This window comes from Triticum urartu, chromosome 5A (genome assembly GCF_056163025.1).
Source record: "Triticum urartu cultivar PI428250 chromosome 5A, HENAU_Tu73, whole genome shotgun sequence".
Taxonomy (NCBI): Eukaryota; Viridiplantae; Streptophyta; class Magnoliopsida; order Poales; family Poaceae; genus Triticum; species Triticum urartu.
In genome coordinates, this window is record NC_141877.1 from 670,130,625 (window position 1) to 670,202,713 (window position 72,089).

General features: G+C 48.2%; 2 protein-coding genes and 1 long non-coding RNA gene across 4 annotated transcripts; 1 reads left to right on the top strand and 2 right to left on the bottom strand.

Moving 5' to 3' along the window:
• The first annotated feature begins 20,267 nt into the window (after nt 1–20,267).
• LOC125511565 (putative lipid-binding protein AIR1B) lies at nt 20,268–21,114 on the top strand. Its single transcript, XM_048676973.2, has one exon. It carries the CDS (start codon nt 20,348–20,350, stop codon nt 20,786–20,788), a length of 441 nt encoding a protein of 146 aa, XP_048532930.1. The 5' UTR covers nt 20,268–20,347; the 3' UTR covers nt 20,789–21,114.
• Nucleotides 21,115–38,112: 16,998 nt separating this feature from the next.
• Nucleotides 38,113–42,243, bottom strand: LOC147973951 (uncharacterized). Its single transcript, XR_015603711.1, has 2 exons — nt 41,791–42,243; nt 38,113–38,474 (listed from the first exon to the last, which is right to left on the bottom strand). It is a non-coding gene; the product is annotated as an uncharacterized LOC147973951 (long non-coding RNA).
• A 10,601-nt stretch (nt 42,244–52,844) lies between these two features.
• On the bottom strand, nt 52,845–58,233 carry LOC125506477 (uncharacterized). 2 transcript variants are annotated; one of them, XM_087522306.1, is made up of 2 exons: nt 57,661–58,233; nt 52,845–53,458 (listed from the first exon to the last, which is right to left on the bottom strand). In XM_087522306.1, the coding sequence occupies exons 1-2, from the start codon at nt 57,969–57,971 to the stop codon at nt 53,122–53,124; spliced, it is 648 nt and encodes a 215-aa protein (XP_087378432.1). In that variant the 5' UTR covers nt 57,972–58,233; the 3' UTR covers nt 52,845–53,121. The 2 variants fall into 2 exon arrangements, with proteins under 2 accessions (XP_087378432.1, XP_048527240.1); XM_048671283.2 differs by lacking the exon at nt 52,845–53,458 and having other exon boundaries at nt 57,024–58,078.
• Between the last annotated feature and the right edge of the window lie 13,856 nt (nt 58,234–72,089).

Sequence of the window (72,089 nt, forward strand, 5' to 3'; positions counted from 1 at the left end):
ATGGCAACGGAGGCCATGGCAACCGACTCATCACTTTCATCATCGTCATCATCCTCATTGTACTCTTCTTGTACCACCAATGCCTTGGGAGGAGTCTTCTTGATGAAGTTGCTCTTGTTGGGGAACGACTTTGCCTTGTCCTTTCGGATGAGCTTTCCACCATTGTCTTCCCTCTTCTCATATGGACACTCCGCAACAAAATGACTCACGTTGCCACAATTGTAGCAAGTCCTTACACGTTGCCCGCTCTTCGTGCCACTTGAGTTGTTTTTGCTAAAGTTTGGCCTCGAGTTTTTCTTGCTCCAAAATTGCCTTGAAGCAAGTGCCATGTGTTCATGATATGCATACTTCGTATCTTCGGGGTTGCTCTCCTCTTCTTCCTCTTCTTCCTCTTCAACGGTGAGCTTGGTCTTCAATGCAAGGTTAGGCTTGTTTGCCCTTTGAGAACGAAGCACCGCATTGTCGGCGGTCTTGTCCAAAATGTTCATGGCCACAAACTCATCCAATACTTCGCTTGAGGTCAAAGTGTGGAAGTCCGGTCTTTGACGAATGACGGAGGACATGGCCTTGTGATAGGGCATCATTGCCTTGAGGAATTTGTGCTTGATCCAATTGTCATCCGTGTCCTTGCTCCCGTGATCTCGTAGTGAGACCGCGAGTTTGGTTACTCTCCGATAAAGCTCACGAGGTTATTCATCTTCTTTCATTGCAAACTCATCGGCCTCATCTTGCACCACTTCATAGTTGGAGCATTGGATGCTTGCGCTTCCCCGGTAGAGAGAGACAACACAATGCCATGCATCTTTGGCCAAGGCGAAGGGACGAAGATGAGGTAGATCTTCACACTACTAGAAAAAGGGCTATAGATGGGATTGATACTAATGGCGCACCAGACAAGCGGTGCGCCATTAGTATATACTAATGGCGCACCACCTACTGATACGCCATTATAGTTGAAACTACTAATGGCGCACCTGGCCCCGGGTGCGCCATTAGTATCAATTTTTTAACTAGTGCGCCTGTCCAAACAAACTAATGGCGCATCCAGACACAGTGCGCCATTACTAGTTGTAACTAGTAATGGCGCACCTGCCGGAAAGTGCGCCACTAATGTTGTTTTTTTTATTATATTTTTTATTCCCTTTTTTGCAAAACTACTAATGGCGCACTGTTCCGCCGTGCGCCATTACTAGTTTAAACTAGTAATGGCGCACTATGGGACAGTGCGCCATTAGTAATTTTTTTTTGCAAAACTACTAATGGCGCACCACCAGGAGGTGCGCCATTAGTAACCTGGATTACTAATGGCGCATTTAGAGTTGGTGCGCCATTAGTAAGTGGGCAGCAACAAGATATTTTGGACAGCCTCTCCTACCCACACTCACTTTCTCCCCACTTCATTCTCTCCACCTCCTCCTTGTCTCGGGTGCCTCCTCTTTTTCACCTCATTTCCACCATAGATTCATTCAATTTAAGTGGTTAAATTACCTTGTTTTGATAGGTAAGTAAGGGGGGAAGCTATATTTATGTTGTTCTCCCTACAACAATGTGCACATGCACTTTTTATGGCCTAGCTAGATCTATGTACGTTCGTGGTGTTGCATATGTTTGTGGTGTTGCATATGTGTTTGTGTTTGGAGGTGTACCGGTATTTGAAATTCGATAGTTGCCAATATTTTGCCGGAATGTTGATTCATTTCCGTTTCGGCGAGAATTTTGGCATTAAGCATTCTTTTTGGTCCTATTTTTAGGGAAAGTCATGCCAAATTTTTTCTTGGTTCTAAAATATCGTTTTGCTCTACCCCGCAGGCGACCATGGTCCGCATGATGACCGAAGGCATCGTGAATAGGTTTTTGAGGTCCGCGAAGGCCGAGATGCTTCAAAAGAACGAGACGGAGATAAGATGTCTGTGTCGAAGATGCAAGCTGAAGAGCCTTATTGCGGACCCGGAATCCGGGCAGGTGTGGGACCACCTGCTCTTGCGTGGTTTCATGGATGGCTATCGGTGGCAAGGTGATGAAGATGACTACGAAGTCGTCCATGGGGGCCGGGCAAGAAATGAGGAAGGGCAGCAAGACAACCACCGCGACTCGGGCGGGCGAGAAGACGAAGAATCCCTAGGAGATGATCACGACGGTGATGCTGTACACAGTCATCATGTAGAAGATGCAGGACATGATGATGAGGAAGATGCCGGAGCAGTCGACGGGCATGATCATGAAGATGATGATGCCGGCGGAGCAGACGACGCTGGACCATCGATGGGCTGGGTGCAGGACCCTCATATTCAAGAGCTGCTTCTCAAGCAGACGGATAACGTAAGAGCTGCCGCCCGAGAGAAAGGCAAGATGGATCAACTTGAGTTAGATGTGGTTACTCCATTGTATGAAGGATGCAGGACTGAGGATACCCGCCTGAAAGTAACGCTCATGGCTCTGGAGATGAAGGTAAAACACAAAATGACCGACGCATGCTTCGACGAGAACATGTCATTCTGGCACGAACGTCTTCCCGAGGGGAACAAGTGCCCGACCAGTTTGGAGGAGGCGAAGAAAATCGTGTGTCCTCTGGATTTACCGCAGTGAAATACCATGTGTGCATGAACAATTGCATCATTTATCGGGACGAGCACGCGGAGTCTACCATATGTCCGGTGTGCGGCATCACTCGATACAAGAAGAGGAAGAAAGCTCCTCGAAAAGTGGTGTGGTACTTTCCGATCACTCCTCGTCTGCAGCGGTATTTCGCGGACACTAAGGTAGCAAAGCTCCTGCGTTGGCACGCGGATAGGGAGGAGAAGAAGCGAGAAGATGACGCAAATGATCCGGAGATAGATAAAAAACACAAGATGCTGAGTCACCCTAAGGATGCGAGCCAGTGGCAAGCGTTGAACTTCGAAGACCCAGAATTTGGGAATGATCCAAGGAACATCGTGCTGGGCGCGAGCACCGATGGAGTCAATCCGTTTGGCAGCCAGAGAAGCACACATAGCACCTGGCCTGTGTTTGTGTGGATGTACAACCTTCCCCCCTGGTTGTGCATGAAGAGGAAGTACATTCACATGAGTATGCTAATTGAAGGACCGAAACAACCAGGGAACGACATCAATCTGTATCTGGGGCTGCTGAAAGAGGACCTTGACACGCTGTGGAAAATGCCAGCCAATACGTGGGACGCCGCAGATAAAGAATATTTCCCTATGAGAGCCGCGCTGCTCACGACGGTGCACGACTATCTCGGTTACGGATATGTCGCGGGGCAGGTGGTCCACAGATTTTCTGGATGCGTCAGGTGCATGGATGACACACCGTATCGCCAGCTAGATAGAGATCCCGGGTCTTCGAAAACCGTGTTCATGGGACATCGAAGGTGGCTTCGCGACGATGACCCGTGGAGAAAACGCAAGGATCTGTTCGATGGTGAAACCGAACCTCGAGGACGCCCGCGTACGAGGAGCAGCGAGGAAATAGACAAGCTATTGAAAAATTGGAAAGACTGCCCACTGCTGGGAAAGAAGCAAAAGGCGCCAGAGCCGAGAAAGAAGCGAAAGGCGCCAGAGCCGCTACTGAAGGTATGGAAAACGAGGTCTGTTTTCTGGGACTTGCCGTACTGGAAGATCCACCGTGTGCCTCACAGCCTTGATGTCATGCATATCACGAAGAACGTGTGCGAGAGTCTGCTTGGTACCCTGCTCAACATGCCAGAGAGGACCAAAGATGGGCCGAAAGCAAGGGCAGACTTGAAATCAATGGGCATCAGGCAGGAGCTTCACGCTATATATGATGATCATGATGATGATGATGATGATGATGATGATGATGCAAAGCAGGACACGGAAAGTCGTCACAAAGGCAAAAAGGCCAAGAAAATGACTACCCTCCCGCGTGCTTCACTCTAAGTCAGGAGGAGATCGAGCAGTTTTTCACCTGCCTCGTAGGAGTAAAACTTCCTTACGGTTACGCGGGGAAGATAAGCAGATACCTAGACCCAGCGAAGCTGAAGTTCAGCGGGATGAAGTCTCACGACTGTCACGTGCTGATGATGCAGATATTTCCAGTTGCAATCCGTGGGATCATGGACGCGCACGTCCGTGAAACCCTATTTGGCCTATGCAACTTTTTCGACGTCATCTCTCGGAAGTCTGTTGGCGTGAGGCAACTCAGAAGGCTACAGGAAGAGATCGTGGTGATACTATGTGAGCTTGAGATGTACTTCCCGCCCGCATTCTTCGACGTTATGGTGCATCTGCTGGTCCATATCGTGGACGATATCATCCAACTCGGGCCGACGTTCCTGCACAGCATGATGCCGTTCGAAAGGATGAATGGTGTCATCAAAGGATACGTTCGCAACATGTCACGTCCAGAGGGAAGCATAGCCAGGGGCTTTCTGACCGAAGAGTGCATCTCCTACTGCACGAATTATCTAGGCATCGAGAACCCCGTTGGTCTTCCTGTCAACAGGCACCTCGGCAGGCTCGCTGGATGGGGTCACCGTGAGGGTCGTCGCGAAATGCATGTCGACTTCGAGGGTCGACTCGCCGACTTTGAAAGAGCAAACCTAGTCGCGCTACAACACATAGACGTGGTCGATCCTTGGGTGGTACAACACAAAACCTTTATTAAGAAGACGTACAATGACCGAGGCCAACAGAGGACGGACGGAGATATACTCAAAGAGCACAACTCATGTTTCACGCGTTGGTTCAAGCAGAAGCTTCTGTCGTACCCTTTACATGAGGATTCTTCCGCGGAAGAACAACTCATATTCGCCTTGTCACAGGGCGCCAAGCACAACCTGATGACCTATGAGGCGTATGATATCAACGGCTACACATTCTACACCGAGGCCAAGGACATGAAGAGCGATGGTTATCAGAACTCCGGGGTAACGATGGAATCCTACACCGGCAACGACAAGGACAGATACTACGGAAGGATCGAGGAGATCTGGGAGCTGAGCTACGCTGGAGAGAAGGTCCCGATGTTCCGTGTCAGATGGGCCAAGAGCGTCCTAAAAGAAGACCGGTATTTCACCACCATGGTTATACCCGAAGCCAAATCCAAGACCGCGGGCGCAAACGTCACCGCGAAAAATGAGCCATGGGTACTGGCTTCCCAAGTGGACCAATGCTTCTTCATTACCGACCCGTCAAAGCCCAGTCGTATTGTCGTGAGGAGAGGCAAAAGGAAGATCATCGGAATGGATGGAGTAGCCAATGAGCAAGACTTCGACAAGTATGGCGACCCGAGGATCGAACATGACGACGATGATGAAGTAGCAGCATACACCACAAGAAGAAGCAGGACCACCCTACCTAAAGGACGTCCGTTCCACAGAAGAACTCCATTTGCGAAAAAGAAGGGCAAGAAGATTGTGAACAGATAGCTAGCTAAGATCGATTGTATTTAAATCGTAGCCTTCATTTCTCGATTGTATTTCATGGGCACTTTTTGAACTATCATGAATATTTTTAAATTTCATGGACACTCGATCTCGATCCCCCTCCATCTCGATCGCTATCCCACCTCGCCAGATCCGGCCCCCTCGCCGCCGAGCACCCCCCGGTCCACCGGCCGCCGCCGCCGACCCCCCACACCCTCGATTCCCCTACTCAACCGCCGCCGCCGACCCCCCGCACCCCTCCCCTACTCAACCGCCTCCGCCGACCCCCCCGCACCCCGCGCACCCTCCCCCGCTCCACCGGCATTACTGTTTGATGTAATTTTTTTGAAAAATTATTACTGTCTTATAAAAAAATATTACTATTATGATTTAAACAAGTTTGAACATATTTAAACACAAATAAGTATCAAACAACATTTTAAATGCATAAAAAAAATTTGTGGAGCCTGGGAATCGAACTCAGGACCTCCTGGTGTGAGAACTGGCTGCTGACTAGTCGAGCTAGTAGAGGGAACTTGGTGTGGATCAGGTCAGGTGGAAGATAACCTGTTGGATCGAGCAGAAATCAAAAAAAAAATACTAATGGCACACCACGGTGGGGTGCGCCATTAGTATGGATGTACTTATGGCGCACCGAGGGGTGGTGCGCCATTAGTATTGTGCCATTAGTATGAGATTTCACCTAACAAAAAAAGGTCAGCGCCCACGCCATCCTCTTTCTCTCCCCTCTGTCTCTCTCCCCTCACTGCGCCGTCCCCGTCCCCGTGCCCGAGCCGCCCCCGTCGCCGTGCCTGAGCCGTCCCCGTCCCCGTGCCCGAGCCGCCCCCGTCGCCGCCGACCCCCACCGCCCTCGCCGCCCCTGACCCCCTGCCGCCCCGCCGCGCCGGTCCACCACCCCCCACCCCGCCCGAGCCGCCGCCGCCCCGATACCCTCGGCGCCCCGCCGCCTCGACAACCAGGCGCCCCGCCATCCCGACGCCCTAGCCGCCCCGACACCCCGCCGCCCCGGTGCCCCGGTGAGCTTCCCCCTGTTTTTTCTTTTAGTTTGTGATTGGGCTGCCTAGAATGTTTAGGATGTTAGTTTACTCGTAGATTTAGAATCTATAGCCTGTTTTGATTTGAACCCATCTGCTGTGCTAATTTTGTTTGCAAATCTGCACGACGTGTACTGTGTTACGTCTGTGGTAATCTGTCAAGTCAATTAAGCCCAATCCATTTGGGTTGAATCGAACTAGTGCTATTACTAGCCATCCCACCTTCATTGTGACACTAGAACATATATACAAGAGAAGGCCTCCCAGCTGATACGTTCAGCGCATATATACCACTGTTAAATCCCTTAGCATTATCGCAAACTTGTCAGGTCCATAAACTTGTAACAAGTGGCAAAAGTAGTGTTGTAAATTGGCAAAGCAGTTTCTGATTTTGTTTGTTTCCATCTTGTTGGTACTTGGAACTTGGAAGGGGGACAAGCAGGCGGAGCGGGTGAAGCCAGACCGGAAGAAGTAGGCTGGAGGTGGAGTGAGAAGGGGAAGCAGAGAAAGAAAGGTTTGTTCCATGTCCTCGGATGAAGTTCCATGTTTCGATGGTCTCTGTGTAGTTTCTGATGCAGACCGTACATCCATCAAAAGCCACAATGCAAGCCAACTTTTATTTCTCTTGCCTGGTTCCACTAAGATGTGTTATTGCAAGCTATTAATTATTTTTCAGTTGTGAGCCTCGAGAACAGGTGCCTCTCATCTCCCTGTTCCCCACCCCTCTGTTTGTTAGCCGGATGGGTGGATGTTGCTGTTGCATATTGAATAGATGGACGAATGGATTTGTTTTGCTACTGTGATTCATAGCTCGTGTTAGTACGTCTCAGATTTTTGCTGCTGTGAACTGTCAATGGTACTAAATCAGTGCCCTTTTGCTGCTTGCTGCTTGCTGCTTGCTGCTTAGTGCTAGTTGATAATTTGGTAATGCAAGGTTGCTGATACTGTAACCCAGATCACACAGATCAATTTTTTTTCAATTTATGCAACTGTAAGAGTACCAACCAGATTACACAAATCATTTTTGATCTGCAAGGTTGTTGTTGCTGTGATGGAGTAACTCTGTAAGATGGAGTACATGAGTACTGTAGTAGTAACTCTTGATTAATTATGGCATTGTGTGTCATAATTTAAAATTGCCATGTTTATTAGAAGTGTTAACCATCACTTCTGGGTTGTAACCTTAGCTGTGTTTCAATGCTTAAAGACTATTAGCTGCATAGTAATTTCTCTGTCCTAATTGTTGTTTTTCCATGCATAGATGAACATTCTATAATTTCCAAGGATCAATTAGACCAGATTGGGCTCTCCTTTTTATTGTTGTTTTTACCTTTCTGTTGTGAAAAATAAAGCATGATTTTAGACTAATGTGGGCCTATGGCTGCACCAGCATGGTGTTTTGATTCAGAATTGATGATTTGCTACAACCAGTGCATGCATGCCTTTTTTCTTCTTCATTTTTAGTAAAGTGCTCTGTTCTGGGTCATGGACTTTGTGCCATGGACCAGTGCATGCATGCTGCTGCTGTACTACTTGTCAAGTGATGCTGCTGCTGCTATCTGTGAGTTGCTGCTGCTAGTTGTGATTTTGTCAAGTGATGCTGCTGCTACTTGTGATCTTCTAAAATGACCCCTTTCTCCTGAAACGTTGATTAATTTCCGTTTCGGTTGAGAAATGGGGCACTCCAAGGTCAAGAAAATTAGCAAAGGTCATGCCCAATTTTCTTGACCTAGAAGGTGCCCGATTCTCAACCGAAATAAAAATTAATTTGCTTTAGTGGTTGGATTAGTTTAGTATTTTTTTCACACACTCAGACACCCTTGCTTGCCATGTGTGTGAGAGAGATAGTGAGAGGAGACAAGAAGAAGGGGGTTAGGAAGATGTTGCCTGCTCATCAAAGCTAACCATCTCCCCCTTTTCACCCCTTTTCCTTTGTCTTTTGTGGGTTGCAAGGAAGCTACTGTCTTAGCTAGCTTAGCTTGTGCACAAATCCCAGTGTTACAATCTAGAAAATTAGCCTGCAAAGATGAGGTCCCATGCTGGCTGTACCACTGCATCATGCAACAGTGCCTTCAAGATCCAAGGCAATATCACAAACATCATAGGCAATTTGACCAAACTCACAACCTTGTATCTTTGCAGCAACCAACTTTCTAGACACACCCCTCAAGAACTAGGTTACCCTGAGAACGTGGACTTGGACCTTAGCAACAACACACTAACAGGTTCTATCCCAAAACACCTAGGCAATATCACAAACATCTCTCAATTGTTCCTTGACAACAACCAACTTTTTGGCGACATTCCTCGAGAATTAGGTTATTTGGTCAACTTAGAGATCTTGTTCCTTGACAATAACCAACTTTTTGACCAAACTTTGTTCCTATTTATAGAGAAACATGGCCAACAACGATGAGGCCGGGGGTTCGGGCGGCAAGAAATTCTGGGAGCTGTCCCAGGAGATGGAGGAACAACCTCACTTGTATGAGGACGCCGCCTTCCCCACCGATCCTGAGACCACTGATGGTACCGCTGAGGATGACCCCACTGATGCCACCACTAATGGTGCCGCCGAGGATGCCACCACTGATGATGGCGGCGCAGGCATAGATGGCAACCAACCGAAGAGGCAACGGAAGGACCGGCGCCCGACCGTGCTCCGCACCCTCAAGGAGGAAGTTACTGAAGTGGACTCCAACGGGAATCCAACGGCGCCCGAACGAATAGTCAAGGGGTACTCGCTTCAGCTCGGGTGCATTCTCTAGAGCACCGTCTCGATCAACACCGAGAACCTCAGGCATCCTGACCGAGGGAATTTGCGCAACCTCCTCTTCACGAAGCTGCACGAACGATACAAGTTCCCCGCTGAATTTGAAAACACAAGCCTCAAAGGGAATAAAGTGAACAATGCTGCCCTCACGAAGATGAGCACGACCCTGTCTACTTGGAAAAGCAATGTGAAGAGAATGATCGAGAAAGGTGAGAGTTATGAGAAGATCAAGGAGAAAAATCCTTCGATCACCGAAGATGACTACAACGACTTCAAGATCAATTGCTCGAGCACCGCAAGCTCCGAATCAAGTAAGTGGGGGAAGGAAATGCAGGAGCTGAACTTAGGGGAACACACACTCGGTCCCGGCGGTTACAGAGTGGCGGAGCCTATATGGGACAAGGAGGAGGCGGACCGTGCCGAGCAAGGCATACCGCCCCTCTTTGATAAATATGGTGACAAGCAGACCAGGAACTTTGTCAGGGCCCGGTACAAGAAGGACCCGAAAACAAAGGAGCTTACCACGGATCCGAAGACCAGGGCGCTTGAGCTTGTTCTGGTAAGGAATACACCCCCGCGTAATTAGCTCCATATGGTTGCATTCTAATTAATGAAGCCAAATTTCTAAATGGTTCACATTCCTTCCGCAGGCGACTGAAAGCAGTAGCGCGGGGTCGACTAAGAGCAACCCTTGGGACACCACTCTAAATAGGGCGTTGAATGTAATGAAGAACAAGGATAAGCTCAGTAAGCCGACGTCAGCTGGTCGTGTGGCCGGCAAAGGCTTGTCGACAAAATGGTCGTCATACTATAACACTGGTGGGCGAAAGGAGAAAAAGACCAGCTCGGAAAGCCAGGCGCGCGAGGTTCAAGAACTCAGGGCACAGGTGGCGCGGATTCCGGAGATTGTCCAAGAGCAAGTGCAACAACAACTCGGAGCGACGATCACCGCCATTGTGCCTACCTTGATCCAGGGGATTAGTGCGTGGATTGCGGGCGGCCAACAGGGGCCGCCCCCGATTCCTAGCTTCACGGCCAGCAACTCGCAGAACACGATGGCGTGGCCATTGGTGTCTCCGGCGGAGGCGGCATTGGTGTCTCCGACGCCGGCACGGGAGCTTAATGCACCCGGGTGTACGTCGGCCGGCACCTCTGCAGCAAGCGGCCCCTCCGTCAACTGCACGCCCGCCGTTGGCGGTGCCTCGACATTAGCCGAGCTCGACGCCATCATCATGGTAACTAATTAAGCCTCTCTCGGCTAAGGACTTCATCTCCTTGCCTTTGACTGGGCATCCCTGACGCCCTACATGTTTTCGCAGGGCGCCGCCGACGTTCCGTGCACTCTCCTGCACTTCGTGAACAACGAGTTGGTCGATGTCGCCAAGGGCAAAATCGTTCAATCGGGCAACCCCTTGTTCCACGGTACCCAGATGCCACCCAACTTGTTTAGGGTTCAACTGGTTCGGGTGCTGCCAGGCTGCGACGAGTTGTTACCTCCGATTCGACCCGTCGGGGCCGACGATGATGACGTGATGACCCTCAGCGCCTGCCTGAGCTGGCCCCTGCTTTGGCCGAAGAGCCAGATTCGTTTGGGGGCGGGGGACACCACCCCAAAGACAACACCGCCAGTCGTGCCGGCGCCAAGTCGGCCCCATGGCAAGACCGCCGCAACGGTGCCGGACATCCCTATGCCACTGGATCCAAACATGCATATGGCATAGGATCAGAACGACGACGACGACGATACATTTGCCAACGTCGATCAGTACTTTGCCGATCATGGGTACGGTGGCGACTTCATGGGGCCTCCTTCTCAAGAACCCAACCCAACAAAAGACGTGCGCGATCTAGCTGGTACCGCGGAGAAGCCAAGTTGCAACAGGCGTCGTCTGCAGTTCAGCTCTTAGGAGACGCCTCCAGCTGCCGACTTCACCGAGCCTCAGATAGGCGAGGTGCGAAATATGATCAGCCCCAACACACTCAAGAAGGCGGTCTGTGAGCAGAACTCGGTCCCATTACAGGAGAAGAAGAAGGCACGCAAAAGAAAGACTAACAAGGGTGCCGGCCAGCCGGCACCGAGTACGATCCGTGCTCAGGACGGGCCACCTTCACCTGAGGATATCTCGAGGAGGGTGCATGTGGCGGGTAGGCCGATGCTACCGAGAAATATGCTCGATGCTGCAACCGGTGCTATGCGGAGTCTGCATGACAGTGTTCTTTCTTTGGAGAAGCATCGTCTCGGAGAGAAGGATGTGGCATACCCGATTTTCGCGGCCAAGGTGCCAGAGGGCAAGGGCTTTGTGGATAACTCCATCGGGGGTACGATCGTCCTGCGGTTTGATGACATCCACGCTATGTTGAACCTTCATCCGCTGCACTACACCTTCGTTCGGCTATTTTCGCTGAGTATGGAGATGCGGATCATTCGCGACAAGACCCCGGACATCGTGATAGTCGACCCCTTCTACATGCGTGCCAAGATCTTGGGCAGCGCTGGGGACCGGCAAGTCGCGAGTTCTTACCTCGAAGGCGTCATTCTGGAAAACCAAGATAAGGATAACTTCCTCGTGCCTTACTTTCCCGAGTAAGTCCTCCCCTCAACCGCCCCGTAACATATGAATTCTTAGATTTCGATCGTTTTTCTTTTAACATTCCGTGTTTTCTGCAGTGACACACGTTGCACGCTCATCCTCCTAAGCCCCAAATATTCCATGGCCACGTATTTCGACCCGGACCGTCAGTCGAACGTAGACTACACAAATGTCAAGAAGGTTCTTGATGATGTTCTCCCCGGCTACGTCAAATCTGGAGGCACCTTCACCAGGCCTATTCGTAAGTACGGCAAGCACGTGTTCTCCCACAATACGACGTTCTGCTGCGTCAAGCAGCCGCCTGGCGGTCAGAAGGGTGCCTACTACGCCATCCATCACATGCGGGCGATCGTACGGGACCATCATCAACTTCTGCTACCGAATAGACTCAAAGATTGGGCCGCGAGCGTGTCGGCAATCCAGGACGCGGACATCAGACAAGAATTCTTTCGCATCCAGTCGAAGTTTGCGGAAATCATCCATCAAGATGTCCTTCGTACCGCGGGGCAGTTCTACCTCAGAAATCAACCGTCCAACAGTGACATCGACACAATCCTACAAATGCAGGCTGACAACGCCCGTTCTTTCATGACTCCCACGATAGAGGGCGGCTTCATCCACGCTCCGGTCCCTTGAGTCTCATGTTGTAATTAAACTTTAATGAACTTGTAGTATGTCTCTTTGGTTTCGAGAGTCGTTCAACTTAAGATGTAATCGATGCTATTAATGTCTTGCTTTTCTCTTCCGATCGTTCTGTTGAATACTTATATATTGCTTATGTATTGTCTGTGAATTGGTACTAAAGTTTCGTTTGGCTACTGCATAGCGATGCCGTGGTATGTCGTGTACAAGGGTAAGGTTCCCGGAGTCTACGACGACTGGGAGGAGTGTCGGAGACAGGTTCACCGATTCAGCGGTAATAGTTACAAAGGGTACGCCACTAGGGCCGAGACCAAATCTAGATACGCCCGCTATCTAGCGGGAGAGGGGAGGGAGTGTTGGAGGAACCAGATGAAGACGAGTTTCATCGTGATGATGCTCATCATGATGACCGCAGCTCTCTTCTATGTGATGGTAGTTTAGATGATCGATATCGACTTGTAATGTGAAGACAAACTCGCGGTCTCGAGACTTGTAATATAATGTTCTATCTTTGTTCGGTCTTTTCAATTCGGAGACTAATATGATGACTTGTATTCGGAGACTAAAATGATGAATTGTATTTAGAGACTAATCTTCTATTGTATTCGATGAATCTGTTGTTGATGTGTGCTGTCTATATTTTGTCCAATTATACATTTTGTAACCTGTGCAAAAAACAGAAAATAAAAAAATAAAAAAAACCTAATATTCATACTAATGGCGCATCACATCATAGTGCGCCATTAGTATGACAAAGGATACTAATGGCGCATCATTAAAGAGTGCGCCATTAGTATGCCGAAGTTACTAATGGCGCATCTTGCTGTCGTGCGCCATTAGTATGCCAAAGCACCTGGGTATACATGGCCCCCTGGGAGGCATACTAATGGCGCACTATTGTATATACTAATGGCGCATCTGGGGTGCGCCATTAGTATACCAGATACTAATGGCACACCTGTGGTGCGCCATTAGTAAAATATACTAATGGCGTGCTACTAATGGCGCACCACTAATGCGCCATTAATGGTCAAATTAGGTGCGCCATTAGTAGGCCTTTTCCTAGTAGTGTCAGGTGGAATTGCATCTTGAATGATGAAGAGAGCATTCTCATTGAATTGATTATCCGTGACCTCTCGAGGAGTGAAGTTGCTTGGATCATGCGGATATAAACCTTCTTCAATGATTCTCCAAAGGTTAGTGTTCACATGATTTAAATGACGTTTAAAGCGGTAAACCCAAGAATCAAAGTCCTCATTTTTCACAATCTTAGGGGGAGGAACGGCATGATTCAAATGAGTAGAAGGAACCGGTCCACCATAAACAAGTGGTGGTTCCACATGAGCAAAGATGCCGGTGCCATTTTTACCACTAGAAGAAGGAGCCTTTTCACTACTAGCTTCCCCCTTGTCGGGGATAGTATCCGTCACCTTGTCGGTGGGATCACCCACTTTCAACAGTGCGGTGGAAAGTTTAAACCCCTCAAGAAATTTAGTAAACATGCTTTCAACCTCGGTCGTCATGGAGGTCTTCAATGTCTCTAAGGCCACATTGAACTCCCACGAGAGACCGAGGTTCCCCCATCGCCCGTAGACGAGATCGGATTCACACCGGAGTGTTCCTCCACACCGTCTATGGTATCAACCTTACTCTTTGGATGGTAAAGTCCTTAATAAAGAGACGAGGCTCTGATACCAATTGAAAGGATCGATATGATTGACTAGAGGGGGGGTGAATAGGCAACTAACAATTTTTAGCTTTTCTTTAACAATTTAAACTTTGCATCAAAGTAGGTTGTCTAGATATGCAACTAGGTGAGCAACCTATATGATGCAACAAGGATAGGAACACAAGCAAGCAAGTGATATGAAACAAATAAGCTTGCTCAAGTAAAGGCACGAGATAACCAAGAGTGGAGACGGTGGAGACGAGGATGTGTTGCCGAAGTTCCTTCCCTTTGAGAGGAAGTATGTCTCCGTTGGAGCGGTGTGGAGGCACAATGCTCCCCAAGAAGCCACTAGGGCCACCGTATTCTCCTCACGCCCTCACACAATGCGAGATGACGTGATTCCACTATTGGTGCCCATGAAGGCGGTGACCGAACCTTTACAAACAAGGTTGGGGCTCTCTCCACAACTTAATTGGAGGCTCCCAACGAAACCACGAAGCTTCACCACAATGGAATATGGCTCCGAGGTGACCTCAACCGTCTAGGGTGCTCAAACACCCAAGAGTAACAAAATCCACACAAGAAAGTATGGGGAAAGCAAATATCCTTTGGTGGAAGTGTAGATCTAGGTCTCCTCCTTCAATTCTTAGCAAATCAACAAGTTTGAGTGGCTAGAGAGAGAGATCGGGCAAGAGAGCTTGAAGTGCATTAATGGTGGAGTGAGAGAGGTCAAAGGTGATAGTGGTAGGTGGGAGAAGCTCACTTATATAGTAACCCTCAATTCCAACCGTTACTGCGTTTTTTGCACTGCAGCGGTACAACCGGTCCTCGTGCCGGTACAACCAGGACTCACGGTGTATCTGCAGAACCCTACCAAGCGGTACAACCGGACAGGCGGGCGGTAGTACCGGCTAGGAAAAATAACCGGACTAACCGCCTGGCCATCGCACAACCACCGCATCAAAACAGGAGCTTGACCGGTACTTGGGCGGTGCCTGGCCGGAACAACCGCATGGCCTTGATCTCTTGGGCGGCTAAATTCTGAGCAGAAGAACCGCTCGGACCACCGGTGGTACCGGTCATCGTGGAACGACCGGACCAACCGGGCCACTACCGCCCAAGAACCGCATCAAAACAGAAGCGCGAGCGGTACTTGAGCGGTGCATGGACGGAACCACCGCCCCAGCATTTGCAGAGCATGGTGGCGGTACCACCGCCCGGAGGCAGCGATACAACCGCTCGAGCAAAGCTGGTGAGCGACAAGACCCAGCGGTACAACCGCTCCAGAGAGCGGTACAACCGCTGGGCAGAAACAGTGAGCAGGAAGGATAGGGGAAGAGACAAGGAAAAACTCTCTCTCTCTCTCACACCTGAGGAAGACAAAGGAGGGGTGATGAACGTGTACATGAAAAGATTCCCCCAGTGCTTTCTAATGAGGATTCCCTCTTGATAGTACGGGTTCCCTACGACCAAAGAGAATAAAAGCGTAGAGGACACGTCTTCGATCTTTTCCTACGAGAGGCAATAGCAATCCGATGTAAGCCTAAGCATCGAGAACCTGAAACGTATAGCACACAATTAGACCAACAAAGGGTTGTCATCATCATCCAAAACATAAAGTAGGGAAATGCCCTTTCACTTGCCTCGTTCGATATCGCGATCTCTCCACGGTCGCTAAAGATCGGTCCATTGCAACCACAACCATCTGGTTTGCAGGGCATGGTTCAGCCAGCACAGATTCAGGATCCCAAGTCCACCGGTCCACTTGGGTGCACATACCTGGCTCCATGCCACTGAACATTTACCACCATTGGTCTCTCTCTTAGCGCACCACACGAATTCTCTACATATCTTTTCCAGGGCCATCAGTATCTTGGACGGCAACTCCAGGGCCATAAGCGCATGGATAGGGATTGCGCATAGCACGTATTGGATCAATAGAAGCCTCCCGCTTTTAGGAAGTGATGCGCCACGCCACGTAGGTAACTTATTCGCTAGCTGGTCCACCGGATATTGGAATTGGGCTGCAGAGAGCCTGCGAATGTTTAACGGTAGCCCTAGGTACTTACATGGGAATGCCTCGATCTTGCAGCCCACCAAGTCATGCGTCAGCTCCACCTCCTCTGCTGAGCATACTGTTTTGAAAGTTAATTCTTAGGCTCGATGCAACCCTGAAAGCCTCGAGGGTTTCAACACAAGTCGTCAGTTCCACCTGTCGCGGCTTGAGGAACAACATGACATCATTCGCGTATATCGATAAGCGTTGATGCAGGCCTCTGTTAGCCAAAGCCTCAAAAAATCATGCCGATGCCGCCCTTGAGAACATGTGATGGAGGACTTCTATCACTAAGATGAAAATCATAGGCGACAAAGGGTCGCCCTGCCTTAATCCACTTCTTGGTGAGATTGGCCTCCCCAGGACTCCATTGATGAGAACCCTTGTGGAAGAAGTATGAAGCAATCCGCAGATCCAGTCCACCCATCTTGAGCTAAAACCCATCTTGGAGAGGACCTCGATGATGGAAGACCATTGCACCATGTCAGAAAGCTTTAGAGATGTCTAGCTTCATCATGATTGTAGGGACCCTAAGAGCATGTAGACGCCGTGTTGTGCCTTGCACCATCATGAAGTTGTTATGTATGGATCTCCCTCGCACTAACGCGCTCTGATGTAGACCTATCAATGCTGGCAGCTCCTCAGCAAGACGTGTTCCTCTCCATTCAGTGGATCTTAATTAAGAGTAAACATAGCTGCGTTTTACTTATGCTGTTGAAATGTTCTACCAGGATTATGGGCTACAAATGAAACTGCTCAAGGTGTTGTGCTAAGTGCCACGGTGCAGCTAATATCTTTTGTTGATTTCTGTTACAAGCATGCATGCATGCATGGAACATGAAACATTGGTTTTCACTTGAACTCTTTTAGTAGTCTCAAAAGTGGCTTTCGCCCTACTTTATATATAAAGCAATGAAAACAAGATACTGTTAGTAGTCTAGGCTTCGTGCCTTCCAAATGCATAGCTAAACCTCCACTAGGGATCTACACATTTCTCTTGCGTAAAACTCTGATGAGAGCACTGATTTTGTTAAAATTTAAATACACCTTCCCTGTAACTTACAAGGAAGGTATATCATACAAATTAAAGCTGTACTGCAAAGCAATCTTGAGTACAACTTGTCTCTTTCATCCATCTGCAGGGTCACATGGTACTGTGGTCATATCATTTGGATGTTACTAGGACACTTCCCCTCCATGTATGCTAGTAGTAACATGGTATGCCGCATTGATGGGACGTAAAAAGTCGCAGCATGATCCGATACTTTTGAGCCATTGGCATTCTTTCGCTGGCACGTCAACTCGGAACTTTCTGTAATTTGTTTTACCTACTTGTCACAATGAAAAATCTTCCAGAAGCTTTTGAATTCCGGTAGCTGTTTTTTTTTTCGGATGCCGGTAGCTGTTTGTTCACTAGCTGACTAAAGGCTATCATGCATATGGGTCCTTGGAGCTTGGCTCGTAGGAGGATTACCGGCCAGTCCATTTCAATTCACCTGTGGTAGTCGTCCAGCAAGCTGGCGCCTCGATCTTCACCGACGACAATAAGTCGACGACTCACGAGCTGGCGCCTCCCTGCGAGCAGTGCTGCAAACAAATGTTGAGGGACATTCTGAGCCAAATGATGTGCAATGGCTGTAGATGGAGCGGCGCTGCTTGCGTTTCTGAATGAAAACGATGTGACGGGCGCAATAATACGGGCGACGGTGTCAGCTGGGGCGGGTGTGCGGTTTGGCTCGGCGTCTGCGGGTCGCTGTGTAACGTGCCCTGGCAATGGGTTGGTTTCGGAGCTTAGCTGAGGCTGCGACGCAAGTGGTCGCTGTGGGCATGATGAGACCAAAAGCGTCATTGATTTGCCCTTGGTATCATCCATCCCTGCTCGCTCGTTGCGTGTGCTTACAAAAACACGTACAGCTGGTCCATGGAACCCGATGCGTTGGTCGATTTGGCCCTTTGTAGCTAGGGCTAGGGCTTTGGTCTCTTGCAATCGGCAGCTAGCTGACTAGCCCTGCTTGGCTTGGCTTGTGTAACAAACTACCAACTGGCCGGGTCAGCCAGCCAGCCAGTCTTAGGCACATCATGCAGAGGAAGCTAGCGAGCTCTGCTTAGCTGGGCACATGCATGCATGGTGCACCATCCGGGTATGCATTATCACTCTGACTAGCTTAATCAGGGTGTTGCTGCACTCTGGTAAGCTCACATCTCTGTACGTCAACTGTTAATACATAATATGCATAGCATATGTGCCTAATTCCATCTGAGCGACAACTTATTCCGGACGGAGGAAGTATGCTGTTACAGGAGTTATTTACTCAAAACCATCACACTTGGGGCTAGGGTAACAACTTGATACCACATTTGAGCCAGGACACAAAAAACCACCAACTTTGTGCCTAACAAGTAACGCGGAGCACTAATGATCGGCTGAGCTCACATAAACAGCGAACCTGACAGGTTGGGTCCACCAGTCAGGCTGAGTTGGCATGCATACGTGGACAAATATGCCAAGCTGGACATGGGTCCAACCTGTCAGCCTCCCATCTTTTTTCTTCTTCCTCCTAGTCTCTCTCTTTCACCGTATGCCGCCGCTGGGTAGTGGAGGCCGGAGGGCTAACTTCCCCTTCCTCTCCGCCCCGTCGCCTGATCCAGCGAGGGAGCCGCGCGGCGCGTCCCCACTACTGCCTCTGGTCACCAGATCCCGTCGGCCGCCTCCTTCCCCTCTTAATCGACCACTAGATCCCCGCCTCCCTTCGCCGGACCCGTTCCCGAGCAGTCGTCGGCCGCGCCGTTCTTCCTCGGCTTTGGCGTCCACGTGCAGCGGCTGGGGCCATCATGGGGAGCAGCACGCTCGTCCCCGGCGACTAGGTGCGGCGCAGGAAGGACGGCCCCGACGTCCGCGGAGGAGCACGCGCTGGCGGCGCTGGAATTGCTGTGCACGGCGGCTGGCGACGCCTCGGCGTTGCCCAGGGAGGCTCCGGCTGTGCCCGTGCGGGCGTGTGCCATGGAGGGCTTGTCCGGCCGTGGCCACGAGTGCGCCATTGGCATCCTGGCGGCCATCTACAACGGGGAGGCCATGGACGCGTGGTGGGCGCGGTGCAGGGCGAGTACCGCGCGGGTGGTCGGCTCAAGGTCACCTAGCTCCTCCGCGCGTCCTCCCCTGAGCACCGCTCGCTGCCTTGTGCTCCGGCTGCCGCCGCCTCACTGGCGCGTGCGTTCGTGGTCGGGAGGTGGACATGTTGGCTGTGCTTAGTCCATGAACAGACAGGCTGGCACATAGCTCGGGAGCGAGTGCTGCCAGCTCGTGTGTGGGCTCGCCGCATCGAGTGGTCCATCTGCTCCAAGCTCATGGGCATGCCTGCAAGAATGAGCTCCCCGCTGGCCGCCGGAAAGCTGTTTGATGAAATGCCCCATAGAAATAGATGTGAAGAAGATGACCATTTTACTCATTGACAGGCGGGGCCCGCATAGCATTTGCCACATCAGTCGGTCAAAGTTTTGGTCTTCGCCACGTCAGCCCGAAATGTGGGCCCAAGATGTCAGAACAACTGTTTTCGCGAGCTTATGAGACCATCAGTGCTCCGTGTTACTGGTTAGGCACAAAATTGATGATTTTTTGTGCCCTGGCTCAAATGTGGTATCAAGTTGTTACCCTAACTCCAAATGTGGTGGTTTTCAGTAAATAACTCCTGTTACGGCTTGTGCTTAGACTTCCTGACAACCGAAATGACTTCTGTTAAGGCTTTAGCTAGGTTTGAGAATCAATCTCTGGACGGACACCATCATGCATCGGCGTATTACTGCTGAAGTACTTGGTACATTGACAGATACGTCCTGAGCTAGCTAAAGGTTTGAGACAAACCAAAGAGGTTACACATATGGACGATGCGATGTGAGCCACGTATTCCTGTCCTTCACTAGGCTCCAACGGGGCTCTTAATGTGCCAGCTAGGAGAGGTGCGACCCCCTCCTTCACATGCATGTATGCATGCATGGCCCATGCAGTGCAGGGTACCCTACACCGGCCGTCACCAACCAAATCACATGCGTGATACACACATACACGCCGTCTCCGGCCGGTCTATATAAACCACCCACACCTTGCTAGCTTCCTTCATTAGACACACTTAAACCCTCCTAGCTCACTCTCACCAGCAGTACCTACTAGCTAGCCGGCAGCAATGGCGTCCAGGACCTTCTCGGCGGCGTGCCTGCTGGCGCTGCTGGTGGCCAACACGTTCCTCGCCGGCGATGCCTGCGGCAGCTGCAAGCACCAAACCCCGCCGCCGGCCTCCCCGTCCCCGCCCCCACCATCGCCGTCTACGACGCCGTGCCCACCTCCTTCGTCAGGCGGCACGTCGTGCCCCACGGACACACTGAAGCTGGGCGCCTGCGCCAACGTGCTGGGCCTGGTGAACGTGGGCGTCGGCAAGCCCCCCAGCGGCGGCGGCGACAAGTGCTGCAGCCTCCTCGGCGGCCTGGCCGACCTCGAGGCCGCCGTGTGCCTCTGCACCGCGCTCAAGGCCAACGTCCTCGGCATCGTCCTCAACATCCCCGTCAAGCTCAGCCTCCTCCTCAACTACTGCGGCAAGACCGCCCCCAAGGGCTTCCAGTGCGCTTAGTTCATCAGTTACACTCCAGCAAATCGTCCATCACTCAGCGCATGCATGCATCGTCAGTGCATGTATGCATGTATGTTATTTTAGTTGTTCATTCCAAATTTGATTTCATCATGCAATAATCGGTCGGTTGTTAAGTAGTTCTTTTTGCGTGTGTTAATTTATATGCACTGCTTTGGTGAGATTAATTTGTCCTAGTTTGGCTGTGTACTACAAGAGATAAATACGATTGGGCGCGCGCGCGCGTGTGCTTGAACAGTAATTTCATTAAGCATGTGTAACACTTGTGTATTTGTTTGATGAAATGTAATTTGCAGAATATTCATTCATTCGTACCTTGCTCGCTTTTTCATAATCCATGCGTGTACTTTACTTAGTACTACTATAACACAAGCTAATTTCATTTCTTGTCTAAATTTGAAGCTGATTTCATCGTTTTTTGGAATAATACAATAAGCTTGGTTGATGTAAGTGTATGCACATTGCGATGTTGAATGGTCCTGGCTTATGTCCAACAAAATATAGTGTATGTGGAGTAGGGTATCAGCTAGTATGTAGCCATGCAAGTGCCAAGGTGTGATTCCGCGGTTTTTTTTTTTGAGAAATAGTTTTCTAGGAACATTTTTTAGAAATAGTCGCGATTCATTGTTTTCCAGGGAAAGCAGATGGGGTAGCAGTATACCTGGGCATCTGTCGGGCCGGGCGGGGCTTCGGGCCGGGCCTACCAAAGCCCGATGCAAAAAACCAGACCGAGCCCGGCCTTGCCGTCAGGCCTAAAAATCGGGCCCGAGCCCAGCCCATCACGCTAAAAGACCGTCGGGCCTTGGGCCATGGGCCGGGCCTCTTCCTTAAATGGTGAAAACGACGGGCCTGGGCCTGGCCCGACCCAGCCGCCGGGCTCAAAATCTAGGCCCGGGCCTAGCCCGGCCCATGCCCGGCCTGTGGGCAAGGTCGGGTCAGGCTTTTTCGGGCCGGGTCGGGTTGGGCTGTCCGGGCCGGGCTGCCCATGGCCAGGACTAGGTAGCAGGGATGGATTTTGTGGCCCATGTTTACATGTGGCCCACTTGATGGTGTGGCCTACTTGTTTACATGTGGCCCACTTGTTGGATGCACAACCAACTTTAAAATGTCAAATTGTTCTAAATGAACAAAAGTTTAAAATGTCAAATCGAGAAATATGTGAGCCCTGTTAACTAGGAGTAGGAAAATTTCTCCATTTTCTTCAAACACCATTCAACTCCCAAAATTTATGTTTTTTCAAGATTTACCAACCAAGATGAAAACATGCTTCATGATAGTTAGTACTAGTAACAAAAGTTCTCCATCTTTATACTACTAACATATAGTACCCCAATCAATATCCAAAATGTAACTAGTTCTATTATGATAACATGATGTCTGTTTGCATGCCAAACTTAGTTGCTTAATTTCCTGTGTCATGGTGTAAATCTCATATAGACGATCGTTTATACCATCTTCCGGAGATGCTCTCACTCTGGAGTATGACCTAAGGTGGAGTCTTGATCAGATAAGCACTTGAGCTAGATCCCGACTATGCCATACTAGGCCCGCTAGACTGAATGTATGCAAATTACAATTTCAATCAAATAAAAATATGAAAAATACAATTATTCACTGAATTTAATTCCTACGGAGGCATGCAAACAAGCAATTGCGGGACTAGAAAGCCAAATTAGAAATTTGTCTTAATTACTTCACCAAATTCCTTTCCTAACTTAGGACATGTTTGGGACTGCCCTGCTCTCCCTAAAATTCAGCCCCGCTCTAAGAAGGCAAGCCAAACGGGACAACTCCACGATGTCTCGCTGTACAAAAAAAAACCTAGAATATATAGTACAACTCCCATGATTCTCTTCGGGGGTGCTAAGAAAACTTCAGTTTGAAAAGTCCTCTTTGAGTTGGGGGAAAGGTACCCACAACTGCCATTGGTAAGTGAATATCCCTTCATTTCATCTCTCCACGTCATGCAGCCCCCAATAGACTTTTACCACTAAAGATTTCCATTCTTTTACCTGGAGCAAGCTGGAAGCCAAACATGATAAAGTGCTCTATGGTGGAGATGCAACTCCTAGGTGGAACCGCTCCAAAGTGGATTTGATGAAGTGAAGCTGATTTTGATGGAGTGAAGCCATGCCAAACATGCCCTTAATTAACACTACCCACTTTACATGTATTGTTGATTAATTTCCGTTGATTGTTTATCCGAGGAAATGCACATCTAGAAAATGGGGTGTAGAGACCACATGTAGGATCACATCAGTCACCTTCGGTGAGATAAAACACACAATGTGTCTAGGTTCAGACCCTGGTATGTCCTGCCATTTAATCTTTGTTGCAACGTCAAGAACAACGTACGTCAAACCGAGCAAAATGATCCATCGGTGTTTATTGCAACGTGATTACGAGGGATGCTATAGGTACGATATATCCAATACGATTTCAGTACGACGTTGCATAGCAACCTTTGATGTATCGCGCAAAAGCAAGGGGTGTCCGCTATCATATGGGAATCGTAAGTTCAAGTGTCGTACTCAGACTACCTTACTTTCGTACCGATAAAGAGCTGAATCGGCTATCCGCCACTTTGGGCAGGTTCTGATCACTTACTATAACAAGGTCCTATGAGTAGGGTTTTCAAGATGATCATTTCTTTGTAAAGGGGCCCGTCATTCAGATTGAGAAACGTGGGTTATGTACGTATACTATACCAGTATACATGGTATATATATTTCTGATGTAATTCCCTGTACCTATACCGTTTTGAGCATGCATGCGTACAAATTAGTTCGATCCGGCCGGAAGAAGATGACCACAGTCACCCCATATCTTGAAGGTGACCTTTCCTCTTTCCAGGCCGGCGCGGCGAGATGGGGCTGCTCCGGCACGTCCGCCTTTCACCCCTCTGGCGTCGATCGTGGTGACCCTGCCTGCCGGGGAAGCCAACAAAACCCGAGTGTTCACGGGCGGCGCATCCTTACAAATCACCCGTACCAGCCAGCCAGCTGCTGCCTTTTCCATCGCTCTGACCCTGACCGGGATCGGCACCGACCTGCACCATCCACTTGCATTCTACAATTGCAACGTAATTGCTGGGTGGATCCACCGGGCCGGCGCCAACCGTATCATGCATGCATGTTGCTTGATTCACTGCCATTTTCGTGTCCCATCACTATACATACACATAAATGCATGCATGCATGTGACGCGCTTTCACTCTACTGTTGCACGATAAGACGTCTCTTGATGGAATTTCATTAGGAAAGAAGAAAGACGTACTACGTATTGTTTTCCGTACGTTGTAGTACTTGATAATGATATGCACAGGGAAGGCTCGACATGCATGCATTCATGCATGTCCTTTCTTCCTCCTTGGACCGTGACATATATGCATGTCTTGGACGAACCCGATCGATCAGCCTCCTCCTCCATTATTTGTTCAATTCAGCCGTACGTACCCCCCTGCTGTGCACGGCAAGTGACGCGACCCGCACGCGGCAAATACTGTAGGTTTCATCGGGCGTACAGCGCCTGCACCGTCTGTTAGCACATGGATGCATGCATATGAACGGATGCAGCGCTAGGGATTAGCTGGTTATTCACTGTCAGCCAGGTGCTGAGGTCTAGCTGGACATGCTGCACCTTTTCTCTGTTTTACTACAGCAATGTACCAAATGTAAAGGTGGAATAACCACAGTATATTTCGCTTAAACATCTCCTCCAAAACTGGCTGCACTAGTAGAAAACAGGGCTATGGTCCAGGCCGGCTCAGCCCATTAGTCCCGGTTCAGTGTAGAACCGGCACCAATATGGGCATTGGTCCCGGTTCGTGAGCCCAAGGGGCCGGCCGGGCCACGTGGGCCATTGGTCCCGGTTCGTCTGGACCTTTTGGTCCCGGTTGGTGGGATGAACCGGGACCAATGGGCCTCACTCCTGGCGCACCACCATTGGTCCCGGTTGGTGGCTTGAACCGGGACCAAAGGCTCCCCTTTAGTCCCGGTTCATGCCACCAACCGGGACCAATGAGGTGCCTATATATACCCCCTCGCGCAAGAGCAGAGCACAGTGCTCTGTTTTTTCTGGCCGAGGGGGAGAGGGCTTTGTGGTGCTCTAGCTCACCTCCTATGCACATGAGGTGTTCGATGGAATGCCCGAGCCACACTACTTAAGCTTTCTCCTCTCGAAGCTCGACCTCCAAGCTCCATTTTCCTCGAGATTTGTCTAGATTTAGCGGTCCGTCACGCCCCGTCCCCGTCTTCACCGCCGTCAATCACCCGCGCCGATCTCATCACTGACACCACCGTGGTGAGCCTCTTGTTCTTATCTTTTTTCTGAAAGGAAAAATATTCTTACTTGTATGTTTAGATAGATACTTGTATCATTTTCTTACATTTATTATTGCATCTTATATAGTGCGATGGTTTTGGTATCCGCCCCCGTCGTCCCTCGTCCTGTCTATGATTCGGATTTGGTATGTATATTATCTTTATAACTATTGGTTCATTTATTGTTTATGAAAATTATGCCGACCAACGTGACATAGATTTTATTTATCTAGGATGTATGTGAATCGGAAATGCCAACCGACTCTTTGTTGAAGGAAAAAATTTGTTGAAGGAAAAAATAAAAAAAATTGAGGAGGAGAAGATGATATTGGAGTTGCATGTTGCGGATGTCGTCGATGATCACAAGATCAAGATGGATGCAATGCGCTTGAAGATTAGAAAGATTAGAAAATATGCCATTCATACCGAGGCTTGGTAACATTATGCCGTTGGATCAATTGTTACCTTGGTTGCGATTATGATCGCATTTGTTTTCGCATTGAAATGTTTTACATAGTTTCAATGTATGGTTTAATTAATTAGATGCTCTGGAGAGCTATATGTTGTTAGATGAGAACTATGTATGCACTTTGGTTTTAATGTGATGATGAACTTCTATTAATTTGGACACTTAATTATATATAATGCACGCAGATGAACCGGCAATGGATGTACGGTGACAGACACACCCGCGAGTACATTAAGGGCGTGCATGAGTTTCTCGATGCGGCTGAGGCAAACAAGCAGAATGGTTTTATGTGTTGTGCATGCACTCAATGTGGGAATACGAGGTCTTACTCTAACCGGAAAATCCTTCACTCCCACCTGCTTTACAAGGGTTTCATGCCACACTATAATGTTTGGACGAGGCACGGAGAAATAGGGGTTATGATGGAAGACGGCGAAGAAGAAGAGTACGATGACAACTATGTGCCCCCTGAATACGGTGATGCTGCAACGGGGGGAGCTGGTGAAGATCAAGAGGAACCAGACGATGTGCCCAATGATGCTGCCACGGGTGAAGCTGCTGAAGATCAAGAGGAACCAGACGATGTGCCCGATGATGATGATCTCCGCCGGGTCATTGTCGATGCAAGGACGCAATGCATTAGTCAAAAGGAGAAGCTGAAGTTCGATCGCATGTTAGAGGATCACAAAAAAGGGTTATACCCCAATTGCGAAGATGGCAACACAAAGCTCGGTACCGTACTGGAATTGCTGTAGTGGAAGGCAGAAAATGCTGTGGCTGACAAAGGATTTGAGAAGCTACTGAAAATATTGAAGAAGAAGCTTCCAAACGATAACGAATTGCCCGACAGTACATACGCAGCAAAGAAGGTCGTATGCCCTCTAGGATTGGAGGTGGAGAAGATACATGCATGCCCTAATGACTGCATCCTCTACCGCGGTGCATACAAGGATCTGAACGCATGCCCGGTATGCGGTGCGCTGCGGTATAAGATCAGACGAGATGACCCTGGTGATGTTGATGGCGAGCCCCTCAGGAAGAGGGTTCCTGCGAAGGTGATGTGGTATGCTCCTATAATACCACGGTTGAAACGTCTGTTCAGAAACGAAGAGCATGCCAAGTTGATGCGATGGCACAGTGAGAACTGAAAGAAAGATGGGAAGTTGAGAGCACCCGCTGACGGGTCGCAGTGGAGAAAAATCGAGAGAAAGTACTGGGATGAGTTTGCAAAGGACCCAAGGAATGTATGGTTTGCTTTAAGCGCGGATGGCATTAATCCTTTCGGGGAGCAGAGCAGCAATCACAGCACCTGGCCCGTGACTCTATGTATGTATAACCTTCCTCCTTGGATGTGCATGAAGCGGAAGTTCATTATGATGCCAGTTCTCATCCAAGGCCCTAAGCAACCCGGCAACGAAATTGATGTGTACCTAAGGCCATTAGTTGAAGAACTTTTACAGCTGTGGAATGGAAACAGTGTACGTACGTGGGATGAGCATAGACGGGAGGAATTTAACCTTAAGGCGTTGCTGTTCGTGACCATCAACGATTGGCCCGCTCTCAGTAACCTTTCAGGACAGACAAACAAAGAATACCACGCATGCACGCACTGTTTAGATGACACTGAAAGTATATACCTGGACAAATGCAGGAAGAATGTGTACCTGGGCCATCGTCGGTTTCTTCCGACCAACCATCAATGTCGAAAGAAAGGCAAGCATTTCAAAGGCGAGGCAGATCACCGGAAGAAGCCCGCCATGCGCACCGGTGATCACGTGCTTGCTATGGTCAATGATTTACACTACGTAATCTTTGGAAAGGGTCCCGGTGGACTAGCTGTTCCGAATGACGCCGAGGGACACGCACCCATGTGGAAGAAGAAATCTATATTTTGGGACCTACCCTACTGGAAAGACCTAGAGGTCCGCTCCTCAATCGACGTGATGCACGTGACGAAGAACCTTTGCGTGAACCTGCTAGGCTTCTTGGGCGTGTATGGGAAGACAAAAGATACACCCGAGGCACGAGAGGACCTGCAACGTTTGCACGAAAAAGACGGCATGCCTCCGAAGCAGTATAAAGGTCCTGCCAGCTACGCTCTTACGTATGTATAGTACGTAGCGTCGACCAAGCACGGACATAACAGAGGACACTTCTCTCTATTAATTATAACTAGCTAACACAATATATGAAACACCTAAATTAACCCCCCCAAACCCCCAAACCCCCCCCCCCTTTCAAAAAAAAACAAAAACCCCAGCCACAGAAGTGCTGACGCGTGGATGCCTATTGGTCCCGGTTGGTGCCACCTGTTGGAAATATGCCCTAGAGGCAATAATAAATTGATTATTATTATATTTCCTTGTTCATGATAATCGTTTATTATCCATGCTAGAATTGTATTGATAGGAAACTCAGATACATGTGTGGATACATAGACAACACCATGTCCCTAGTAAGCCTCTAGTTGACTAGCTCGTTGATCAATAGATGGTTACGGTTTCCTGACCATGGACATTGGATGTCGTTGATAACGGGATCACATCATTAGGAGAATGATGTGATGGACAAGACCCAATCCTAAGCATAGCACAAGATCGTGTAGTTCGTATGCTAAAGCTTTTCTAATGTCAAGTATCATTTCCTTAGACCATGAGATTGTGCAACTCCCGGATACCGTAGGAGTGCTTTGGGTGTGCCAAACGTCACAACGTAACTGGGTGGCTATAAAGGTACACTACGGGTATCTCCGAAAGTGTCTGTTGGGTTGGCACGAATCAAGACTGGGATTTGTCACTCCGTGTGACGGAGAGGTATCTCTGGGCCCACTCAGTAGGACATCATCATAATGTGCACAATGTGATCAAGGAGTTGATCACGGGATGATGTGTTACGGAACGAGTAAAGAGACTTGCCGGTAACGAGATTGAACAAGGTATCGGGATACCGACGATCGAATCTCGGGTAAGTATCGTACCGCTAGACAAAGGGAATTGTATACGGGATTGATTAAGTCCTTGACATCGTGGTTCATCCGATGAGATCATCGTGGAACATGTGGGAGCCAACATGGGTATCCAGATCCCGCTGTTGGTTATTGACCGGAGAACGTCTCGGTCATGTCTGCATGTCTCCCGAACCCGTAGGGTCTACGCACTTAAGGTTCGATGACGCTAGGGTTGTAAAGGAAGTTTATATGTGGTTACCGAATGTTGTTCGGAGTCCCGGATGAGATCTCGGACGTCACGAGGAGTTCCGGAATGGTCCGGAGGTAAAGATTTATATATGGAAAGTCCTGTTTTGGTCACCGGAAGAGTTTCGGGGTTTATCGGTAATGTACCGGGACCACCGGGAGGGTCCCGGGGGTCCACCAAGTGGGGCCACCAACCCCGGAGGCTTGCGTGGGCTAAGAGTGGTGAGGGACCAGCCCCTTAGTGGGCTGGTGCGCCTCCCACAAGGGCCCATGGCGCCTAAGAGGTGGAAAGGGGGCAAACCCTAAGGGATATGTGCCTTAAGGCCCATATTGGTGCGCCTCCCTCTCCTCTCCCCCTCTTGGCCGCCATCCTTGATCCCCATCTAGGGATGCCGCCCCCCTAGGGGGTGGGAACCCTAGAGGGGGCGCAGCCCCTCCCCTTCCCTATATATATGAGGCCTAGGGCTGCCCATAAGACACGCGATTCGATCTCTCGTTGGTGCAGCCCTGCATCTCTCTCTCCCTCCTCTTCTGTCGTGCTTGGCGAAGCCCTGCAGGATTGCCACACTCCTCCATCACCACCACGCCGTTGTGCTGCTGCTGGATGGAGTCTTCCTCAACCTCTCCCTCTCTCCTTGTTGGATCAAGGCTTGGGAGACGTCACCGGGCTGTACGTGTGTTGAACGCGGAGGTGCCGTGCGTTCGGCACTTGATCATCGGTGATTTGAATCACGACGAGTACGACTCCATCAACCCCGTTCACTTGAACGCTTCCGCTTAGCGATCTACAAGGGTATGTAGGTGCACTCTCCTTCCCCTCGTTGCTAGTCTCTCCATAGATAGATCTTGGTGACACGTAGGAAAATTTTGAATTTCTGCTACGTTCCCCAACACCACCAACCGGGACCAAAGGGTCTCCTGACTGGGCTCTGCGCACTGCCCACGTGGAGGGCCTTTAGTCCCGGTTCTGGATTGAACCGGGACTAAAGGGGGGAGGTATTATTACCGACACTTTAGTCCCGGTTCCTAAACCGGGACTAAAGGCCCTTACAAACTGAGACTATAGGCTCTTTTTCTACCAGTGCTGATTAACATGTCAGGTCCAAGTGGCACCGGTTACTAGTGACTAGAATCACATGTGGCCCGCCTATGTCTCAAATATGCACGAGTGTGTGTACTCACTCATTTCTCAGCCTGCTCAGCTGCCCAAACGACTTCTTCCGTCGTGAATTGTACTGTATATTTGAAACAACACATCCGTGCAATTGCCGTTAAATAGATGACCTTTTCGTAGCATGGCACGGGCACCCGTACATGTACAGTGCACGTTAGTGCCGCTGAAGCCTCAGCTAGCAACTACTTCCTCCGTCCCTAAATATAAGTCTTTCATAAATTTCTACATAGACTCACTAGTAGAAAAAGGGGGCTTTGGTCCAGGCCGGGTAACCCCATTAGTCCCGGTTCAGTCCAGAACCGGGACCAATGGGTGCATTAGTCCCGGTTCGTGCGGCTAAGGCATTAGTCTCGGTTCACTTGAACCCTTTAGTCCCGGTTCATGCCACGAACCGGGACTAAAGGGTGCGATGCCCATTAGTCCCGGTTGGTGGCACCAACCGGGACTAATGGACTTTGAGGCATTAGTACCGGTTCATGGCATGAACCGGTACTAGAGGTCCAATTTTCAAACACTCCCCCCCCTTGTGGACCGCCTTTTCAGTTTTAGAAAAAACAAAAGAAAATGATGGAAATGTCAAAAAAATAAAATAAAATAAGTTTCCCATGTAATATGTGGTCTAGTTGTTGGGAAAATTTACAAATATGAATTTCGACTTTATTTACAAAATCTCTCTGGAATTTGTAAAATGGGCATAACTTTTGCATACGAACTCGGATTAAAAAGTTTTTTATATGAAAAATCATCTACTCGAAAAGTTACATCCGATTTGCAAATTTGTAGAATCCTCAAATTCCAAAAAGAAAAAAAGTTATGCTCAAATTTCAGTTTTTTTTAAATTTTCATTAAATCTGGTCAAACTATGGTCAAACTACTTATTCAAGAAGTATTAGTGTTACTAAATAATTATTCAAGAATATTAGTGTTATTAAATAATTATTTCAGTTTTTTTGAATTTTGGTCAAATCTGGTCAAACTATGGTCAAACAATGGTCAAACTACTTATTCAAGAAATATTAGTGTTACTAAATAATTATTGTTTTTTAGAACAATAGTTTCAAACTCAAACAGTGAAATGTGTGACTTCATGCTCAAGCTAAAATCCTGAGGGTTAATAGGATTAACATCTTACTATTGTCAGGAAAACAACGAGTGCAGACTTGGAAACAAGGGAGAATAGAACCTGGAAGTTAAGCGTGCTCAGGCTGGGGGAGTGGGAGGATGGGTGACCGTCTGGGAAGTTAGATGATTTGGAATGATGAGGGGTGATTAGAGATTAAATTGAGTAGTGATGAGAGGGGTGATTAGAGATTAGAGGTTAAAATAAATCAGAAATTTGAAAATAAAAAAAATTCAAAAAAATTCAAAAAAAATATATCAGAAAATTACCTTTAGTACCGGTTGGTGTTACCAACCGGGACTAAAGGTGGACCTCCAGGCAGTCAGGGCATTAGTATCGACCCTTTAGACCCGGTTCAAGAACCGGGACTAAAGGCCCTTATGAACCGGGACTGCAAGCCCTTTTTCTACTAGTGACTACATACCCGCAAAAAAAATGTATATAGATGTATTTTAGAGTGTAGATTCACTCATTTTGATTCGTATATAGTTTATATTAGAATATCTAAAAAGACTTGTATTTAGAAATGGAGGAAGTATTAAATAAGAGAATGGGGTAAAGAGCCATCCACGTTAGGTGATTACATGTTACATGAGCAGCAACCCCACACGTCCACCCACCAAGCTAGGCTATACTAATCTCTCCCGCTAGCCCACCATCCACTACACATGTGGCCCGTCTATGATACTAGTAGAGTGCCCGTGTGTTGCTACGGGCTTATGAAAATAATACCGTCTTGTAATTTTCAAAATTATGTCCATGACCATATTATAACCTAATAAAAGGAAGGACGAAAATACCCCATATTGCAATGTTCAATATCTTTTTTCATTTGTCAGTGAGGTATAACCAAAATAATCATTCTATACATGCAAGATAGTACAAAAAAAAAATTCTACTTCTCAGGAGCATGCATGCTTTGAGCCTTGAAGAATATATTTGTTCTTGTACTTCACTGCATGAAATGTATTCAGTATATTGGCATATAAGCATGCTTTGCACCTGTAGTTTGGATCTACCCACCTGTTCCACTGTCTGAAGAATGGTATATATAGACTCCACTGGAGAGAATACATTATGCAATTCCCCCATGTCAATGTTAAATAATCATGTGAAAGGAAAGAGAATAAAAGTAAAAGTGAGTCTAATGATAGAAATGAGTAAGAAAATGAAAAGTTGAAAATAAAGGATCTTAGGGCATCTCCAATGCTGTCCACTAAAACGAACAAACTATTATGTGGTCATATTTATGTTTTGGTAGCATGCAGGTGGACGAATTCGGAATATCAATATAAATATGGATCAACATGATGAAAGCATATCACGGGAGTAGTGACAGTTGCGGCTCTTGTTCTCTTATTTCATCTTTCTGCATTTTTATTAGCCTTTGAATACACCAGTGTTTGCAGATAAACCTTCTATGTGTGATTGGTGGCTACATTAATATTTTGTCAAGAGATGGCTACCTAGATTTGTTTGCTGAAACATTGCTCGATGCCCACTATTCAATAAAAAGACTGAATTATCCACTTCGAATTAATCTTTCAAATTGACCAGGAAGTAGAGATAGTATATACTCTATATCTCTGGAAATGTAAGAGAAGTACTTGCGTGGCAATGAAGGAAGACTTGCTAGTTTTTGTAAAACCTTTTCAACCCCGACATCACTGTTATATTGTTTTTATTTCTTCAGGGACCGAATCAAGCACCCGGAGTTATTCTGCATAAGGGAAATAAATAATATAGTGATCCAGGTTCTTCTTGTCGTAACCCAAATAAGGTGTAGTAAACATAAATATGACCACTCAGAATAATAAGGGGATAAAAAGGATGCCAAGAAATTAACCATCAAGCATAAGAAGCAATATACTATCAGTCTCACAAAAGAATCACTACATATTCTATGAAAATATTTTTGTAAATAGGGGTTTCCACCAGTTTAGAAATCAAGAAGAAAACATTAGTTTTCAGTGCATGTTCAAGGAGTGTTAGAGGCTAGCCATTATATTAGAATCTCATATTACACATTTCAAATTGGACTTTGTGAACTACATAGTTCTTGTTTATTTCATGTCACCTGTTTTTTTACATATAACAGCAGGATTTTCTAGATCAACTCCCGCATAGACCCGCGTCGAGGGAGGAGGACTTCGTTTTAGATGCACAACGTTGAGCATGCCGGTGGCATGCCGGGGAGGAGAGGGCAAGCCAGGCTGGCTGGAGAAGGAAAGGAGACGCAATGTCGTGATGGTGCCAGCTTGCTGCCCCATGGTGGCAAAAGTCGGCGAAGCGTAGGTGGGGAATGGTGGATCATGCCCGTGTAGCAGATCTCATCGCTTCTAGAAGATACGAGAGGAAGCAGTGCACGTGGACCCCATGTCCTACGTGACGAATGTGACAAGCATGACATGCGAGCGCGACCGGTCGATATCTAAGTCGGTCAAGCGTCACAGATAATTTACCTAAAAAAATTGGATTGGTTTGTTTTTTAAAATCCTTATTTGTTTGCGAATCTAAAAAAATTGGATTGGACAACACCACACACTCAATCTCAGTTAGCCCCTCACAATCTCTCTGGTCACTTTCTAATAGTTTTTTTCTTTAAAACCTAGTGAGTGGTATATCCTTGTGCACGCTTGCGTTGGACTCACGCATGACTTAGAAAAGGTGACCCAGCTCAAATGTCTCACGTCAAGGAGATAAGGCTAATAATTTTTTTAGATGAGAGAAGGATAATCAGAAACTCCCTCAAATAAGTAGTTCTAGTCCACTCGATTACGTCGACGCCATCACTCTCTGTTAGCCCCCCTCACCCGACACTACCTCCCAGCCGCCCCTCACATTTCTCCCCACCATTGCCCATTCTCCTTTGGTCGCCAGCTCCCTCTCCACCTCCTTAGGCCTCCCCTCCCCTTTCACCCCCACCGCCGGCACGCGGTTCCTAGCCCTTGCACTTCGTCGCATTCTCGTAGAATCCGGTCACCGAAGTGGCCGAGGAGGCCCTCGAGCTCGGCATACTCGCGGGCGACACAACGCTAGGCGTCGTCAGAGGGGGACACGGAGGCGCTGGAACTCGCACGCCCCTGCTCTTCCCCGCCCCTTCTTTGAATCAGGTGGTCGATGTGCCCGAGGAGGTGCTCGAGCTCGGCATGACCATGGGCAACCCAACGCAAGGCACTGTCTCAGGCGAACGTGGAGGCCGACAACAAGGCGCAGGGGTGGGTGCTCATCCTCACCGCTGACCACAAATGCCGCGAGAAAATTTGGGCATAGATTGGTATGAGAAAATCACATGTTGCTTCCTTCTCTCCGTCTGTTGACTGTTGAAGTAGCTAATAGATCGCTTTAGAATGTTGCGAGCTTGGTTATTTTGCATTGTCTGCTAATGTTAAGCAAAGAATCGGACGGTTTGTGTTTGGCTAACATTGGGGAGAGATTTTGCCTGTCGAAGGAAAATGAAAAAAGCGGCGTCCTAGTGTTATAGTTGAGTTTGTAAAAGTATTGAAAAGAAAATTCACTGTCATAATTAAGCCGTTAGTCATATGACATATAGAGTTAGAGACTCATGAGCCTGTAGTAGCATCATAAAATGAATTGCTTCCTACATCGTACGTCCTCATGCTTTTAAGAAAAACTTCCTACATACTGGCACTCCCATACTTCTGATAAAAGATAATCTATTGGTGCTTACCAACTTCACTTACTTCATCTCTGATATTAGTGTACCTTTATGCTACTTCAGTGGAGGAGCGCTCCAAGCATGACGCTCTCGTGATCTCGATCACAACAGCAAGCAAGCATGCCAGCTGCCGCCCTACGTCAAGCCAGTCCAGGCCGCAGAAGACTACGGGCCACAACGGCTCGTGCGGATCCGACCAGCCGCTAGACCCTGCCATCGATGGGGAGGCATGGCTAGGGTGGCTCGATACAGAACACAAGCTTTTGCGGAACACTGCACAAGCATAGGTCAATGCCAAAAGAAATGATCACCTCTTACAAGTCCCTGTAACTCACTGAAAAATCTACGAAATATCATTTTTACCAGAATTCTCAATCTGAATGCAATAGCATTATAGCAGACATAATTAAGCTCATCGAAGCTTTCTGAAACTGCAGAAAGGAGAAGCATAATCAGAAATTCAGGCAGGCAAGTACATATTTACACTTTAGTAGTAAACCACGGCCAGAAAAGCGAGATGATAAATGCATCAACCACAACCGAATTTCTTATTCACACTTCTCTATCTTCAATTATAAAAGAGATTGTATTGCCAACATGGGGTGGAGTATACCTGGCAATAAAAACCTATGTGATGCTCCTGTATGAGATTCTTCGGCACTATATTACAAAAGACTAATCATAAAATAGTATATGCAAATTGTAGAATATGTGAATTGCACGATGTGTTGCTCTTCGTGCCTCATAGGCACGTATATATGATGTTCAAAGGTGGGCCACGGACCTTAACTATACAAGGAACTAGGAGGCAGGCCCAATACACAATATGCACATAACACATATACTCAACACCCCCACCCCCCACCCCCCCAGTCGAAGCGGCACCGCGGCTGACGCAAAGACTGGACCGGAACTCCTCAAATGACGCCGTAGGCAAGCCCTTGGTTATAATATCGGAAAATTGTTGGGAAGTAGGGACGTGTAAAACACTAATATGACCAAGGGTCACCTGTTCCCGAACAAAATGAATATCCAACTCAATATGCTTGGTCCGTCGATGATGCACCGGGTTAGCGGAGAGGTAGACCGCCGAGACGTTGTCGCAGTAGACCACCGTGGCATGGTCAACAGGACAAGAGAGCTCCTGAAGTAGCCGGCAAAGCCACGAACACTCGGCGACGGCGTTGGCCACCGCACGATACTCAGCTTCAGCACAGGAACGAGAGACCGTAGGCTGCCGCTTGGATGACCACGAGATAAGTGAGGGTCCAAGGTAGACACAATAGCCCGAAGTGGAGCGACGAGTGTCAGGGCAACCCGCCCAGTCTGCATCGGAGTAGGCGGTGAGGGCGGTGTCGGCGGAGGCGTGTAGCGTGACGCCAAGATCCATAGTGCCACAGATATATCGAAGAATCCGCTTGACGGCAGCCCAGTGAACGTCTCGAGGAGCATGCATATGAAAACACACCTGCTGCACGGCATACTGGATTTCCGATCGAGTCAGAGTGAGGTATTGGAGAGCACCAACGATAGACCGATAGAAAGCAGCATCCGAAGCAGGAGAACCATCCGTGGCAGAAAGCTTGGCCTTCGTATCAACAAGCGTAGCAGCGGCTTGCAGTTAAGCATGCCGGCGCGCTCCAGGAGCTCGTGTGCGTACTTCCGCTGATGAAGGAAGAAGCCATCCGGACGGCGCACTACCTCGACACCGAGGAAGTAGTGCAAAGGACCCAAGTCCTTGATGGCGAACTCAGCACGAAGACGAGCCGTGAGCTCACTGAGGAGACAGTCGTACATGCCGTAAGGATGATGTCGTCGACATAGAACAGCAAGTAGGCCGTGTCAGAGCCCTGATGATAGACGAAGAGCGAGGCGTCCGAGCGGGTAGAGCGAAACCCAAGCTGGTGGAGAAACGCCGTGATGCGCTGGTACCAAGCGCGTGGAGCCTGCTTGAGTCCGTACAAGGACCGCGAAAGCAGGCACACGTGGTCGGGAAGCGCCGGGTCCACAAACCCGGTGGGCTGCTGGCAGAAGACCTGCTACTCGAGGTGACCATGGAGGAAGGCGTTGGAGACGTCCATCTGATGCACCGGCCAAGCACGGGAGACCGCAAGGTGGAGAACCGTGTGTATCGTGCTGGGCTTGACGACAGGAGCAAAGGTGTCGGTGAAGTCGATGCCAGCACGCTGTCGGAAGCCACGAACGACCCAGCGCGCTTTGTAGCGATCAAGGGTACCATCAGGACAAAGTTTGTGTTTAAATACCCACTTCCCGGTAATCACGTTAGCATGCCGGGGACGGGGAACAAGCTGCCACATCCGGTTACGCAACAGGGCGTCAAACTCCTCTTGCATCGCAGCCATCCAGAAGGGTCACGAAGAGCGGCTCGAACAGAGGACGGTAACGGCGACGGCTCAGAGGTGGATGCCGCATGGACGTAGTCATCCGAGGCGTAGCGCGAGCTCGGGCGAAAAACGCCCGTACGGGCGCGGGTGACCGGACCGGGCACAGGCGACGGGGGGGGGGGGGGGGGCACGGGCGCCCGGGGGGCGGGGCGCCGGGAGGGGCGCGGACGCCGAGGGGACCGCGGGGGCCAACTCCACGGCGGTAGGAGGCGCCGCATGAGGGGGCGCACCTCAAAGCCAGGGGCGGGCCAAAAGAGGCGCACGAGCGCCCTGGGAGAAGCGTCGAGGAGCCCGCGTCACCGGTGGCGGGAGGAACAACCAGGGGTACCTGGTGAAACGGAAACACATGCTCATCAAATTAAACGTGTCGGGCAGTGAACACATGGTGGGAGACGGGATCGTAGCACCGATATCCCTTGGAGTTGGAGGGGTAGCCGATGAAGATGCAAGCGACAGAACGAGGTGCGAGTTTGTGAGGAGCGGAGTCGGCAGTGCTAAGATAGCAAAGGCACCCGAAAATATGCAAGCCATCATAAGATGGGGGCGTACCGAAGAGAAGATGGTGAGGTGCATAGTTCCACCGTGGGCGGCAAGGGCGAAAGTTAAGGAGAAGAGAAGCAGTGGCGAGAGCGTCCGGCCAGAAATGAGGCAACACATTAGCATGGATCAGGAGCGTGCATACGCAGTCGTTCAGAGTGCGAAGGACGCGTTCGGCTCTACCGTTCTGCTGGGAAGTATACGGGCATGTGAGACGAAAAATTGTGCCGTGGTGCGACAGAGAAGTGCGAAAAGCAAGGTTGTCGAACTCTTTTGCATTGTCAGTCTGAAGAGCAAGGATGGCACGCCCAAATTGCGTGCTGACATAGGAGCAAAAAGCCGTCAAATTGGAGAGTGCATCCGACTTTCTGCGCAAAGGAAAGGTCCACACATAATGAGAAGAATCATCAAGGATAACCAGATAATATAAATAGTCCGAATTACTAGGAACCGCAGAGGTCCACACATCGCTATGAATCAACTGAAAAGGAAAAGAAGCTATGGTGGTGGAGTTATTAAACGGGAGGCGAACATGTTTGCCGACACGACGGGCATGACAGGTGTGATCCTCTATCTTATGACAACTAAAACTGAAACTTTTAAGAATATGATGAAGTGTGATGGGGTTGGGATGAACCAAACGAGCGTGCCAGAGATCGACGCCGGCGGGGAGAGCAACCGGTGCTATGGTGGAGGTGGACGGCGAATGCACCGGATAGAGCTCGTCGAGGCTGTTACAACGATGAAGTACCATCCTGATTCGAGCGTCCTTAACACAAAAACCAAGCTTGTCAAATTCAACAGTAACAGGATTTTCACGAGTTAAACGACGAACGGAAACAAGGTTCTTAATAAGATGAGGTGACACAAGTATGTTAGACAAGGTAATAGGCATTGAATTAGAAGGAAAAGAAGTATGCCCGACATGTGTGATAGGGAGTGTGGAACCGTCGCCGACAATGATGCGGCGGTCGGTTGTGACGGGAGTGAAGGAGGCAAGATTACCAGGATGAGCAAACATGTGAGCCGTAGCCCCGGTGTCCATGTACCAATCATCACCTCCGATATAGTTGTTCGACGTAGGAGCGGCATGCAGTGCGGGAAGGAGCACCGGGTCCCAGGGCGCCGGCGGCAGGGCCGGCGAGGGGGACGGAGACGCCATGGGGAGGCCGTAGCCACCGCTCGGCAGCGGCGGTGGGTACTCTCCAGACGGTATGGGAAGCACCCCTGGCTGCGACTGCGGTGCCGGGTAGGCCGGATGACCCGCCGAAAAAATCGGCGGGCCTGCTGACAACCCCCACAAGTACCCGGGAGCCCCGTACACGGGCGCGTCGAACGCCTCGCGGAATAGCAAGGGGTCGACGGGCAGAGTCGGCGTCGGTGGCGGGGCGACGATGTATTGGCCGGAGAGCGCCGACGATGGGGCGGCGACGTACGCCAGAGGCGGCAGCGGAGCTGAGCCGTGCGGCAAGTTGGGACGGGCTGGCGACGGACGGGCCGATGGACGCCATCGCTGGTCCGATGGTAGGGGCGGCGGCGGCGCAGACGAGGTGTGCGGCGGTTGTTGGTGTCAAAATCGGCGGATCTCGGGCAGGGGGTCCCGAACTGTGCGTCTAGGATCAATGGTAACAGGAGACAGGTGACACAATGTTTACCCAGGTTCGGGCCCTCTCTATGGAGGTAATACCCCAGGTCCTGCTTGATTGATATTGATGAATATGGGCGTTACAAGAGTTGATTTACCACGAGATCGTGATGGCTAAACCCTAGAAGCCTAGCCTGTATGACTATGGTAATGAATGTATCCTTTTCGGACTAACCACTCCGGTTTATATAGACACCGAGGGATCTAGGGTTTACATAGAGTCGGTTATATAAAAAGGAATCTTCATAGTCGGTCGCCAAGCTTGCCTTCCACGCCAAGGAAAGTCTAATCCGGACTTAGATATAGTCTTCGGCCTTCATGTCTTCACAGCCCGTCAGTCCGGCCTATGAATAACAGACCGGATGCCCGAAAACCCCTTAGTCCAAGACTCTTTCAGTGACGGCGATGGCGCACACGCGGCGGCGGCGGCAACGAAAAACCTAAAAACTGATAAGCGGCGGCGTCGGGCGATCGAGGCTTCGCGTGGAGCGGCTGGCAGGCAGAATTGGGTGCAGCTGGCGACCGCAAGATTGATCTATACGCGACTTGTACGTGCATGTGGGGAATCCTTCCAGCAGGTTACTTGCTTGCTTTTAGAGCATCTCCAATAGAAGCCTAAAAAACGGCGCGCTAAAATAATTTTACAGCGCCATTTTAGTAATTTTAGCGTGCCGTAGCCGATTCAGTTCAGCAGAGGCACAAAAATATAGCGCGCAGAGGACAGCGCGCAGCAGTCCAGCAGACGCATTAAAAAATAAAGCGCCACAAATATATCTACAGCAAACAGGTTCCTAAACATTTACAAATAAGTCCATCTGATCAAAACAAAAACGCAATTGGGTCTCCAATGGTTGGAGCAAGCTAACTTGCTGACCTTGCAAATCATCTTCCGCCGGCCACCACACGCGAGCTAAGCTTGCTGTGAATCGCAAACGCGAGCTAGCTAGCTTTAGCTTCCCTTCTAAATCGTTGGAGCAAGCTAGAGAAGGGCAACGGCGGCTCCCGGCCGGCACGCGCTCCCGGCCAGCGAACTCGAGGCGGCGAGCTGCAGCCGGCGAGCAGAAGGGCAGCGTCGGCTCCGCCCCGTGCTAGGACGAGCAGAGACAAGCACGCAGAGGAGTGGCAGCGGCCGGCGGCGGCGCGCTGCAGGGAAGGGCTGTAGCGGCGAGCTCGAGGCGGGACGAGCAGAGGAAGCGGAGCAGCTGGTCTTCGCGCTTCAAATTGTCCAGCGCGCTGTACGTCGCGCACCAAATATCCCGTGTGCGATATAGAAATTCCCAGCACGCTAGATGGATTTTACAGCGTGCTGGCTTTTGCAGCGTCTGTTGGAGATGCTCCGCGCGTTAAATTGACGTTTTTCCAGCGCGGGCTACTTTTAGCGCCTCTGTTGGAGATGCTCTTAGCTCGTACGTGCCAGTGGACGTCGGCGATCCGATGAACGCAAGCAGCGGGAGTTCCAACAGGACGCGGCTGGCGGGCGATGGGATCGGGCGCGCTGGGCAAAGAGATAGCAACGGCGCGGCTTGGCAGAAAGAAAACAACGGCGGCCGGCGCGAAGGGGCACGAGGGCGGCGGTGGCTGAGGGGCAGCGGCGGCGGTCAGCGCGGGAGGCGGGCGGGCGGCGGCGCAGAGGAGGCGCGCGGCGGCGGCGGCGACGGAAGGCTAGGGTTAGAACCCGAAAACTGATACCATGTAGAATATGTGAATTGCACGATGTATTGCTCTTCGTGCATAGGCACGTATATATAATGTACAAAGATGGGTCACGAATCTCAACTATATAAGAAACTAGAAGGCGGGTCCAATACACAATATACACATAACATATATACTCAACACAAATAAAGACAAACAAAACTATGCACGTCATATTCATACTTCTGAACCATAATAATTGTCAGTTTGGTTAGTTAGAGGCTTCTTCGACCACATGAAAAAAAATCGGACGGTTTGTGTTCGGCAAATATCGATAGAGATTATGCCTATCAAGGAAAATGAAAAAAGCGGCGGTCACCGTGGGTGAACAGAGTCGAGGAAGATGGCCAAATTCGACCACAGTGGTAGCCGAAAAGGGAACTGACTATGGGATCTCCTACAATGTGTCAGTGAGTATTTTAAACTGCAAAAATAGGAAGAAGTAAAGCCAAATGTTGCAACTGTAACTCGTAAAGTTTGTCGAAGAATAGCTAAAAGTAGACAACTCAAACACTAAAACTGTATAGCTAGTTAGCTTGAAACTGAAAACATTGTATCATCCATGAGCGATATCATGAAAAATATGTAAAGGGGTGACTTGCGTATGTGTACAATACGAAATCATGAATAATAAAATATGTAAGGCACAATCAATCATTAGGCCTGATTATGTACCATCCAATTAAATGACACCAGTATTTATCAAGGGAATAACATATCGGGCATGAGCTGCAGTCCTTTTTACCTCATATGTACAGGGGCATGTACATCATCCAAGTTGATTTATAACTCCTGTGACGGCCATTCATCGTAGTCGAGCTCCTGCGGTGGCCGGCGGCGAACACAGATGGGGTTGGCCATGGAGCGGAGGAGAGGAAGCCAAAGCGGTGGAGGTGGATGAGGGGATGGACGCGGCCGACGGCGGTCTTGCGGCGGCCGACGGCAGCAACGTGGGATCGTGTCGGTGGCTAGCTGCTGGGCAGCGGCGCACAGGCGAACCCGAAGCCGCGAGAGCTTTGGTGCGGGGTGCGGGGTAGGAGTCAGGACGTGTGGTATCAATTGGTTTTTGAAAGTGGATCCTTGTTTTCCAGGACCGTACTATTTTCTATCAATTCGGCCACCGTGATTTGGGGACGCACGATTTGAGCTTTGAGCGGACGCGGAAGTTGCCAAAGCGAGTTGCAATTTTCTTCGGCCCTCAGAGTGGTCCGCTCATTGTTAGGAAAGGCAGGGATGGATGCATTAGAAAAGTTAGGATTTGAAATTGATTGCTATGAAACATAATTTTATTGTTTGGTAACATGCTATCGGTTCCTACTGTTTGTAACGTGTTTGGTTAGGAAAGTTTAAAAATATTTGGAAATTTTTTATTGTGAGGGCGAAAAAAATCAACGTGAGGAGGTGGTGGTGAGAGATGAGACGACAATAAACCAGCGAAAATAAATCAGACGAAATAAAATCAGGGAACGGAGACTACCAAGTCCTTCCTTAGGAGTAGAGATACTATAACTCCGTTTCAATTGAAGTTATGAGTTTGTCCTAAGTCAAATTTGTTTAAGTTTAGAAAAATATATTAACATCTAGAACATCAAATTAGACCCATGAGATTCTTTATGAAATATATTTTCGTGCTATGTGTATTTGCTTTTGTAGATCTTATCATAATTTTCTATAGTTGGTCAAACTTAAGCTAGTTTGACTTAGTACAAACATAGAGCTTCAGTTATTTTGAATTCAAAGGAGTAATCTCTATATCTAATTAGTACTATGTCCATTTTTTGAATTCAAAGGAGTAATCTCAAGATCTAATTAGTAATATGTCAATTTTTTGATACAAAATCATAATTGCAGATTTTTTTTCCTTCTGCATATATATATATATATATATATATATTCTACTTCAATATTTTTTTGCCGCTAAATATCTTGGAATAGAAATTAATGACCTTGTTGTCCTCAGAGCAAGATTAATAATATAGCCGGCTGCTAGCTCTATCTTTGTGCCACCTCACTTATAGCCAACCTAAAAGCCCATTCATATAATAGTTGCTAACCCCACTTTCTTCTCTCACAAAGTGTGTTGGAGCTCGTACTGCAGCCGGCTACAAGTTTACAACCCATCTCTCTTCTCTCTCCTCCACATCATCATAAATCTGAGATGGCAATCCTTATAGCCAGCTTATGTCATCCTATTATAATTGCTTTCGCTGGACCTTTTTTGGAACAGAGATACGGTATTGTCCGCGAAAGCAGCTCCCCTGGCGTACGGCGCCTGCCGTTGTGGCACTGCCATGTGGGCCTGTTTTCCAGTGGGCCCACCTGCCAGTGGCCGAACGGCACACTACCGAACGGCAGAGGATCCTCGTCCATTGTCTGCAGTTGTGCCTTTACCTCAATTAATTAAAGGGGCCACCAATACGGCAGGCGACTGAAAACTTGGTTTGTGTCGGTCGATTCCCCTCTCCCTCTCCCAACCGCTTGGATTAAAATCCTAAGACTATGGATCTTCTTCCATCTCTAGCCCCTCACTACTATTTATTTTCTTCCTCTTGAAAACGACATTTCTTTGCCCCATCATGACTTTCCTCTCTCTTGTCCTGCTTTCGGCGAGTTCCCGACCAACCCTCACGGGCAGCGCTGCAGTAAGCCGCGGTGTCCCCTTCTCCAACTCTGTCTAATCTGAGTGCATGCCAGAGCAAAAAGTCTCCCACCAGCACTTGTCAAAATCTTTGGCTTGCCTCTGCCCACGGCGTCGCTGCCATCCATGTCACCACCGGCTCCGGCTCGGCCTCGCTGGTGAGCCTGCGCTCTCACATCTCGGGCTCGGGCCTTCGCTCCTCTCTCAAATGAAATCGACCGGCACCATTTCTAAACTCACTCAACTAGGGTTTATCAAAAAAATTAATGGAATCATTTTACAGTTGTCAACATGTTAATTGCATTGAGATTTACTTACTAGATTTGTATTATCCTTTTACGGTTATACTCTTAATTTAACTAGTCACTTATGTTTCTTTTTTTTTGAACCGGGCTTTTAACCCTTTTCCATTGCATAGAACGGAAATACAGCAGTTCTGGAAACATGTTCAGGAAGAAGGGAAAGGGAAAAGGCGAGTTCAAGCACTGCAAGGAAACCCATCACACTCTCCCACATCGTGACAAGTGCCATGGGGCGAAAACTTGAGCAGCACCAATATCTTTAAGTCTAACTAGCTATTACATAAACGAGCTCCAGGGGCCAAACTGACACCACCAGGCCAAAATAGCATTCTATTCGAAGCAACAAAGAGCAAAAGACTTCAAACTTCGGCGTGTAGCTCCAGCAGATCACTCTCCGGTGATTGGCTGCCTGGCAGCCTCGCACATCTTCATCATCTGCATAGTCCCCGCCCTGATCTGCTCTGCACCTGTACATAGCTTTTTAGCATCATCTCCTTACTGCAGACCTGTCCAATAAAGTAAGAAAGAACACATGGAAAAGACAATCTCAAAAGGAGTTTTGATCATTTTCTTCTCAAAAGTGGCCAGATAGCCCAGCAGGCAGCTGCAAGGCCCACCGTATAAAATTTCTCTCCCCCAGGAAGGAAAACATGGCACCACGCATAGTATTGCCAATAACTACTGGGACATCTATCAGTACCCAGCACGACCCCAACGGATCTCCACAGACATTTCGCCACAGGGCAGGTGAAAAACAGGTGCTGTGAACTCTCAACCTCGTTGCAGAAGGAGCAGCAAGGGTTACCGGGCCATTTTCTACTACACATGACCTGTCTAGTAAGAACAACATCCCGCGACATTTGCCAAAGAAAGATTTTAATTTTAAGAGGTAACTTGGATCTCCAGATCCATCTATAGTGGCATCCACTAATCAATCTCTCCAGCCATTTATAGACTGATTTAGTCGAGAATTTGCCATTTTGATTAAGCCCCCAAGACACCCAATCACTATCACTGGTCAGTGTTAGACCACCGACCGTGGCTCGGATCATTTTCCATTGCTCAGACAGTTCAGCACTAAGCCCCCGTCTGAAGAAAATGTTAGTTTCCACAAGGCTCACCCTATCCATCGTGCATTCAGGATCAGTGCATATTGAGAAAAGATGTGGGAACTATTCTCGAAAGGGGGGCAGCCCATTGATGGGATCCATCCACACCCGGGCAATATTCCTAGATTCTATGTTAATTTTCCTCCCCACCATATATATATATACCTCTTTCACCTTCAAAAGAGCTTTCCAGCATGGTGAATCACAAAACTTGGCACAAACCTCAGTAACAGTTTTGTTTCTAAGGTATCTAGCACGTACAATATCCTACCACAACCCATTTCGGGTCTCCAACTTCCACCACCATTTGACCATTAAACTAATATTTTGTTTTCTAAGGTCTTTAACCCCCAAGCCTCCTTTGTCTCTGGATCTACAGATCCTATTCCACTTGACAAGATGATATCTCCTCTTCTTATTACAACCTTGCCGGAAAATTCTACGTCTATGTTTATCCAGCTTTTTAATGAATGTTTTATTCATGAGCCACATAGACATGTGAAAGATGGATAGTTGAGTAAGCACTGAGTCAAGCAGAGTAAGTCTGCCCCCCATGGATGCGGCATTGCCAATCCAGACTTTGAATCTCTTAAGATACTTAACCACAATGGATTCCCAATCAGAATTGCGAAGATTGGTGTAGCTCACAGGCATCCCTAAGTACTTGATAGGAAAACTCCCAATATCACAGTTAAATAATTCAGCATATTCTCTGACAACACTATCATCCCCATCCACCGTGAGGATCTCACTTTTTTGAAAATTCACTTTGAGTCCGGACATCATTTCAAAGATATAAAGCAGCAACTTCAGGTTAACCGCTTTCTCTATATCATGTTCTAAACAGATGATAGTATCGCCCGCATACTGCAACACTGCGACCCCGTCCTGAATCAGGTCAGAAGCTAATCCCGTGATCAGCTTATTTTTCTGGGCATTTTTGATCATTTTGGTCAGGCACTCAACAGCAAGATTAAACAAGAATGGAGAGTGTGGGTCACCCTGCCGCACCCCTTTTGCACTCTGGAAGTAGGGGCACACACTGTTATTGAGCTTAATGCTGACTGTGCCCTTATGGAGAATTTGTTTGACCCAACCGCACCAGGTTTCGTTAAAACCACATAACTTATGACATTCCAAGAGAAAATCCCAGTTAACTTTGTCATACGCTTTCTCAAAATCAAGCTTAAGCACTACGCCAACTCTTTTTTTTAACATGAGTGTAGTTCAAAATTTCATGCAAAGAGAGCACCCCATCCATAATGTTCCTACCTTTAATGAACGCATTCTGGGTAGAACTAATCAACTTATCAACACACACGATTGGCCTGAACTGTTGGATTTTGTCAGCTCCCGACACTTTGGGTAGTAAAGTGATCACTCCATAATTAAGACGTTGAACATCAAGCGTCCCATTATGGAAGTGTCTAAAAAGGGACATGATATCATCCTTTACTATATCCCAACATATTTGATAAAATTCAACAGGTATATTGTCCGATCCAGGTGCCCTATTGGTGGCCATAGAGAAAAGAGCATCTCTAACTTCAGTCTTCGTGAATTCGCGGCAGAGATCTCTATTATCATCCTCACTCAACTTTTCATCCTCGGACCAAGTATCAGGGTCCAAATGAAACTGGTTGCCCTGAGCTGGGCCGAAAAGTTCCTTATAAAAATCAGTAGCATGGGTAATCAGGTTATCTGTGCCCTCTATTTCCACCTCGCCAGCTTTAAGAGAATGGATCGTATTTTTACGCTTACGCCCGTCGACAACTTTGTGGAAATAGTCAGTGTTTCAGATCACCTTTAAGCAACCATCGCTCGTGTGATTGCTGAAGCTAGTATATCTCTTCATTAACCAAAATCTCGTGGAGTTCAAAGCACACATCAATTTTCCTACTATACAGCTCCGGGGTAAGGGACCCATCCTCCTCCAGTTCTTCCAGCGTGGCTAACTCCAGCCTAAGTTCCTCCTTCAACCTCCTATTGTGACCAAATTTGTCCGAGCCCCACCCCTTAAAAAAAGTTTTGAATCTCTTCAGCTTAATATTCAGGACATCGATGGGGTCTTTAGAGGAGACCCCTCGAGCCCAGATTTTACTGACCAAAGGCAGGAAGCGTTCATCCTTGATCCAAGAAAGATCAAAACGAAATTCGCGTGGTTTGGGAGCCTCTTGTCCCTCTTCCCCAGAGTTTATCAGCAAAGGGTTATGATCCGAAATCTCTCGAACCAACTTCCTAACAGAAACCAAGGGAAACAAGTCCTCCCACTCCTCAGACATCAGAACACGGTCTAGCTTCTCCAAAGTGGGGTGAGCTTGGCTATTCGTCCAAGTATATTTTCCCCCACTTATATGAATCTCTCTAAGAGCCAAGGTGTTGATAATAGAATTAAACAGGTCTTGTGGATTTATGGCTTGTCATTTTTTTATTTTTCTCCCCAGAGTGCCTGAGAATATTAAAGTCCCCACCCACTATATAAGGGACTTGTATGTTATTACACATAGTAGCAAGCTCAAGTAAGAATTCCTCCTTATGTTCTTCATGAGCAGAGCCATACACTACCAACATCCCCCAGTTAGTCTTCTTCTTTTTATCCCTGACCTCCAACTGCAAGATATACTTGCCTTTGTCGCATGCGACCACCTCCAAAGTGTCTTGTCTAACTCCACACAGGATACCTCTAGATTTTCCTTCATAAGGGATCCAATTCCAATTGAACAAGTTAAAGGGGTCAATTCTCCCCAAACATTTGGGAGAGAAATATTTTTTCATGGTCTCTTGCAGACCCAGGAAATCTAGGGAATGGTCACTTATAAGATCAGAGAGGCAGGTGGCCATCCCTTTCTTGCCCACCCCCCTGCAGTTCCAGATGATCCCTCTCATATGGAACATTTTTTATGGAACTTGGACTTAGTAGCCCCACCAGGCGGCACGGCAGGGCTACAACTCACACCTATATCTGAAACCTTTATCTGGCTTCTAGTCACAGGTCTAGAAAGCTTCACAACAGGTTTCTTAGGTATTTTCTTTTTTGGTTTACCAGGGGGCACCTTATCATGGATGACCTCATCCTGGTCCAGCCAAGTGAGGTTCACCGGGGCTTTTTTACCCATCCCATTAGTTACAAAAATATCATTCTCACAACTCTGCTCTAGACTACCTATACTCTCTTTCTCTTCTAAATTCTTTCTGACATGTTCAAGTTCTCTTAGTACATCAATACAAGCAAAATCATTATCAGGAATAGCAACTACCATATTGGACACCCTACTAATTAATTCAGCATCAGACAAAATGGCAAATGAATTTTTACGAGCATTATGAGAGTTACCTTCTAGGTTTTTCTTGCATGCTAGCTTCTCAGCTTTTGCCATCACATGTTCCTGCATCCCCTGAACATTACGTTTGCTGAATCTGGGCAGATCTTCAGGGACTAGTGGAGGAGTGAGAATCATATCGTCGTCGCAATCAGAAGGAGGGAGTTGTACCACATAGTCTTTCGAGATCTTCATCTTAGGATCCACCTCCCCTTCCAGCTCCATGACCTGAGAGGAGTTCATTACTACCTCTGCATAAGATAAAATGGATTGCTTAACAGGAAATAGTCACCTGCATGTTTTGTCCTGGGGTGCCATGCTCAATAGGAGTATGTCCCATAGTAGTGTCCACAGGGACCAGCCAGCCTGATGTATCTTGTTGCTCTTTTTGCTCGAATTCTTCATGATCTCTGACCATGGATTCAATCAGCAGAGAGTTGTCGTCACTCTCTGATGACGACGAGTCTTCATTCTCCTATGAAAGCAAACGACAGGTTTTGCCACCACGGAATGAAGTACCAGGATTTTTAGACACAGAAGCATCTAGCTGTTCAGCAGCCAGTTCATGATCAGCTTGTTTGCGTTTGGGTGTTTGATCAGATTTGTTCACATTGTCATTTTGCATAGTAGTCCCTTTGCCTTCATCCACAGGGTTTCTCACCAATACCTCTTCAACTTCATAAGTGAACTTGTAAAAACGTCCCCCCAACATTCCCTCAGCCGTGGCAGGAAGTTGATCCACAAATCTACAGCCAATTTTAGCTCTAACAGAGGTGGGCCGGTTCAAAGTGGACATGTCAACTTCTAGAGTGACTGCAACCAGACCCCCAACGTAAGCCACAGTTTTATCATTACGCTTGTTAGGTGGGATTTTCCCAATCCTAACCCAGGCTACCTCAAGTAGCCCCTCAGCATCCACATCTTCAGACCAGGGAGAGAACTTAACACTCACCCCACATTTTTTGAGCTTAATAAATTCTACAAAGAAAGCACGATCCACCTCCCTGGGATTAGGCATCCTCATGACAAATTTTTGTGGAGCAAAAAATCTAGCAAAGCAGCGCCAGCCTTGCCCTACGTACACACTAAGCTCATGTTCAATATCTTTAGTGGGAGCAGAGCCCTCTATGATAGTAACGATAACATTGTAAATACGCTCTCTGGCCTGTCTTTCAATGTTTGTGTCAGGAATGAAATGGAACCCTTGCCCCTTAGATTGGAAAGCACACATAACAGGAAGACAGTCCCATGGGATGAACTCTTTGCAGATGATATACAGATGCCCATTTTTCTTGCATCACTCACAAATAGCTTGGGGGCAACTCACAGTAAAATGACCGGCCAGATGACAGATCTGGCAAGCATCAAGGCGAGGAGTGATGTTACCAGTAATAGCAGGAGGATCACCAGATCGAGGGGGGGCACTTTGTTGTGAGCGATCTGGTCCGTATTGTCGTCATTGATGCGAGCAGGAGCAGCATGCGCTCCCCTGGGTGGAGGCTCTCCCCTGTGGTCAGCCACGCCATGCTCATCGTCCCTCCATCGATCTCGATGGAGGGGGTCGAGCCTGCCCTCCGCCGTCTCTTCCCACTTCTCGAAGCCCGAATCGCCGGATCCAGACGCCTTCGTCGAGGACGACTCACCCACGCCCGTCCCCGTCTTGCGTCCACACATTGGAGTCGTGGCCCCGTCCGCGGCCGCTGCCGCGGTTGAAACGGCCAGCCCCCCGGCCATGGAGACCCGCACCGAAGCCTTCCCCTCTCATCTCGGGTCTATGGTTGGTGTGGATTGGCTTGGGGATTGGAGGATGAGGTGTTGAACCAGCTACCTGCGTAAACGATCTACAATCTCCATGGATCTTCCCCTCCCACCACGAAAAAGTTTGAGGAACCCTAGATCTGGTCTCTCGCGGCGCGTCCCAGAAATGGGCGAGACACTCTTCAAGATCCAAAATGGGGGAAGGGGGCTCGGGCGCACGATTTATACCAGCGACGCCCGTCGAAACCCTAGGCTTGCTCGATCCATGGCGGTCGGATCCCAACCCTACCACGTGGCGAGCATCAACCATGTGTTGAACCGGTCCACGCCCCAGCAGGCCTGCCCCATCGGCCAGGGGTGGCGGACATGGCCGTGCAACGCGCCGCACCACCTCCACGCTACCGTGCGCCGCATCGACCGAATCGTTTGCCCGAAACAAAGGAACGCGCCGGGAATCGACCGCCGCGGCGATCACCGGAGCCCTGTCGCGAACCCTAGCGAAGTGGCAAGGAAAGGAGACAAACCCGCCGATGTCGATCGAATCCCCGACACGGAGGTATCTCGCATCGATCGTGGCGCCGTACTCGTCGAGAAGCACGAGCCGGAGCGCGTCCTTCCTGAGCTAGATCACGCCATCGGATAGAGAAATCCGTCGCGTGGTCGCCAAGTCTGTCGCGTAGAGCACCGACCACCGCTCGTCGGTGTCGCCCCCCAGGGCGGCGTCGGCCCTCACGCTCGACTCGCCCGTCTCCATCATCATGCTCGTCGGCCCTCACGCTTGATTTGTTTATCCATGGCCTTGGTGGCTACTATTGTGGCGCCGAAGGCAGGTCTTCTTTAGATTTCTTAAAATTGGTTGAATGGTATTTGACATTCTTGATCAAAATGACGACTCCAAAGCAAATCTTTAGGTAGCATGCTCGATTGACAACATCTGACATATTATGTGCGTGGACAAGTTATGAGAACATCAGTGATCCTTAATAACATTTATAAGCTTGACTTGCTTGAGAACGGATGCACCTTATATTCTGAAAAATGGATTGAGTATTCCGTATGGGGCTCACAAGCCTGGTGACAACTAACCAACTGATTCCACGTCATTCTGTAATAACGAACCCGTAAGAGCATCTACAACCGGACACCTCAAACCCGTCTCAAATGTCCGGACGGCGCGGTTAGTGACCAGTAAAAAAAAACCCGACCAAACACCTCAAACGTCCGGGCTGACCGACACCCCTCATATCCAACCCAAATATGGGGCGGATATGGGGAGGTCCGGGTGCGTCCGCCACATCGGACTGACGACCGTGTCCCACACAGAGTCGCCTGAAAAACCAAAAATCCGACGGGCGTCTCCTCCAGTGGGGGTAAGAACGCCACGTGTCGCTGCTCCGGCTATTTAAGCCGGCCGGCGTCCCTAGCCCTAGCCACAACCTTTTGCTCCCTCTCAGCGCCGCCAGCCCAAGCACATTTATCTCCGTCTCTAGCTTCCTCTTTCCTCGCCGTCTGACATAGCCCGGTAGAAGAAGACCACCTATGATATGCAAACGCCAGAGCGCCGCTTTCAGATCGAGGAGAATATCTGGGTGAGGCGTGCCGCCTGGATCGCAACAAACCTGCCTCAGGACTTGCTGGAGCCGGAGGAGGAGGAGGAGGGAGGAGGAGGAGGGGGAGCAGCAGCGGGAGCCTATGGAGGAAGCGGATCCGAGGAGGCGGACGCGGCAGAGTTAAAGGATGATTCGGCCCCAGTTGCGCGCTTCACCATGGACGAGGCCATGGCGGAGTTCGCGGTCGCCCAAGCGGCGGAGATGGCGGAGCAGATAGCCATCCTAGAGTGCATCCAGGATGAGGCGTACGTGGAGTCCAACTGGCACTTCCTCCGGAAAGAACAGGCGGAGACCCACGCGCTATTCGATGAGGTGGGAGCGGAGATGGTGGCGGAGGCCCAGGAGGAGACAAAGAAGGAGCCGGAGTTGCGTTTGCCGTCTATATACCCGAACACGGAACAGAGATAGTTGACATCGCCGACGACAATGAGTAGGGTGGTCAAGCATTAGTTGATGTATGTATTACGTAAATATTTTCTTTGCATGGTTTCTATGGTTTAAGATTTCATATATGAGGTGTTTGGATGCGGAGAGAGTTATTTGAGGAGTATCCGGTTAGTGCCCGTGGACAGACGGGCGCGCGCGTCTGCAGGCGTTTGTGGGCCCAAATTTACAAGTTGCGGCTGTAGATACTCTAACAATGAAATTAAATCCATAGGTGTAGCATTACTGCAATATGTATCTACGTAGTATATACGTAGACAGGGTCGACACACAGATCTTTGTCCCATCATCTTTGACGTTGACCATGACCGTGACGTGGTGGTACTATAAGCAGTGCATGTAGGGTCGATCGACATACAGATCTTTGTTACTTCGTCTTTGACCGTGACACGTGCATTGTCGACCACCTGCTCAACTTGCAGATATAGGAACAAAACGTATACGTCTGCGATATTTGTAGTATGATGAACTCATTTTTGTGCGTTACTCAGCCTTGCTTGTGGCACATTCCGCATCATACATAACTGTACTCCTAGCTTCGTGCTGAGACATGAGTTAATTAAGCACGCGCGTACGATACATGCAGCAAGTGAATAATCAACCAGCCAACACACAATATACGTATAGCCTAGCGATCATGTCATTAAATAGCTGTTAGTGGCACGCACATATGAAGTTTAAACAAACTAGCAAGTGATCGATTGATTAATCAAGCAAGCAATATACGTACGACAAGCTATGCTCTACTACTACCTCCGTAAGCAAATATAAGATGGTTTAGATCACTACTTTAGTGATATAAAACATCTTATATTATTTTACAGAGGGTTAGTCAATGACATATATCCCGGAGGTGTTGCAGTGGGAAAAAAAGATGTTGCAGTGGATGGGTCTTCTAGGTGGGGCACTGGAAGCCGGAGGGGACGTTCTTGCCGCAGTAGTTGACGAGCAGGCTGAGGTCGACGGGGACGTTGAGGTGGATGCCCAGGATGTTGGCCTTGAGCGCCGTGCACAGGCACACGGCTGCATCCAGGTCCGCCAGCCCCTGGAGCAGCGAGCAGCACGTCTGCTTCGGCGTCGTCACCGGCCGCAGGTTGATCAGCCCGCCCAGCACGTTCGCGCACGCCCCAAGCTTCAGCGCGTCAATAGGGCAGCCACCGGTCCCTCCTCCTCCACCCTTGCCTCCACCGCCGCCGCCCCCTCCTCCTCCTCCCCCGCCCGGCGGCGGCGGGCTAGGCAGCTTGCAGCCGCAGTCGTCGGCCAAGGTGAAGAAGAGCAGGTTCAGGGCAAGCAGCGTGGCGATCACCGCCGCTTTCGTCGCCATAGCTTGCCTACCGAGCTGCTGTGCGTTTACTACAGGGTTTATTAGAGCTAGCTCACTCTTGGCTGTGTGTGTCCAGTGCAAGGGACCTCGGCGTGCTACTTATAGACCAAGAAGAATGGAAGGGGTTGAAATAGCTCCTAGCTTAGTTAGCCCACTGAGGCTTCTTTTGATTCATAGGGTAGGAAAATCATAGGAATATGAAAGTTATAGGAAATGAGATGACATGTATTTTAAATCCTATGAGTAGGAATAGGAAAGAAGATGCTCTTTGATTCACATGATAGCATTTTTTCCATTGAGTCTAGGCTAATGTTTATTTTCCTATGAAATGTGAAAGATAAGAAGAATTCCTTCACAGAAATAGAATTTCATTCCTACAAATCAAATGGCTCTAAAGGAATTTTTCATATAGAAATCCTATACTATGAAATTTCTACAAGATTCCTCTAAACCAAAGAAGGCCTGATATTTTATTCACTACACCTATGTAATGTAATCGATCAGTCTCTCCGTGTGAAGACGGCCAAGAGATAGCTGATCGCAACAGGTGCATGATGCATGTGAGCTGGCTTTGGCATTGGCCTTTGGGGATAGGTGGAAGGAGACAAGGAGATGTTTGGAAGGTTGCCGATACAAGATTTAAAGAAAATTTGTATATGTCAAATTATATAAATGAAACAATATCTAGACTGTTGATCCAAAATCCGACGACTCGCGGAGCGCAAAGTCAACAATAACGTAGTTCGCTGACTTATGCATTCAAATTTGGCGAATCCCAAGCGACATGGACATACGTCTGCGGCTTTTGTCCATTTCTCGTTGAGATCACAATACTATTTCTTGGAGCATCCTGTTTTAAGGTTTTGTCGCACCAATGTACACAATTTATCATCCAAAAAGAATGTACTCCATCCATTCTAAAATATTTGTCGTGCTTTTAGTTCATATTTGAACTAAAAGTCAAAATATTTTTCGGAGATATTAATTTTCCTGAAGAGGCGGATAAGATATTAGGTGGCTGTTTGATTCCGCCAGAAAGACAAAGAAAAAAAGGTTCTAAGGAATCAAAATAAAGGAAAATTTGGGTCTATGTTCAACGGAAAAAAAATCTTCAAGAACTCAAAACATGCCAATGTGATAAAAGAATGGAATCCTAGAATTCCTGTTCAATAACTTTTTGGGCCCTTAGGCGCTATTGTAGCTAGTAGTATATCACATTTTCTTCATCGTACTATTTACTAACACATAATAAAATCCTGTTAAAATTTTAGTTCAAATTTAAACTAGAACCACGACAAGTATTTTGGAACGGAGGACATAGCTGTTTAAAGATGGAATTAACTCATTGTATTTTGCTCAATTATTTCCTCCCAAACTAATTGACCAGGACCGGCCTGCCAGAATCATGTGGTGCCAGTGACTAAAATGACACATAGGCCATCTATTGAATTTTTATGTTACCATGATGTCGTAAATCATTTTTACCTGTGCATTTTCTATCTAATAGAGAACTAGGAAAATAATCCCATTAGTCTGTCTGAGGCGAGGTGCAACTCCGAATTAGACATGACGCGGCTGGCTATGGCGTCACTGACAGAGCGTACGCAAATGGTTGATAGGCACGGGTGCAGGCGGAAGATGCTCAACTATCATAGAGAAAGGCAAGGCGTAGAGGGATGGCTGAGGTGGCAAGGGACAATAGTTGGGGTAAAGCTCCGACGGGTAGCGAGGTTCGGGTCAACGGAACGGGGCGATGGTCAGAGGAAGAAGAAGGTTACTCAGGCGGGATTCACTGAAACTAAAAAGAATGGGTTTGTCTAGGGCACATCTAGATGTGCTTTAGTTATTGCACATCTAAATGACTCAATCAAACTAGAAAGAAAAAGAAAAAGGACTGATAAAAATGCTTGCATGAATCTTCATGTGGACTCAATGGCATAGGACTTAGATGTGCAATACTTACGGCACATCTAGATGTGCTTTAGCAAAACTGAAAAAGAATCTCATGTGACCAGAAATGCCTTTTGGTTCTCTGGCTACAAGGAGCTTTTTTTTAAAAATAAAAGAAGTATCAATGTTTCAAAACTTCTAAAAAAAAAGAACACCACAATATCATATGGATGTATACTCCATGTGTGCAAGTTTTCATAAACATGCGAGCTACACAAAAAAAGTGGAAATTGTCGGTTTTATAGTGATATTTTCCCCACTTTTTTGTGTAGCTCTCAAATCAGTGTATTGTCTCATGAAATTTTACACACATGTACTCCTAGTATACATCCATATGTCAATGTTTGAATTTTTCCAGGATTTTTTGAACCTTTGAAACGTGATTTTTTGAATCTTTCAAAAAAAGGCTCCATGTAGCCCAGCATCAGAACGCTGGACTCCTCAGTTGACTGATGCATAGGTGCTTCCTTTTAACCGTGGCGGATTGTGTACTATTACGTCTGTTTCTAAATATAAAACTTTTGCGTCTTATATTTAAGGATCGGAGGGTGTACTACTTGGTACTGTAAACTCTTAATTTATACGTTGCCGTAGAAAAACATCTTAATTTATACTTGTCATCATGGTTCCTTACATTCTTGACTCGATTGAAAGAAATTGACAGCACTTACCAAAAGGACTATTCCATTCACGCGCCAAATGTACATGTCCTAGCATTAGCAAATTTAGCATGGTCGATTGACAACATCATCAAGACACGATGCGTGCGTAGACAATGTCTAGCAAAGAGACACATTGCTGTTTGCCGTAGGTACGTACGTGGTGAAGATGGAGGCAGGGTCGACACGCAGATCTTTTCCCCGTCATCTTTGACCGTGACACGTGCATGCCTTGTAGAGCGCGGTCCACACATGCTTGCAGGCATATGAACAAAGTGCTTGTTACCTAGCTCCTCTCTTTGGCTTGGCACTTGCATCTGCTGGCCAATCACCCTCAGCCAGGTGCTTATGTTTAGCTAGCTAGCATTTCTTTTTTGAAATGGAGAGATCTGAAAGATGGTTAGGCTCTGGCTAGGAGCCTATACGTTACGTGTCCTTTTTTTGTGCGTCACGCCGACCGGAAGATTGATATGTGTAGCTAGCCTGCTTCTGCTTGTAGCACATTTCAGATCACAGTACAGTGTACATAATTGAAGCACTAAACATATATACATATATGTGCATGCAAGTGGGTGATTGATACGTGTCGATCCACGCACCTCGGTCCTAATGAGACGCGACACAGATCTCATCGTGCGCATGGAGTATGCACGGAGAGAATAATTAACCAGATGCTAACACGATAGCTGAGGCAAAATCTAGAGTGACAAAAATAAAATTTTCCCAAAGAATTAACCAGTGCACAGAATGAATGAATTCACAGACGCTAACAAACTGCATGTACCACCCTAAGAAATCAAAGGCGCACAGAATTTTAATCGAATCAATTAGCAAATGCTAAAGATCACACAGAGACAGTTGACATATGATATTAATTACTTTACTACAATTGTGGAGGAGCAACCTCTTTTTGAAGGAAATATAATAGCAGCCAGCGGTACACGCATGAGATCATATGTGGCTGAGAACTGGATCCATGGTCCATACAGTACCGTAACCAGTTCGATGACAAGCAGTACGTGGTACAAACGGTACTACCACACACACACAGAGAAATATGCAAGTTTAGCAACTAGCAAGAGCGATGATAAATTATGAAGCAAATAACGTATACGACTAGCTATAGAGCACTAGTCAATGGATGGATTGTAGATCATGCGTGCGTGCATGCACGTACGTACGTATAGTGGATGCCTGCATGCAGTGGACGATGGATCTCTCGGGTCTTCTCTTCTAGCGGGGGCACTGGAAGCCGGAGGGGACGTTCTTGCCGCAGTAGTTGACGAGGAGGCTGAGGTCGATGGGCACGTTGAGGTTGATGCCCAGGATGTTGGCCTTGAGCGCCGTGCAGAGGCACACCGCCGCCTCCAGGTCGGCGAGCCCCTGGATTAGCGAGCAGCACGGCTGCTTCGGCGGCGTCCCCAGCTGCAGGTTGATCAGCCCGTTGAGCACGTTGGCGCACACCCCCAGCTTCAGCGTGTCGATGGGGCACCGCGCGCGCCCGCCTGATCCGCCTCCTCCCGATCCGCCACCGCCGGACCCGCCGCCGCCGCTGCCACCTCCTCCTGACCCACCTCCGCCGCTGCCACCTCCTCCAGATCCGCCGCCGCCGCTGCCGCCTCCTCCAGATCCGCCTCCACCGCTCCCTCCACCACCCCCGCCACCGCTCCCACCTCCACCGCCACCCCCACCGCCGCCGCCGCCGCCCGGACTAGGGCAGGATCCGCAGTGGCAGCCGCAGGCGTCGGCGAAGGTGAAGAAGAGCAGGTTCAGGGCCAGCAGCGTGGCGATCACCGCCGCCTTCTTCGCCATGGTTACCAAGCTACCAAGCTAGCTAGCTACCTGGCCTCTCTTGCTGCTGTGCGTGTACAGGGTTTAGACTGCCTCTGCCGTGTGTGTGTGTGTGCAGTGCAAGGGAGCTCGGGGCGCTATTTATAGCTCAAGAAGGACGGAGGGGGTTCAACTAGGTCCTAGCTCAGCCCACAGATATTATTTTACTCACACTATGTGAAGATGAGATGAGCAAGAGCTAGCTGCCCACCACGGGTGCAAGCAAGCTAGAAGACGATGCACGCATGTGATCGAGCTGGCTCTGGGAATGGGGACGGAAGCACAAGGAGATGGTAACAGACAAGGGAGCTGTTTGGGTTTGGAGGGTTGCCGGTTCGAGGGCCATCACGGCCTAGTGCTGCAGGAAAGATGGCGTACGACTCTATGATTCTGGCTAGCTAGCATCCTTTACCACTGCAGCTTAAGCTTTCCGGTGAATAATTTCTTGCTGCTGATTGTGCCTGCGCGTGGAGGGTGTCGTGTCGTGTCGTTCCGATCGGGTGCATGGTCGATATCGAATCACTCACTCAGGCAGCTGGCCACAGTGCGTCCCGTGATCTTTCATGGTCTTGCACTACGCGGCACGTACGTACGTTGGTCATAGGTACACCCATGAACTCATGTGCCGACGAGCAGGAGTGGCCGGCCGGCCGGTATGGGGGAGCGCGCGCAGAACTAGGTAACACATTACTCCTACATGATAATCGGAACCATCGCATTATTTGCGTATGCATGCATGTTCATGTTCATGTTCATGGGGAAGACGCGCGCACGCATTTGGTAGTCACCGATCAGCCCAACACTCACATGGTTGGCTGGTTGGTTTATTAGGACACTATTTTTTCTTAGCAAATGTTACTCACATAACCATAGTAGCTTAGAAAGATTCATGTGTAAAGTTACCACATTTTCTATGAAGGAAAAATTCACGGAACGAGTATGATTTTTGGGACAAGTTAGGGCAGCTCTAGCTGACCCCTTTAAATAATAGAGGAGTAAATTACTGAGTAAAGCTTAATGAAGTATATTTACTTCACTAAGTATTGGTCGTTTCTAGCCAATCCCCTAAATTCAGTTCAGTAAATAATGAAGTCGGTGCAAACAAACACAAATTTGATTTAAACAAGTACTCCCTCTGTTCTAGAATATAAGAACGTTTTTGATACTATGCTATTGTTAAAAACGTTCTTATATTTTAAGACGGAGGGAGTACTTATTAAACATATTAATGGAAATTTCGGTGCCGATTCATAATATTTTACAATGTCATCGACCGAAACTTACTTTAAAATTATTACTAATTTAACCAAAACTAAGACTAGAACTTACTAATTTTATCCTCTATCCGTATCTTCAATGATCTCTTTCCACTCGGCTCTGGATAGCCCACCGATCATAGTGTTGGCGCTTGTGCCGTATGTGGACTCGAAGATGCCACCGTGGCCGTAGATGCTGGTGACTCCTTCCCGCGGCTGTCATTAGCGCCTCCTTTGCTACAATTGTCGTCGTCGTTGCCACTGTCACCTCTGTTGCTGCCGCTGTCTTCATCGTTGCTGGACAGGACAATGACCTCTACCCCCTGCCGCTAGCTGCTCGTACAGGCGGCGCTCCCCCTCTACTTGATTCGGGTAGAGGCGGCGGAGCTCCGCCATGTACACCTCGTCGAAGTCTCTGCCGCCAAGCGCTCCCTCGCCTCCCGGTCCCCCTTCCTCTCGCACGCGGAGATCACCGGCAGGTCGATGGCATCCAACCGCGGCATCTCACCGAACTCAAAGTTTCGGTGTCCGTTGGTGTCGTGCAATGTCATTTTCGTGGGTGGCTTGCTCGGCGTAGTGTAAGCTCCCGAGCCATCGCTTTCTGGTGGGTGCGCTGGTCCGTAATTGCGGCCACCCACGTCCTCTATGCCCCTTGCTGCACACCGATGTATTGTCTCTATGGGCTGTGGCAGCGGCGGAGGGAGCTCGAGGAAGCTAGGCAGGCGGCCGCGGGAGGCAGATGGGGCGGCACGACGCTTGTGGCGGTGCGGATCCGCACTGCAGATGGGTGGTGGGGAGTAGCGGTTGCCGTATCCGGCCATGGCTGCGCGGGTGGGAGTGCTGGTGCAGTTTGGGGCTCGTAGGTGAGGTGTGGACGGCGGAGGATTGGATGGGGAAGAGGCGGAGAGGCATAATTGTGTTTTACTCCGCTGCCGAGCAGATGAGTAATTTTAGGTTCTCGGGAGGCGTGGTGTAATTTTTTTACTCCACTAACCGATTTAGTCAATCGGCTAGGTCCCGGTTATAGGAGAAAAACTAAATTTTGAACACTTCTTCTTCGGTACAACCCTCCCCTCCCCCCCTCCTAAACACATCAACGGTGAAGATCTGTTTATATCTCTTCATAATAAAGGGTAGGATGGTATTTTTGTTGGAAATATGCCCTAGAGGCAATAATAAAATGGTTATTATTATATTTCCTACTTCATGATAATTGTCTATTGTTCATGCTATAATTGTGTTATCCGGAAATCGTAATACATGTGTGAATATATAGACCACAACATGTCCCTAGTAAGCCTCTAGTTGACTAGCTCGTTGATCAACAGATAGTCATGGTTTCCTGACTATGGACATTAGATGTCATTGATAACGGGATCACATCATTAGAAGAATGATGTGATGGACAAGACCCAATCTTAAACATAGCACAAGATCGTGTAGTTCGTCTGCTAGAGCTTTTCGAATGTCAAGTATCTTTTCCTTAGACCATGAGATTGTGCAACTCCCGGATACTGTAGGAATACTTTGGGTGTGCCAAACGTCACAACGTAACTGGGTGACTATAAAGGTGCACTACGGGTATCTCTGAAAGTGTCTGTTGGGTTAGCACGAATCGAGACTGGGATTTGTCACTCCGCATGATGGAGAGGTATCTCTGGGCCCACTCGGTAAAACATCATCGTAATGAGCTCAATGTGACTAAGGGTTGGTCACGGGATGATGTGTTACGGAACGAGTAAAGTGACTTGCCGGTAACGAGATGGAACGAGGTATTGGAATACCGACGATCGAATCTCGGGCAAGTAACGTACCGATTGACAAAGGGAATTGAATACGGGATTGATTGAATCCTCGACATCGTGGTTCATCCGATGAGATCATCGTGGAATATGTGGGAGCCAACATGGGTATCCAGATCCCGCTGTTGGTATTGGCCGAAGAGTTGTCTCGGTCATGTCTGCATGGTTCCCGAACCCGTAGGGTCTACACACTTAAGGTTCGGTGACGCTAGGGTTGTAGAGATGTTAGTATGCGGTAACCCGAAAGTTGTTCGGAGTCCCTGATGAGATTCTAGACGTCACAAGGAGTTCCGGAATGGTCCGGGGGTAAAGATTTGTATATAGGAAGTCCAGTTTCGGCCACCGGGAAAGTTTCGGGGTCATCGGTATTGTACCGGGACCATCGGAAGGATCCCGGGGGTCCACCGGGTGGGGCCACCTATCCCGGAGGGCCCCATGGGCTGAAGTGGGAAGGGAACCAGCCCCTGGTGGGCTGGTGCGCCCCCCATGGGCCTTCCCCTGCGCCTAGGGTTAGAAACCCTAGGGGTGGGGGCGCCTCCACTGGCTTGGGGGCCAAGCCACCCCCTTGGCCGCCCCCCCCATCTAGATGGGAACTAGAGGGGCCAGCGCCCCCCTGGCCCCTATTTATAGTGGAGGGGAGGGAGGGCAGCCGCACCCATGTCCCTGGCGCCTCCCTCTCCCCCGTGACACCTCTCCCTCTCGTTGGTGCTTGGCGAAGCCTTGCCGAGATCCCGCTGCTTCCACCACCACGCCGTCGTGGTGCTGGATCTCCATCAACCTCTCCTCTCCCCTTGCTGGATCAAGAAGGAGGAGACATCTCTCCCAACCGTACGTGTGTTGAACGCAGAGGTGCCGTCCGTTCGGCGCTCGGTCATCGGTGATTTGGATCACGACGAGTACGACTCCATCAACCCCGTTCTCTTGAACGCTTCCGCTCGTGATCTACAAGGGTATGTAGATGCACTCCCCTCTCCCTCGTTGCTAGATGACTCCATAGATTGATCTTGGTGATGCGTAGAAAATTTTAAAATTCTGCTACGTTCCCCAACAGTGGCATCATGAGCTAGGTCTATGTGTAGTTTCTATGCACGAGTAGAACACAAGTTGTTGTGGGCGTTGATTTTGTCAATTTACTTGCCGTTACTAGTCTTATCTTGATTCGGCGGCATCGTGGGATGAAGCGGACCGGACCGACCTTACACGTATGCTTACGTGAGACTGGTTCCACCGACTGACATGCACTAGTTGCATAAGGTGGCTAGCGGGTGTCTGTCTCTCCCACTTTAGTCGGATCAGATTCGATGAAAATGGTCCTTATGAAGGGTAAATAGAAATTGGCATATCACGTTGTGGTTTTGGCGTAGGTAAGAAATGTTCTTGCTAGAAACCTATAGCAGCCACGTAAAAACTTGCAACAACAATTAGAGGACATCTAACTTGTTTTTGCAGCATGTGCCATGTGATGTGATATGGCCAAAAGGATGTGATGAATGATATATGTGATGTATGAGATTGATCATGTTCTTGTAATAGGAATCACGACTTGCATGTCGATGAGTATGACAACCGGCAGGAGCCATAGGAGTTGTCTTAATTTATTTATGACCTACGTGTCAACATAAATGTCATGTAATTACTTTACTTTATCGCTAACCATTAGCCATAGTAGTAGAAGTAATAGTTGACGAGACAACTGTTGGGGAACGTAGCAGAAATTCAAAAATTTCCTACGTGTCACCAAGATCTATCTATGGAGAGACTAGCAACGAGGGGACGGAGAGTGCATCTACATACCTTGTAGATCGTTAAGCGGAAGCGTTCAAGTGAACGGGGTTGATGGAGTCGTACTCGTCGTGATTCAAATCACCGATGATCAAGTGCAGAACGGACGGCACCTCCGCGTTCAACACACGTACAGCCCGGTGACGTCTCCCATGCCTTGATCCAGCAAGGAGAGAGGGAGAGGTTGATGGAGATCCAGCAGCACGACGGCATGGTGGAAGTAGCGGGATTCCAACAGGGCTTCGCTAAGCGCTGCGGGAGGAGGTAGATGTGTCACGGGAGGGAGAGGGAGGCGCCAGGCCTTAGATTGGTTTGCTCCTCCTTTTCCCCACTATATATAGGGCCAAGGGAGAGGGGGAGGCGCAGCCCTTGCCCCTTCCTCCAAGGAAGGGTGCGGCCAAGGGTGGGGAGGAGTCCATCCTCCCCAAGGCACCTCGGAGGTGCCTTCCCCTTGTAGGACTCTCCCCTTTTTTTTCTCTCTTGGCGCATGGGCCTCTTGGGGCTGGTGCCCTTGGCCCATATAGGCCAAGGCACACCCCCTACAGCCCATGTGCCCCCCCGGGGCAGGTGGCCCCACCCGGTGGACCCCCGGGACCCTTCCGGTGGTCCCGGTACAATACCGATGACCCCGAAACTTGTCCCGATTGCCGAAATAGCACTTCCTATATATAATTCTTTACCTCCGGACCATTCCGGAACTCCTCGTGACGTCCGGGATCTCATCCGGGACTCCGAACAACTTTCGGGTTACCGCATACTAATATCTCTACAACCCTAGCGTCACCGAACCTTAAGTGTGTAGACCCTACGGGTTCGGGAGACATGCAGACATGACCGAGACGTTCTCCGGTCAATAACCAACAGCGGGATCTGGATACCCATGATGGCTCCCACATGTTCCACGATGATCTCATCGGATGAACCACGATGTCAAGGACTTAATCAATCCCGTATACAATTCCCTTTGTCTATCGGTATGTTACTTGCCCGAGATTCGATCGTCGGTATCTAATACCTAGTTCAATATCGTTACCGGCAAGTCTCTTTACTCGTTCCGTAACACATCATCCCGTGATCAACTCCTTGGTCACATTGCGCATATGATGATGTCCTACCGAGTGGGCCCAGAGATACCTCTCCACTTACACGGAGTGACAAATCCCAGTCTCGATTCGTGCCAACCCAACAGACACTTTCGGAGATACCTGTAATGCACCTTTATAGTCACCCAGTTACATTGTGACGTTTGATACACCCAAAGCATTCCTACGGTATCCGGGAGTTGCACAATCTCACGGTCTAAGGAAATGATACTTGACATCAGAAAAGCTTTAGCATACGAACTACACGATCTAGTGCTATGCTTAGGATTGGGTCTTGTCCATCACATCATTCTCCTAATGATGTGATCCCGTTATCAACGACATCCAATGTCCATGGTTAGGAAACCGTAACCATCTATTGATCAACGAGCTAGTCAACTAGAGGCTTACTAGGGACATGGTGTTGTCTATGTATCCACACATGTATCTGAGTTTCCTATCAATACAATTATAGCATGGATAATAAACGATTATCATGAACAAGGAAATATAATAATAACTAATTTATTATTGCCTCTAGGGCATATTTCCAACAACAACTTCATGAAGACACGATGATGGAGATCATGATGATGGAGATCATGGTGTCATGCCGGTGACGACGATGATCATGGCGCCCCGAAGATGGAGATCAAAAGGAGCGAAATAATATTGGCCATATCATGTCACTATTTGATTGCATGTGATGTTTATGATGTTTTACATCTTATTTGCTTAGAACAACGGTAGCATAAATAAGATGATCCCTCGCAATAATTTCAAGAAAGTGTTCCCCCTAACTGTGCACCGTTGCTAAGATCCGTTGTTCCAAAGCACCACGTGATGATCGGGTGTGATAGGTTCTAACGTTCCCATATAACGGGTGTAAGCCAGATTTACACACGTAATACACTTAGGTTGACTTGACGAGCCTAGCATGTACAGACATGGCCTCGGAACACGGAAGACCGAAAGGTCGAACATGAGTCGTATAGAAGATACGATCAACATGAAAATGTTCACCGATGATGACTAGTCCGTCTCACGTGATGATCAGACACGGCCTAGTTGACTCGGATCATGTATCACTTAGATGACTAGAGGGATGTCTATCTGAGTGGGAGTTCATTAATAATTTGATTAGATGAACTTAATTATCATGAACATAGTCTAAAATCTTTGCAATATGTCTTGTAGATCAAATGGCCCATGCTAATGTTGCCCTCAACTTCAACGCGTTCCTAGAGAAAACCAAGCTGAAAGATGATGGCAGCAACTACACGGACTGGGTCCGTAACCTGAGGATTATCCTCATAGCTGCTAGGAAAGCATATGTCCTTGATGCACCGCTAGGTGAAGCACCTGTTTTCCCTGCAGAACAAGACGTTATGAATGCTTGGCAGACACGTAGTGATGATTACTCCCTGGTTCAGTGCGGCATGCTTTACAGTTTAGAACCGAGGCTCCAAAAGCATTTTAAGCAACATGGAGCATATGAGATGTTCCAAGAGGTGAAAATGGTTTTCCAAGCTCACGCCCGGGTCGAGAGATATGAAGTCTCCGACAAGTTCTACAGTTGTAAGATGGAGGAGAACAGTTCTGTCAGCGAGAACATACTCAAAATGTCTGGGCTACATAACCGCTTGTCTCAGCTAGGAGTTAATCTCCCGGATGATGCAGTCGTTGACAGAATCCTTCAGTCGCTCCCACCTAGCTACAAGAGCTTTGTGATGAACTTTAATATGCAGGGGATGGAAAAGACCATTCCCGAGGTATATTCAATGCTGAAATCAGCGGAGGTGGAAATCAAAAAGGAACATCAAGTGTTGATGGTGAATAAAACCACTAAGTTCAAGAAAGGCAAGGGTAAAAAGAACTTCAAGAAGGACGGCAAGGGAGTTGCCGCGCCCGGTAAGCAAGCTGCCGGGAGAAAGTCAAAGAATGGACCCAAGCCTGAGACTGAGTGCTTTTATTGCAAGGGAAACGGTCACTGGAAGCGGTAGTGCCCCAAGTACTTAGCAGAAAAGAAGGCCGGCAATACCAAAGGTATATGTGATATACATGTTATTGATGTGTACCTTACCAGCGCTCGTAGTAGCTCCTGGGTATTTGATACCGGTGCGGTTGCTCATATTTGTAACTCAAAACAGGAACTGCGGAATAAACGGAGACTAGCGAAGGACGAGGTGACGATGCGCGTCGGGAATGGTTCCAAGGTCGATGTGATCGCCGTCGGCACGCTACCTCTGTATTTACCTACAGGATTAGTTTTAAACCTCAATAATTGTTATTTAGTACCAGCTTTGAGCATGAACATTGTATCCGGATCTCGTTTAATGCGAGATGGCTACTCATTTAAATCTGAGAATAATGGTTGTTCTATTTATATGAGAGACATGTTTTATGGTCATGCCCGCTGGTCAATGGTTTATTCTTATTTAATCTCGAACGTGATGTTACACACATCATAGTGTGAATGCCAAAAGATGTAAGGTTGATAATGATAGTCCCACATACTTGTGGCACTGCCGCCTTGGTCACATTGGTGTCAAACGCATGAAGAAACTCCATGCAGATGGACATTTGGAGTCTCTTGATTATGAATCATTTGACACGTGCGAACCATGCCTCATGGGTAAAATGACCAAGACTCCGTTCTCCGGAACAATGGAGCGAGTAACCAACTTATTGGAAATCATACATACTGATGTGTGCGGTCCAATGAGCATTGAGGCTCGCGGTGGCTATCGTTATGTCCTCACCCTCACTGATGACTTAAGTAGATATGGGTATGTCTACTTAATGAAACACAAGTCTGAGACCTTTGAAAAGTTCAAGGAATTTCAGAGTGAGGTTGAGAATCAACGTGACAGGAAAATCAAGTTCTTACGATCAGATCGTGGGGGAGAATATTTGAGTCACGAATTTGGCACACACTTAAGGAAATGTGGGATAGTTTCACAACTCACGCCGCCTGGAACACCACAGTGTAATGGTGTGTCCGAACGTCGTAATCGCACCCTATTGGATATGGTATGATCTATGATGTCTCTTACCGATCTACCGCTATCATTTTGGGGTTATGCTATAGAGACTGCCGCATTCACTTTAAATAGGGCTCCATCAAAATCCGTTGAGACGACACCGTATGAATTGTGGTTTGGCAAGAAACCTAAGTTGTCATTTCTGAAAGTTTGGGGATGTGATGCTTATGTCAAGAAACTTCAACCTGAAAAGCTCGAATCCAAATCGGAAAAATGTGTCTTCATAGGATACCCTAAAGAAACTATTGGGTATACCTTCTATCTTAGATCCGAAGGCAAGACCTTTGTTGCCAAGAATGGATCCTTTCTAGAAAAAGAGTTTCTCTCGAAAGAAGTAAGTGGGAGGAAAGTAGAACTTGATGAAGTATTGCCTCTTGAACCGGAGAGTGGCGCAGCTCAAGAAATTGTTCTTGAGGTGTCTACACCGACTAGGGAGGAAGTTAATGATGATGATCATGAAACTTCAGATCAAGTTGCTACTGAACTTCGAAGGTCCACAAGGACGCGTTCTGCACCAGAGTGGTACGGCAACCCTGTCCTGGAAATCATGTTGTTAGACAATGATGAACCTTCGAACTATGAAGAAGCGATGGCGGGCCCAGATTTCGACAAATGGCTGGAAGCCATGAAATCCGAGATAGGATCCATGTATGAAAACGAAGTATGGACTTTGACTGACTTACCCGATGATCGGCGAGTCATAGAAAATAAATGGATCTTTAAGAAGAAGACAGACGCGGATGGTAATGTGACCATCTATAAGGCTCGGCTTTTCGCTAAGGGTTATCGACAAGTTCAAGGGGTTGACTACGATGAGACTTTCTCACCCGTAGCAAAGCTGAAGTCCGTCCGAATCATGTTAGCAGTTGCCGCATTCTATGATTATGAGATATGGCAAATGGACGTCAAAACGGCATTCCTTAATGGTTTCGTTAAGGAAGAATTGTATATGATGCAGCCGGAAGGTTTTGTCGATCCTAAGAATGTTGACAAGGTGTGCAAGCTCCAACGCTCAATCTATGGGCTGGTGCAAGCATCTCGGAGTTGGAACATTCGTTTTGATGAGATGATCAAAGCGTTTGGGTTTGCGCAGACTTATGGAGAAGTCTGCGTTTACAAGAAAGTGAGTGGGAGCTCTGTAGCATTTTTCATATTGTATGTGGATGACATACTATTCATGGGAAATGATATAGAATTCTTGGAAAGCATAAAGGCCTACTTGAACAAGTGTTTTTAATGAAGGACCTTGGAGAAGCTGCTTATATATTAGGCATCAAGATCTATAGAGATAGATCGAGACGCCTCATTGGTCTTTCAACAAGTACGTACCTTGACAAGATATTGAAGAAGTTCAATATGGATCAGTCCAAGAAGGGGTTCTTGCCTGTATTGCAAGGTATGAGATTGAGCACGGCTCAATGCCCGACCACGGCAGAAGATAGAGAAAAGATGAGTGTCGTCCCCTATGCCTCGGCCATAGGGTCTATCATGTATGCCATGCTGTGTAACAGGCCTGATGTAAACCTTGCCGTAAGTTTGGTAGGAAGGTACCAAAGTAATCCTGGCATGGAACACTGGACAATGGTCAAGAATATCCTGAAGTACCTGAAAAGGACTAAGGATATGTTTCTCGTCTATGGAGGTGACGAAGAGCTCGTCGTAAAGGGTTACGTCGATGCTAGCTTCGACACAGATCTGAATGACTCTAAGTCACAAACCGGATACGTGTCTATTTTGAATTGTTGGGCAGTCAGCTGGTGCAGTTGCAAGCAAAGTGTCGTGGCGGGATCTACATGTGAAGCGGAGTACATGGCAGCCTCGGAGGCAGCACAAGAAGCAATCTGGGTGAAGGAGTTCATTACCGACCCAGGAGTTATTCCCAATGCGTCGGCCCGATGACTCTCTTCTGTGACAACACTGGAGCTATTGCCCTTGCCAAGGAGCCCAGATTTCACAGGAAGACCAGGCATATCAAGCGTCGCTTCAACTCCATTCGTGAAAATGTTCAAAATGGAGACATAGATATTTGTAAAGTGCATACGGACCTGAATGTCGCAGATCCGTTGACTAAACCTCTTCCTCGAGCAAAACATGATCAACACCAGAACTCTATGGGTGTTCGATTCATCACAATGTAACTAGATTATTAACTCTAGTGCAAGTGAGAGACTGTTGGAAATATGCCCTAGAGGCAATAATAAAATGGTTATTATTATATTTCCTTGCTCATGATAATTGTCTATTGTTCATGCTATAATTGTGTTATCTGGAAATCGTAAGACATGTGTGAATATATAGACCACAACATATCCCTAGTAAGCCTCTAGTTGACTAGCTCGTTGATCAACAGATAGTCATGGTTTCCTGACTATGGACATTAGATGTCATTGATAACGAGATCACATCATTAGAAGAATGATGTGATGGACAAGACCCAATCTTAAGCATAGCACAAGATCGTGTAGTTCGTCTGCTAGAGCTTTTCGAATGTCAAGTATCTTTTCCTTAGACCATGAGATTGTGCAACTCCCGGATACTGTAGGAATACTTTGGGTGTGCCAAACATCACAACGTAACTGGGTGACTATAAAGGTGCACTACGGGTATCTCCGAAAGTGTCTGTTGGGTTGGCACGAATCGAGACTGGGATTTGTCACTCCGCATGACGGAGAGGTATCTCTGGGCCCACTCGGTAAAACATCATCGTAATGAGCTCAATGTGACTAAGGGTTGGTCACGGGATGATGTGTTACAGAATGAGTAAAGTGACTTGCCGGAAACGAGATTGAACGAGGTATTGGAATACCGACGATCGAATCTCAGGCAAGTAACGTACCGATTGACAAAGGGAATTGAATACGGGATTGATTGAATCCTCGACATCGTGGTTCATCCGATGAGATTATCGTGGAATATGTGGGAGCCAACATGGGTATCCAGATCCCGCTGTTGGCTATTGGCCGGAGAGTTGTCTCGGTCATGTCTGCATGGTTCCCGAACCCGTAGGGTCTACACACTTAAGGTTCGGTGACGCTAGGGTTGTAGAGATGTTAGTATGCGGTAACCCGAAAGTTGTTTGGAGTCCCGGATGAGATCCGGGACGTCATGAGGAGTTCCGGAATGGTCCGGGGGTAAAGATTTGTATATAGGAAGTCCAGTTTCGGCCACCGGGAAAGTTTCGGGGTCATCGGTATTGTACCGGGACCACCGGAAGGATCCCGGGGGTCCACCGGGTGGGGCCACCTATCCCGGAGGGCCCCATGGGCTGAAGTGGGAAGGGAACCAGCCCCTGGTGGGCTGGTGCGCCCCCCATGGGCCTTCCCCTGCGCCTAGGGTTAGAAACCCTAGGGGTGGGGGGCGCCTCCACCTGGCTTGGGGGCCAAGCCACCCCCTTGGCCGCCGCCCCCCCCCCCATCTAGATGGGATCTAGAGGGGCCGGCGCCCCCTGGCCCCTATATATAGTTGAGGGGAGGGAAGGCAGTCGCACCCAAGTCCCTGGCGCCTCCCTCTCCCCCCGTGACACCTCTCCCTCTCGTTGGTGCTTGGCGAAGCCTTGCCGAGATCCCGCTGCTTGCACCACCACGCCGTCGTGCTGCTGGATCTCCATCAACCTCTCCTCTCCCCTTGCTGGATCAAGAAGGAGGAGATGTCTCTCCCAACCGTACGTGTGTTGAACACGGAGGTGCCGTCCGTTCGGCGCTCGGTCATCGGTGATTTGGATCACGACGAGTATGACTCCATCAACCCCGTTCTCTTGAACGCTTCCGCTCGCGATCTACAAGGGTATGTAGATGCACTCCCCTCTCCCTCATTGCTAGATGACTCCATAGATTGATCTTGGTGATGCGTATAAAATTTTAAAATTCTGCTACGTTCCCCAACACTTTTCGATCCACAGACCTCTCGCATCAAGTGTGAGTGGCTCACCAATTGACCTGGCTAATGACTATGCAAAGAATGACCGTGAAATCTTAAAAACTAACACCAGGGAGCGTGCCTTTTTGCGGGCTGTTAAAAATCACAAAAGAAATGAACCAGCTAGGTATCTAACCACAGATCTCTTGCAACAACCGTGAGTGGCATACCATAAGCTGACTAATGTTTGTGCAATACAAGGAGAACACATACTTAAGAACTAACACTAATGCAAACATTTATTGGAAATTCTGAATAAATTTTTACAAATCAAATAATGTTTTGAAATTCAACAATTTTTGAAAATTTCACATGTTTCGAAAATTTTGAACAACATTTTTTAAAAGCATGAACATTTCAAAAAAAAATTAAAGAGATATGTTAGTTCAAAATGTTAAGAATATTCTTTTGAACAACATTTTCAATAATTTTAAACAGATATGAGGAGCGTGCAAACTGAAGAAGTAACATTCTGAACAATTTTATGAACACAACTTGAACACTTGCTTTCTTTCTGTCTTATTATGTGGCAAATGTAACTTCATGAAGTTTTAGGCCGGTTTTTCATGTTTTTAAAACCGGGCTTTATTCTGGTTTGTTTTCCTTTTTTATTTTTCCTTTGTTTTCCTTTTTATGTTTCCTATTATTTCAAACGTGTGAACCTTTTAAAATAAAAAAATCATGAATTTGTCAACCCAATTAAGGATGGCAATGGATTGGGTTCGGCTCGGGTTGAACAATATCATATCCATACCCAAATCCATGAAGACATTATCTGCCCATCCAAAAAAAATCCATGGGCGAAAAATTATGTCCATGTCCAAACCCGACGAATATCCATCGGGTATGGATAACCATCGGGTTCTCCCAACACATATACATAAGAAGTAGCACAACATTCATATAAGCTCTAAAATTCTCACAAAATGATAAAGCACAAGTGCATAACATCAAATAAGCTCTTGAATTCTTACAAAATGACATAGGACAAGTGAACATCACCAAAAAAGCTCTCAGGTTCTCATAAAATGACATATCATCAAATAAACATAAGTACACAATACTCTGTCCTCGTAGAATGACATAGCAATAACACAACATCATTTCTCGATCTCGATTTCTCATAAAATGGCATAACACAATGTCAAGCAAGCACATGTACGACCATATGTAGAGAGGTAAAGTCTAGCGGCATCTAGGGCTGCGGGAGGAGGAAGTC

Excerpts from the sequence above, each read along its gene's own strand:
- LOC125506477 (XM_087522306.1), bottom strand. The coding sequence starts at position 57,971 with ATGGCGAAGAAGGCGGCGGTGATCGCCACGCTGCTGGCCCTGAACCTG. Across the intron at positions 53,459-57,660 it reads GGAGGAGGCGGATCAGGCGG|CCCGCCGCCGCCGGGCGGGG; the intron begins GCGCGCGCGGTG and ends CAAGCTGCCTAG.
- LOC125511565 (XM_048676973.2), top strand. The coding sequence starts at position 20,348 with ATGGCGTCCAGGACCTTCTCGGCGGCGTGCCTGCTGGCGCTGCTGGTG.